Source organism: Lissotriton helveticus, assembly GCF_964261635.1.
Source record: "Lissotriton helveticus chromosome 1_1 unlocalized genomic scaffold, aLisHel1.1 SUPER_1_unloc_18, whole genome shotgun sequence".
NCBI lineage: Eukaryota > Metazoa > Chordata > Amphibia > Caudata > Salamandridae > Lissotriton > Lissotriton helveticus.
This window is the reverse complement of record NW_027611657.1, coordinates 2,148,226-2,220,037: the sequence shown is the minus strand read 5'-3', so window position 1 is coordinate 2,220,037 and position 71,812 is coordinate 2,148,226. Positions and strand designations below refer to the sequence as shown.

The 71,812-nt window shown below is 48.8% G+C and overlaps 1 long non-coding RNA gene across 1 annotated transcript; it reads left to right on the top strand.

Annotated features, from left to right (window-relative positions):
* The first annotated feature begins 17,340 nt into the window (after window positions 1–17,340).
* Window positions 17,341–52,983, top strand: LOC144805662 (uncharacterized). Its single transcript, XR_013605572.1, has 2 exons — window positions 17,341–17,407; window positions 49,884–52,983. It is a non-coding gene; the product is annotated as an uncharacterized LOC144805662 (long non-coding RNA).
* The last annotated feature ends 18,829 nt before the right edge of the window (window positions 52,984–71,812 follow it).

Sequence of the window (71,812 nt, the reverse complement as noted above, 5' to 3'; positions counted from 1 at the left end):
TATTCTTTGTGCAAACAACCTTATATGGCAAATTACTAATTATATATACAAATATGTACACAATATACAATACATTTACAATTGAACAAACTGCACTTACACCACATACATACCTCTTTCAAACTTGACATACACAATATACAATGGTCCCTAGGTACACTATAATGAAATCAAAAATTACACTTCAGGAATGAAACCGATTGTAATAAAACATTTCAAGTAATTTTTGGATTTGTGACTGTGAATTAAACTAAAGAAACAGTGATGACTCCTCAGTTCGTGTGACCTGGGACAAGATCGACGCGTTTCAAACCCTCAAACTGGTGGGGTTCTCATCAGGACCAAAAAGACTCTAAAAGACAAAACCAAAAACCAATTTGTGGATAGCTGCTACAAAAACTTCATCGTTGGTGCCTGACCAATTGCCGGCTCCCCTACCTTAAGTCTTCTCAGCACGCCCTTTTCGTATGTGATGAAGTTGTCTTTGAATCTAAAATTTACATAGACCCAAGTTCAAACCTTCTATACTCTGGCTGATAGACAAATGATAACACTTAAACACCAATTAGTAATGCTCAGACACAAAACATTCAAATGTGTGGCCAAAGGAACTTACCCCTATTGTAATTAATCTGGAGATTTTTGTAGGAGCCTCCTAGCTACCTGTTGGAATAGAGGAAGTGAACTGAAATCAGCCATGACGACGTGCCATGGGTAGTACGGTTGATACTTCATCTCATTCGTAGATCTAGGGCTGGTGCAGCCTTGTACTCATTTGTTCTTGCCTTACTACATCGGGTAGTACCGCCCATGACGGCGTGCCATGGGTAGTACGGTTGATACTTCATCTCATTCCTAGATCTCAGGAGGGTGCAGCCTTGTACTCATTTGTTCTTGCCTTAGTAAATCGGGTGTACCACCAATGAAGGCGTGCCATGGGTAGTACGATTGATACCTCATCTCATTCCTAGATCTAAGGAGGGTACAGCCTTGTACTCATTTGTTCTTGCCTTAGTACATCGGGTAGTACCGCCCATGACGGCGTGCCATGGGTAATACGGTTGATACCTCATCTCATTCCTAGATCTAGGGAGGGTGCAGCCTTATACTCATTTGTACTTTCCTTAGTAGATCGGGTAGTACCGCCCATGACGACGTGCCATGGGTAGTACGGTTGATAATTCATCTCATTCCTAGATCTAGGGAGGGTGCAGCCTTGTACTCATTTGCACTTTCCTTAGTACATCGGGTGTGCCACCAATGACGGCGTGCCATGGGTAGTACGGTTGATACCTCATCTCATTCCTAGATCTAGGGAGGGTGCAGCCTTATACTCATTTGTACTTTCCTTAGTACATCAGGTAGTACCACCAATGACGGCGTGCCATGGGTAGTACGATTGATACCTCATCTCATTCCTAGATCTACGGAGGGTGCAGCCTTGTATTCATTTGTTCTTGCCTCAGTACATCAGGTAGTACCACCAATGAGGGTGTGCCTTGCGTAGCAGTGTAGATACTTTCCCAGGTGTTGTATGCCTCTGAAGATGGAACCATTCCCAGGGGACGTCTCATCGCCACAATGCTGCTCCTCTGGTTGGTGTTGCAAGCGATCCAGAAGGCAGTTTTGTTGCTTTTTACGGGCACTTTGCCCGTAGTGGCGCTTATAGTCCGTGGACAGATTGCTTGTATGGAACCCTGTGTCTGTGGTACAGGTCCCACTCGACCCGCTCTGCCTGCTTTGTTCTGCAATACATACTGTCTGAGCCACCTATACAGGACACTGTTTGTACCGAGCCAGTACGGTATCAGGTGACTCCACTTTAGGGAACCCTGTCTGACATTCTGAGGTATGTGGGGGCTAAGTAACCAACAAACCAATCTTGTGAACTGGACGGGTGAAAGGGTCCACCGGGTCGTGATATGCTTGGGGCTGAGTAGCAACGGCTGCATCTTTGTAGGAGTGGAAAGCGTAGTACCGGCATCTATAGGACCAAAGTTCACCCATGAATAAAACATTTCAAAGGCATACACTGCATGTGCATGTACAACAAATGTTAGTGCCCCCCTGTGCTCAATGTTGCCTCTGTCTTCACAATGTTGTGTAACTTCTGCCCTGTAACTGACTCCGATCAAACCAGGAGCTTCATGTTTAAAGAACCCTTTCAACTAACGAAAGATCCAATGTGCAAATACCACAGATTTGTTTGGATTAGTAGTTTTGTGCTGAACAATTCCCCTAATTTTTCGCTCTGGAAAAAAAATCTACCTGAAATGTTTGTTAACTGCTCACATTGACCCCTTAAATGCTGGCCCTTCTCTCTCCCCTCCCCCACGTGCTGAGCACTTTCTTCTAACGTATTTTGGGTAGTTTGTGCTTAGGGTACTTAACTTTTTTTCACAAAAGGTACCCATGGCAAATTTGGCACCCTCTTATGTCTAACATCCAGGGGATTGTAAAAGTACCCAGGGGTTTTTGATTCCCCTGGAGGGGACCCAGAAAATAGGCAAAATATAGCAAAATGTTTACATTTTTTGAAATAAATAGGGAAAAAGTGCTCCAGAGTAAACTGTTTTGTTCCTATAAATGACATTGTTGTACATTTGCTGTGCTAAGGTCACCATCTTCCCAGCTTGTAGGGACAAAAACAGTTTTTTTACAACAGTTGTAGCCCATTTTGCCTATTTTTTGTGCTCGCAACTTTCTTCCAGTTTTTGGTGGAATCCACTTTGAAACCCAGGGGGGATCCAGGAAAGCTGCAGATTTATGAAAGTAGACAGAACTCAGAATTCACAAAGGGGTCATATGTGTACATCCCTCAAGATTTTCCCAAAGATGCTGACTGTTGAAATAACGAAATATTGAAAATGAGTAGGACAAAAATGCCGTTTGTGACAACATTTTCATCTGTGAATTTCTGTCACACTGGCCAATTTACAAAACTGTTATTTGTACATTTCTAAATTTAAGGATGCCCATACGAGAATATGATTCAGAGGACGAGTCTGGCTGGGGTGTTCTGGTTGGTCTGGAGTTTGTGTAGCAGGGTTTTGTTGATTCCGGCGTAGAGGGCGTTGCCGTAGTCCGGTCTGCTCATTATGAGTGCATGGGTGACGGTCTTTCTGCATTCTGTGAGGATCCACTTTAAGGTCTTGCAGAGGATGTGGAGGGAGTTGAAGCAGGTGGAGGCGACAGCGTTGATCTGGCGGGTCAAGGTATGCTGTCTATGACGATCCTGAGATTCTTGGCATGGGTGATGAGGGTAGATGTTCGTCCTATCTTTAGTAGCCACCAGATGGAGTCCCACGCTGACGTGCTTTTCCTGAAGATCACGGTTTAAGTCCGTCAGTGTTTTAGACAGTTGATCTTCATCCAGTGGGCAATTCCAGTCACACAGGAATAAAACTTCATCCGGGTAGTGGGCGTCTTGGTCATGAGAGACAGTTGTGTGTCAGTGTACGAGAGGACGTTAATGTTATGAGAGTGGATGATTCTAGCTAAAGGGATCATGTATGCATTGAAGAGGGTCGGGCTCCAGGAAGATCTGCGTGGAACTCAGCAGACAAGGTCACCGGCATGCAACGTGTACGGTGACAGGATTACTGACTTGGTTCTTCCAGTCAGGAAGAAGCAGATCCATTGGAGTGCGTCTCGTTGGATTCTGATCTCCTGGAGGCGTTGGATAAGGATGGGGTGGGAGACTGTCTCAAACTCTACAGAGAGGACCAGGAGAATGAGATTACCATGTCTCTTCTGTCCAGAGTCATGCGGATGTCGTCCATGGCTGGGATGTGGACAGTTTCCAAGCTATGGTTGGGGCTCAAAGCAGACTGAGTGGTTTTGAGGGAGGAGTTTTGAGTGGTCCTTGAGGTATTCAACAAAGTGTCTGTTGACCATTTTCTCCAGGACGAAAACCGAGAATGGTAGCAAGGAGATCGGCCTGTGCTTGGTGAGCGTTTAAGGGTTTGAGGGGGGTTCTTCAGCAGTGGGAGGACAGTGGTGTCTTTCAATCAGTTCTTCCTCGGGGTCTGTAGTAAGATCGAGAGATCCACCCCTAGGCACCACCAACTCTGAATGCTGTATTAGCGCAGAGTATTGGAGTGGCCAGGCAAGGGAAAGGGGCTTAGGGGATAGGAACTGCGAGGAGCGAGATTTCAAAAAGAGAACACACATAATATTCAGATGGAACTTGAGTTTTGAGTTCCCCATAAAACTTTCCCCGCTTTTGAAGGATTAGGTTTTTTACCCTGTTTGGTGAACTTAGAAGAACTCTCTCTCTCTCTATTCTGCTTTTTTGAGGGTTTCTGCTTCTATACTGGCTCTCTTAAAATTAGGCTGTAAGATAAAGGTGATCAGGTGAAGTCAATTGTTCAACGCTAACCTTTTAACACCTTAGCTACACCAGATTCTAGACACTACTACAAGGATAATTCCGTAAAGAGTTTCATTAAACATTTCTCTCCCTCTCTTCAATAGTTCAATGCCCCAGGTTAAGTCATTTGGCTGCGAAAGAAAGTTATATGAACTGAACAATAATATTCATGAATCATGTTCTTGACTAACGGGTTTATCTCTATGGAGCTGCCTTCCCTGGAATTGTTTCGACTAATAATGGTCTTTAGTGGTAGCACAAGAAATAAGGTTACATTTAGTCTCTTACTTCGAGTTAGGACCAAAACTATGACGAGGCTTGAAACGCCAAGGAATCAGCTCTCTCTGCCTCTCTCAGCCCTCACTAGGGGGGCATCCACTCTGTCCCAAGTGAAGGCTGGATCACTCACAGCGTGAGCGTACTCACCACCAAAGAGCTCAGCTGAAGAAACGTTGGCCAACAAACTCCGTCAACAAAACTAAGTAATCCAGTTTATTGCGGGAGCTCAGGAAAGAAGGGATTACTCCGATCATTTCCTGGAGTAGTAATTGTAAGTGAGACCACTGTTCCAGTCCTTGTCAGTGAGGCTGTTCTTGGTTTTGCGGGCTGGTCTGGTGGGGGTGTGTGTGTTGGACCAGGATACTGAACTTGATGAGGGATTGGTCTGTCCAGGAGACTAGTGAGGGCTCCTCGAATCTGATGTTGTTAAAGGTGGTGAAAATAGGATTCAGGAGGTGTCCAGCGACTTCCAGTCAGTCAAATACACTTTATTCGATAGTTAGAATCATAAAAGGTATAAGAATTTTATATACATACATTTAAAATACAGGATAACACATAATAAAATAGGTTTAGCAGCAAAGATTACAAAAATTGCTAGATACATTTGATTGTAAAGATTTCATTTCAAAGAGTAAAAACAGACCAGCTCAATGTTAAAAATAATCATGTTCGTGTTATGCAAGATTTCGATCTAGTTGCGGCTACCAAAAAGTTAGCAACGCTAAATATAACGTAAGTGCTACCTAGAAGCTGGAGATAAATTACAGCAGGCCTTACCTGGGTAAAGCCTTCCTTTCTTAAAATAGGTAACAAAAATGTAGCCCTTTCCACAGTGAAAAACCTGCAAAACATAATAAAGTGCATTGTGTTTTGTACGGATCTATCATCACATTTACAAAATGGGTCTGCCTCAGGTTTTGCCCATTTAGGATAGCTGCCCAGCTGGTAGTGGATTAGGTTAAAACGGAACTTGGTCAACAGGAACCTATGGAACGGTTTGGTGACAATGGCAAGATATGGTTCCATTGAGGGAGAATGCAGAAGCAAGTAATGCGATCTGACAGTTGGCTTATTCAATTCCCTTTCCTCCGTGCCAGTCTGGCCTGCTCCATGTATTGCTTTTTGATCATACCAATATCCTCGCTCCTAATGCAGGAAGGTGAGTAAAAAAGTTCCGAGCGACCCAGCTCTGCTAAGGATCTTTTTATATATTCCAGCCAGGGCACCCTAGTGGAATGATCTAAGGACATGACATCAGCCATGATAGAGTGGTTCAAAGATAGTTCGCTGTTCAGCCAAGTCCTAAGCCAAAAAATTATTGGGGCCAGCCTCAACCTATCGGTAACAAAGTCCAAACCCACCTCCACGTGTGTCGAGAAGGTTGGGGTGGACTGAGGAACCGACAGCAGTGATCGTAATAACCTATTTTCCACCTTCTGAATGGTGTCGTCTTTTATGTAACCCCATAATGGTGAGCCATATGCTGCGATTGCTACACATTTTGAGTTATAGATCTTTAACATTGCCTGCATCGGCCTAGCCCCCAACCTTTTAGAAAACCCCATGAGTGAGGCAGTTGACCTTGCCACGGGTAGTCCTCTGGCTCTGACCTGTGGCCTCCATGAGCCTCTCTCGTCAAAGAGTACTCCTAGGTAGGGAAAAACAGCCACTCTTGAGACCACCTCCTCCTTGCATTTAAAAATCATCTTTTTTACCTTTCTGCAATGGAGGCCTACTACCATAGTATGGGATTTGTTGGCATTTATTTTTAGATTGAGTTGGTCCATGAAAACCCCGAAAGCATCCAACAACCGTTGCAGTCCGACACCTGTACGGGCTATGAGTACTGCGTCGTTTGCGTAAAGGAGGGCAGGTATTTTAGCCTCTCCAATACGCGGAAAATCGCCCTGTACTGCCTCAAGATGACTACTTAGGCCGTTAATGTACATTGTGAAGAGGAGGGGGGCCAGGATACAACCCTGGCGCACCCCTCGCATGGACCTGAAGGAGGTCGTGCATCTACCCTCCTTGGTGACTCTGACCTTGGCAAACAATTCCTGATGTAGTGATGCCATAAAGTTTACCAAGGCCCCATCTATACCCATCTTCAGGAGGATGTCCCACAATTTAGTTCTATTTACCAGGTCGAAGGCCGAGGAGAGGTCCATAAAGGCCAGAAATAACGACCCCTCCTTGGCTACAGTGTATTTTGCAAGCAAAAGATGTAAGTTTGAACACTGCTCGACCGTACCTCTCTTCTCCCTAAACCCATACTGGGCATTAACTATGCCCCCACAACTTTCCACACTATCCCTTAATTTCGTCAGAAGGACTCTTCCCAATATTTTAATGGCAGAATCTAAAAGGGATATGGGTCTATAACACCCTGGGTCCTCCCTCTGGCCTTTTTAAAAAATTGGTACTATAACTGAGGTGGCCCAGGAAATAGGAATTACATTACCATTGGCGGCTGTAAAGACTTTAGATCAATCAATCAATCAATCAAACCATTTGTATAGCGCACTACTCACCCGGGAGGGTCTCAAGGGGCTTGGGGGAGGGGGTATGCTACTGCTCGAATAGCCAGGTCTTGAGTTGTTTCCTGAAGGCGAGATGGTCCTGGGTCAGCCGAAGGTGGATGGGGAGGGAGTTCCACGTCTTGGCAGCCAGGTAAGAGAAGGATCTTCCTCCGGCGCTTGCTCTTCGGATGCGTGGTACGGCTGCGAGGGCGAGGCTGGTGGACCGTAGCTGGCGGGTGGGCGTGTAGAAGGTCAGGCGGTCGTTGAGGTACTTGGGGCCCAGGTCGAGGAGAGACTTGTGTGCGTGGGTGAGGAGCCGGAACGTGATCCTCTTGTCGACGGGGAGCCAGTGCAGGTTCCTCAGGTGGCTGGAGATGTGGCTGCGTCGGGGGACATCCAGGATGAGTCGGGCGGAGGCGTTCTGGATGCGCTGGAGTCTTTTCTGTAGCTTGGCTGTGGTTCCGGCGTAGAGGGCGTTTCCGTAGTCCAGTCTGCTGGTGATGAGTGCATGGGTGACAGTCTTCCTGGTCTCGGTCGGGATCCAGCGGAAGATTTTGCGAAGCATACGCAGGGTGTTGAAACACGATGAGGAGACGGCGTTGACTTGTCTGGTCATCGAGAGGGAGGAGTCCAGGATGAAGCCCAGGTTGGGTGCAAGGCCGGTTGGCTTGGGTGCGGTGCCCAGGGCTGGGGGCCACCAGGAGTCGTCCCAGGCGGAGGGCGAAGATCCCAGGATGAGGACTTCCGTCTTGTCCGAGTTCAGTTTCAGGCGGCTGTCCTTCATCCACTCGGCGACGTCTTTCATCCCTTCGTGTAGGCAGGTTCTGGCGGTGTCGGGGTCTCTGGTGAGGGAGAGGATCAGCTGAGTGTTGTCGGCGTAAGAGATGATGTTGAGGTTGTGCTGGCGTGCGATGGCTGCAAGCGGTCTCATGTAGACGTTGAAGAGAGTGGGGCTGAGTGAAGATTCTTGCGGGACGCCGCAGATGACTTCGGTGGCCTCGGAGCAAAACGGGGGGAGGCGGACTCTTTGTGTTCTTCCGGCGAGGAACGAGATGATGCACTCCAGTGCCTTCTCTTGGATACCGATGCTGCTGAGGCGCTGGACTAGGGTGCGGTGGCAGACAGTGTCGAACGCCGCGGAGAGGTCCAGGAGGATGAGGGCCACTGTTTCCCCTTTGTCGAGCAGGGTCCGGATGTCGTCGGTGGCTGCGATGAGGGCGGTCTCGGTGCTGTGGTTGGCTCTGAATCCGGACTGTGAGGGGTCGAGAGATCCGTTCGTCTCGAGGAAGGAGGTCATCTGTCTGTTGACGATCTTCTCGATGACTTTAGCAGGAAAAGGGAGGAGCGAGATGGGGCGGAAGTTCTTGAGGTCGGTGGCGTCCGCTGTAGGTTTCTTCAGGAGGGCGCTGAGCTTGGCATGCTTCCAGCTCTCCGGGAAGGTGGCGGTGTTGAATGAGGTGTTGATGATGTTCCGGAGTTGGGGTGCGATGGTGGAGTCGGCCTTGTTGAAGACGTGGTGTGGGCAGGGGTCGGTCGGTAATCTGGAGTGGATGGTGTTCATCGTGCGGGCTGTGTCTTCGGTGGTCACCGTGGTCTAGGTGTGGGAGGTGGCGGTGGGGGGCGTTGGTTCGACGGTTGGGTGCGTGGGTGGTGCGCCAAAGCTGTTGTGGATGTCGGCGATCTTGAGGTGGAAGAACGAGGCGAGGGAGTTGCAGAGGTCTTGTGACGGAGTGATGTCGTTGGTGCCGGTGCTGGGGTTGGAGAACTCCTTGATGATGGTGAAGAGCTCTTTGCTGTCTCGTGGGCGTTGTTGTCCAGTCGTTCCTTCAGTGATTTCTTCTTGGTGGTGCGGATGAGCTAGTGGTGCTTGCGGGTAGAGTGTTTGAGGGCGGTCATGTTGTCGGTGGTCCGGTCGAGGAGCCAGGCTTTCTCGAGGGTGCGGCAGGTCTTCTTGGAGTCCTTGAGTTCGTCGGTGAACCAGGAAGCCTTCTTGCTTCTGGGTCTGCTGGGAGGGTTCTTCAGTGGCGCGAGGTCGTCGGCGCAGGCGGTCAGCCACTGTGTGAAGTTGCGGGCTGCTTCGTTGGGGTCCGTTGTGTTGGCGGGTGGGCTCTGGCTGAGGGAGGCGGTGAGCTGGTCCGCGGTGATCTTGCTCAAATTCCTGTGATGTACCTGTTGCGGGTGGTGGTGGGTCGTGGATCTTTTGAAGCTGAAGTGGACGCGGCTGTGGTCGGTCCAGTGGAGTCCGGCGGCGTGGCTGAAGGTGATGTACTTGCTGGAAGAGAAGACGGGATCAAGCGTGTGGCCGGCGTAGTGGGTGGGGGCGTTGACCAGTTGCTTGAGTCCGAGGTTGGCGAGGTTTTCCAGCAGGGTGGTGGTGTTGCGGTCCTTGTTGTTCTCCAGGTGGAAGTTGAGGTCCCCTAGTAGGATGTAGTCAGCGGAGGGGAGGGTGTGTGGGCTGATGAAGTCCGCGATGTCTTCGCTGAATTGTGTGCATGGTCCCGGGGGTCTGTAGACGAGGGTGCCTCTGAGGGTCGTCTTAGGGTCGGTGTGAATCTGGAAGTGGAGATGTTCGGCTGCGGCGAAGGAGTCGCTGGCGTCGGTCGTGATGCGGATGGTGTTCCGGTGGATGATGGCGATGCCTCCTCCGGTCTGGTTGATGCGGTCCTTCCTGATGATCTTGTACCTGTCCGGGATGGCGATGGCGATGTCGGGTGCAGAGGAGGCGTTCATCCAGGTCTCCGTGAGGAAGGCGACGTCCGGTGAAGTAGCGTCGAGGAGGTTCCAGAGTTCCACGGCGTGTCTGTGGACGGAGCGGGTGTTGAGCAGGATGCACTTGAGGTGGTTTCTGCTGGTGTTGGTCTTGGCGGGTGCGGGGCAGGTTCGGAGGCAGGTGAACTTGCAGGTGCAGCAGGTGAAGGGTCCGTGGGTGCGTCTCGGGGTGGCTCGGCAGCAGGCGTGGGTTCGGCCGGCATTGAGTGCGTTGAGAGTGGCGGCGTCGTAGGTCAGTCGGGTCGTCTTGCATCGGCGGGGGGGGGGCCAGAGGTCCTAGCGCTGGGCGCGGTCCAGGCGCGGACGGGCGCAGACGGGCTTACCTTTGGCGCACCTTCGGCGCTCATTCGGTGCTCCCGCTGCACGCGTCCGCTGCGCGGTCGCTCTGGGGGAGTCATAAGAAGGGAGCCGGGAGGAAGGGTCCGCTGGGAGGCGGAGCGTGGGATCCTATCGGCTGGCGGGGGGCGGGGCCGCAGGCAGCGGTGGGAAAAACGAGTGCGGGCTGGCGGGCGGCCCTGCGGTGGCTGGGGCGCTTGAAAGAAGAAGCAGTCGGCGTAGGCGAGCAGGAAGGCACAGGCAGCAGGAGGCAGGTAAGGCACAGGGAGCAGGAAGCACGAGGACCGTGGGGGCGACCAGGCCGGTGTAGGCGCAGTGGTCGCACTCCTGCCCATAACTTTGGAGAGTGCCGCTCAAAGTCTGCGGGCACTCCGTCTGGGCCTGGTGCTTTGTTTTTCGAGGTTTCTAAAATGGCTCTCTCAACCTCATCAGTAGTGAAAACTAGCGGGGCATACTTTAAGGTTGTCGCTTGGGGGCCATGTGACCCAGGCGATGAATCTCCATACACAATTTTAAAATGGGCGAGCCACCTGTCGTCAGGAATAACACAATCCATTAACATGTTTTCCTGACCAGAGAACAGGGGCTGCTTTATCACTTGCCAAAATTGGCTGCTATCCCGCATAACGTCAACTGAGAGCAGCTTCTCCCATGCGGCTTGCTTAATACCCTCCTTACGCTCTTTGATGGCCTGCTTATACTCCCTCCTTAGGATAGATACAGCCACCCTATTTCTAGGCTTATGGTTTAAGGCTGCTAAGAGGGCGCTATGTGTTTTGGAGCATTTAGAGTCGAACCAGCGGTGTTGTTTGTTGCCACTCTTCCCCAATCTTACTGTCAGCTGGTTCGAAATTTGTAAACAAATTTCTTCATAGGACCCCAAAATTTCACGTTTTTCTGCACTAAGATTTTGACAAATTGCCACAGCACATTCAATTTTGGGGAACAATACCTCATAGAAGTCATCTGGCACCACGTTAGCCCTCTTAAGCCGTCTACCCTGGTCCACCACTTTTAGGGTTCCCACCCTAGAATTAACAGAGGGCGGCATAGGGCCCATGAAATCACCCCAATAAACTTCTAATAGAACGGGATTGTGATCACTGAAAGGGGAAATCAGGGTTCTATATGAAGCAACGCTGTGTAAAATCGCAGGTGACACAAATTTATAATCGATAATGGATCCTGGGTCCGACCCTTTAAAAGTGTTGAGCCTCGGTCCGCCTGGGCCACTGGCAGGTTCCAACAAATTGGAATTAGCCAATAACTCCTCTAATGCCTCTCCTCCTTTGGAATGCTCAAAGTGCATAATGTCTGGGCCACTCTGTCCCAAATAATCAATTGTGCCGCATAACAAAGTACATGGATGGATATTAAAATCGCCCATAAGGACGAATTCGATATTAGTGTGTGTATCTAGACTGACCTCTGACAAAAATTGGTCCAGGATAACAAGATTATCATTACTATTATCCTGGGTTCCTGCATTATAAAAGTTGATAAAAATGGTTTTCTGGGTTGGGGATATCACCCTTTCCACTAACAAAAGATGTAGTGAAGCTTGGTTAATTACTTTTAAAGCCCCCTTGAGTTTTAGTGAAAAAAGCAGAATAAGGCCACCTTTGGCTCTGCCCACAGCACTGGGGGCAGCTGGCACCACAAAGCTCGGGAAACCATCTAAGCAAAAACTAGGTGATATGTCCCAGGATTCCTGAAGGGCTACAATATCATGCAAAGAAATAAAAGCGAGCCATGCCTCATCGACCCTTTTTGTTCTAACACCCGCCACATTCCAACTCAATAGCCTGCATACTTCCACTGTCCAGCCACTTGGTTTGGTCCCTGTACTCTTTGGGTTAGACCCATGTTTGCAAAGTCTTATTTTTAGTTGGAGTTATCATAGCCTTCCAGATAGAACTTCTCGTCCGAGTTGGATGATATTGCTAGTGTCCAGGGTTTGTAGTGTGACGATGTCCGTTATGGAGCCAGTGAAGTTTGTGTGCGGTTCTGGTGGTCTGCAGATGAAAATGCCGCTTAGGGTGAAGTTGGCTGTGATGTTGTGTCTGGAATGGAGTTCTTGTGGATGATGGTGATTCCGCCTCTGAGCTTGTGAAGTCTGCCTTGCCTGGTGATCTTACACCTGGAGGGGGGAGGTGGCTGCGGAGATGCCAGGTGCTGATGTAGGGTTCAGCCAGGTTTCCGTGAGGAAAAGTAGGTCAGTGTTTTGTTGTGCAGTAGGTCCCAGATCTCTGAGGCTTGGTTGGTGAGTGAGCGGATGTTGAACTTGCATTCGAGTGCGGAGTGTTGTGTGACTAGTTGCAAGACTGTGTATGCGAGAGAGTGGGGTGTTGGTTGCTGCTGGTGTGGATGCGGTGAGTGTTGGGTGTGGGTACGTGCAGGAAAACTTGCAGGAAGCGCAAGAGAAGGCTCCCTCGATGTTGTGTGGGGCAGTGAGGCACCAGCATGTGGAAGGGTGGCTGGGATTGAAGGCGCGGAGGGTCGCAGTAGGTAGTAGTGGGAAAGGACTAGACCAGGGTTCCTGTCACTGGGTATCGTCCATGCATGGATGGGCGCAGACTGGCTTGCCTTTGGCATGCCTTCAGGGCATATGGCCATTTCTGAACTGGGGTGGCGGAGTGAGCTAAAGAATGATGTTGGATTAAACCCAGATCAGTTGACTGGGGGTGAGTGCTTGCAATGTTCAACACTCCGTCCATCAACCCTTTGGTATCACTTTGTTGGCCCTAAGTTGGCAGGGTATACCCAGACGTGGCTCCCTTGCTCACTTTGCCACTGAATTCAAGCTAGCCTGGCTGATGACGACTGATTAACGAGAAACCGGTCCTAGGATGCTTGTTTCCGGTCCAGGGAAGACATGGCTTGGCAGTTCTGGCTGGACTGTTCCCATGAGGCACAGGGTCAGACTGATTTGAATATGGCCATGTCTGCACTGGGGTGACGGAGGGAGCTAAAGAATGATGATGGACAATGGGCAGATGGATAAGATCCCCTCCCCCTTTAAACTTATATTAAGGAAAGAAACCAGTGGCTGTCTGTGGCATCAGTTGCATGACAGCTACTGCCAGACAGTCCGGCTCAAAACCATCTTTAGTGTTTTCAAAGCATGGAGTCCTTCACGGAGAGCATGTGGCATTGGTAGATTATCATTCCACACAGCCTTAAATAATAATTTTACACTCCAAGAAGTATTGTATGGGAAATGGAAGAGAGCGGGAGTAAAAAGAATTGGCTGTTTCTTTTCCCCCACTGGTCTTCGATCCTTCGAAGAACTGAAAGAAGATTTTACTTTGTATTGGTAGGAATTAAAAAAATTTCTTCAAATTAGAGCTCTTCTTGAACGGAAAGGAGGGGGACAGGCTAAATTTGGGAAAGTTTAAATTATTGAAAGGATAATCCAAAATAAAGTAAGCAGCCCTCCCAGATGATATGGACAAACCTCCAAAAAATGAAAGGTGAAGGTAGCAGTGTCCGACGAGACAATTTTTATGCTCATGAGTTATTGCAGTCAGTTTTGATATCTGCTAGGTTACAGGCACAGTTTTATAAAACGTGTTTCTTTTTGTATGATACACCTGACAAAATCTCGAAATGGGGTTGAGGGAAGGGAACATGTTGTCCTCGCTGTGCAGTCTGTAATGCAGTGAGTGTTCATATTTTTGCATCATGTCAGGTTTTGCAGAAATTTTATAAAGATATCACAAAGTTTTTATCAGAAGTGTTAAAAACTGAAATAGCACATAGGGGCTGATTCTGATGCGGGTTGGAAAGCATTCCCACCCAGGGCCTGATTCTGATGCGGTTAGGAAGGCCTCCTAATGGCATTTGCTCCTTCCAAAAAGTATTGGGAGCGACCCAGTGCCCAATTATAATGCGGTTAGGAACATGTGCTCCCATTGAAGTCAATGGGAGTCCAACCAAATCGTATCTGGAGGCATCCGGATGCATCGTACTTGGTCGGTCGGACTCTCCCGATCCGAGTGGGTCGGGAAGCATTTCCAACCTGCATCAGAATCAGCCCCTGAGTGTGTAATCCTGCTCGGGACTTTTGAGACTAATCGGCGTAGGGCAGGGCATGAACTGATTTTTATTTCTATGGCGCTTTTACGAATGTGTATTGCGGCTGCCTGGGTGGATGCTAATGCACCGACTTTTCAACAATGGCTTGGTAAGTAGTTAGCAATGTCTAGAAACAGGCATATATAGGCGAAAAGGGAGGAATCCGCGTAAAAAAGGTATGAAAATCTGGGACCCTCCACATGTCTGGATTCAAACTCAAAGTGGAGATTGGAGATGGAGTAAGAATTTGCACTTTATTGAATCTGCACAAATCACATTAGGATACATTTATTTTCCGGGATTATTTTAGTCTTTTGTAGTAAATTCTATTGTAATTCGAAATTTGAGATGGAAGCAGTTTATTGCCTTACATGAAATAATGTAAAGAACTTTGGGAAGTAGGTGAGGTATTAACTCTTACTCCTGTCTGCGTGGGGGAGGGGTGGGGTGAAAAATGCAAAATGATTATAGATTATAGATTCACCTGGTCAAGTGACGCTATTCCATACATTAAAGGGGCTGAAAGATGCGAAATGGATCAGGACATTTCCCTCATTCTGAGGTTGAATGAACACGTGCCTCTTGTGTAGCACCTCGATGCTGGGGAGTGGGATTAAAGCGCCTCGGTCCGAGCCACAGTCCTGCCCCCCGGGGGCGCCTCTGGGCAGGTCCAGGGGAGCAGTGTCTCTCTTCGGGGCCTGGATGGGGTGGAATGAACTCTGGGCTCCTCTGTCCTTAATGAGAATCCTTCACCGAGAGGCCTGTCCAGAGGAGGGGCAGAGGAGGTGAGGCCTGTCCAGGGGAGCCGTGTCTCTCTTCGGGGCCTGTGCATAGCGCCCCAAGGCTCAGGGCGGAGTCAGAGGCGCTGGATGGGGTGGAATGAACTCTGGGCTCCTCTGTCCTTAATGAGAATCCTTCACCGAGAGGCCTGTCCAGGGGAAGGGGCAGAGGAGGAGAGGCCTGTCCAGGGGTGCAGAGGAGGAGAGGCCTGTCCAGAGGAGGAGATGAGGAGAGGCCTGTCCAGGGGTGCAGAGGAGGAGAGGCCTGTCCAGGGATGCAGAGGAGGTGAGGCCTGTCCAGACGAGGAGAGGAGGAGAGGCCTGTCCAGGGATGTAGAGGAGGTGAGGCCTGCCCAGAGGAGGGGCAGAGGAGGAGAGGCCTGTCCAGAGGAGGAGAGGAGGAAAGGCCTGTCCAGGGGTGCAGAGGAGGAGAGGCCTGTCCAGAGGAGGAGAGGAGGAGAGGCCTATCCAGGGGTGCAGAGGAGGTGAGGCCTGTCCAGAGGAGGAGAGGCCTGTCCAGGGGTGCAGAGGAGGTGAGGCCTGCCCAGAAGAGGTGCAGAGGAGGTGAGACCTGTCCAGGGGTGCAGAGGAGGAGAGGACTGTCCAGGGGTGCAAAGGAGGTGAGGCCTGTCCAGAGGAGGAAAGGAGGAGAGGCCTGCCCAGGGGTGCAGAAGAGGAAAGGCCTGTCCAGAGGAGGAGAGGCCTGTCCAGGGGTGCAGCGGAGGTGAGGCCTGACCAGGGGTGCAGAAGAGGGGAGGTTTGTCCAGGGGTGCAAAGGAGGTGAGGCCTGTCCAGGGGTGCAGAGGAGGTGAGGCCTGTCCAGGGGTCAGAGGAGGCGAGGCTTGTCCAGGGGTGCAGAGGAGGTTAGGCCTGTCCAGGGGTGCAGAGGAGGTGAGCCCTGTCCGGGGGTCAGAGGAGGAGAGGCCTTCTGCAGGGGTCAGAGGAGGTGAGGCCTGTCCAGGGGTGCAGAGGAGGTGAGGCCTGTCCAAGGGTGCAGAGGAGGCGAGGCCTGTCCAGGGGTGCAGAGGAGATGAGGCCTGTCCACTGGGCAGAGAAGGTGAGGCCTGTCCAGGGGTGCAGAGGAGGAAAGGCCTGTCCAGTGGAGGAGAGGAGAAGAGGCCTGTCCAGGGGGCAGAGGAGGAGAGGCCTGTTCAGGGGGCAGAGGAGGAGAGGCCTGTCCAGGGGTGCAGAGGAAGCGAGGCCTGTCCAGGGGTCAGAGGAGATGAGGCCTGTACAGGGGTCAGAGGAGGTGAGGACTGTCCTGAGGAGGTGAGGCCTGTCCAGGGGTGCAGAGGAGGTGAGGCCTGTCCAGGTATGCAGAGGAGGTGAGGCCTGTCCAGAGGAGCAGTGTTTCTCTTCGGGGCCTGTGCATAGCGCCCCTAGGCTCGGGGTAGAGTCAGAGGCGCTGTATGGGGTGGAATGAACTCTAGACTTCTCTGTCCTTAAAGAGAATCCTTCACCGAGAGGCCTGTCAAGAGGAGGGGCAGAGGAGGTAAGGCCTGTCCATGGGTGCAGAGGAGGAGAGGCCTGTCCAGGGATGCAGCGGAAGCGAGGCCTGTCCAGAAGTGCAGAGCAGGTGAGGCCTGTCTATGGGTGCAGAGGAGGTGAGTCCTGTCCAAGGGGGTGCAGAGGAGGTGAGGCCTGTCCAAGGGGTGCAGAGGAGGTGAGGCCTGTGGTCAAGGGTTGTGTTTACTGACAGTGCCGACACTCCCAGGAGCAGAATGATGAGATTTTTCAAATTCCACCACTGGTTTTCCCCCAGCCACCAACTGAAGAGTTAACTAGTGGCCGTGATAACCCAGCCGGGGGAAAGGGTACTGGGACAGAGAAGAGACTGCCTGACCTTCTGGCTCGTCCACTCTACTCTTCCTTTCTGCCTTTTTCCGTTTTATTCCTTTCTTACTCCCTCTCTATCTTCAAGTATGAGTGGAAATCACTGTAAAAGAAAAGCACACCATTACTAATTTCCTTCAATTCCTTCTCCACTTTCTTACTCTCTTTCTCTCTATTTCCTTACCCAGAGTGCCTATGGCTTTTGCTCCTCTTCTATTGTTCAATATAAGTATTTTATTTTTTGGTAACCTGCATTATAAACAACATTTTAGCATCCTTTCGCCCTGTGAGTTCATTTATTCTTTTTCACTCATTCGTTCATTCACTCTCTGCCTTACTTTCTTATCTTCTGAATTCTTCTTACTTCTCCCTTAGAAACCTTCTGGAGCCTCCGGCGTCAAACAAGCAACGAAGAAATCAGGAACTGAAGTATTCAATGGGTAAGTATTAATTCTTCTCTTTATATTTCTTTTTTCCTATTTACTTTAAATTGGTATTTCTCTCTAGTTCTAAATTACCGAACTAACTAACCGACGCACCGAAGAGCTCTAACCTGCGCCTAAGCCTGGCACAAAATTGCACTATTTCTATCTAACTAGACTACAGAAAGAACGTGACTAATCTCTGAAAATCCGTTGGTGAATTGCCTTGGTTCTAAAATCAACCGGCGCACTTCACAGCAGGTCTAGACCTCACGCCCATGTCCAGGAACTCAGGACTAGACCGGCAACTTCCACCGTGGTCCTCCCTGTTGGTAGTACAGGGGAGCATGCCCAGTTCGGCGCTATAATCACCCGCGACCTTTTTGCGAGCGGGTGATCTTTGCAATGCTGGTTCAATGGCAGATACTGCGAGACAAAGAAGAGCTTTGATTCCTTTTTCCTGCACCCTGACACCTGTCCAGGGGGTGTAGAAGAGGTGAGGCCTGTACTGTGCTGAGGAGGTGAGACCTGTTCAGGGGGTGCAGAGGAGTTGAGGCCTGTCCTGGGCCGGGGGTGCAGTGGAGGTGCGGCCTATCCAGGAGGTCTATGCCAAGGGATTGAAGGGCGGTGTGTCGCTGGCGTCTATAAGTGATGCAGTCATATCAGTGCCCCCTAAGCCTGGAAGAAACCCTGTAAGTGTATATCTTATCGCCCTCTGCCACTGCGTAACAGTGATAATAAATTACTGCCTGAGGTGATGCGGCTCGGCTATCCTTCCTAATAGAGAAAATAGTCTCCCCTGTACAGTTGGGATTTGTCCCTCATAAATCCACAGCAGTTGATCTACGGACGGTATTCGCAGTATTCGCAGTGCTGCATCAGGTAAACCCAAACATGAAGTCAACTGATGCCGATAAGGCATTTGACTCCCTGGAGTAGCCTTTTATGATCGAGATGTGTAGGCGGCTTGGTATGTCAGGGAGTTTGAGATCATGTATGAAGCTGCTGTACACCCAGCTCAACTCAGACGCCATACAGATCGCCTGGGGCACTGGGTTTAGTGTTATAATTTCTGATGTCTGCGTCTCAAACTGGAGGGTCGCTAATTTGAATCCTGGTTGGTGCACTAGGGAATAGTGACTTGTATATTTTTACAGTGCTGTGACGTCTGCCCCTGAGAGACAGCACTTTATATAGGAAAGGCAATAGTTTAAAGAAAGAATTAAACAAAATATAAAAGAGGCTACACAAATTATAGGATGGACTGCACAGAGTATAAGATCAGTCAAGCATAATTTGTAAAAAGAGAAAACGTGTAAATTCTTACTGTGCTATCCGATGTTAAATTTTTAGTAACTGCAATCATACTTTAGCTAGTGTTAACCTTTTTTTAAGGTTTCCATGAAAATACTGCATTAAATAAGTACTGGTAAAACCCTCACAGTAATCTTAAAAAGAATTATATCAGCATACTATGATTCTTTGCCGCCACCAAACAAGCAAACTGACCCAGGAGTTACTAGTTAGCCGTGGCGGCTCCAGGCCATTGCTTAGATTGATGGCCCCATCCAGGTCGCTGGCCCTCTGGACAGCTATATAAACAGAGGACATGCCCTTTTGAGAAGCTGGTAACCCCAGTGCTTCTTCGAACAGTTCATTTATTGTGGCGCTCCATTTTACGTGACCAACTCTCACCCCAATGGCCTCCTCAACATGGTGCGATGTTTGGGTGACATTCGTTCCGCAAATTCCTGAAGCGTGCATAAAGCATAAGCCCGAAATCCATCAGCCTACATCTTCCAGGATCAAGACCTAACGAGAAGAACAAACGCAGAATTCAAATGTTTTGATAGGCCAATGTCATAGTCACAGTTTGATGCACTGTAGTCGTTTACCATATTAGCAGGTCTTTTGTAATTAGGTGCTCCTACCTGGAGACGGTGGTTATGTGGTCACTATTAATAAGGGGTTATTGTCCATCATTGCGCATACACTGTCTACCTTGATATTTCTGCTTTTCCTTAACCTTTGTGTTGTTCTAAAAGTACCAGTAACCTTTAAAAGGCAAGTCTGTAAGCTTTATAATGTTGTCTATCAGTTGTCGCTTTATCCCCTTCTTGTAAAATATGCAAGCCAAACTTGAAATAAGAACACTTTGTTGTGAGAATAGCTATTGTTGCTGCTGATTTCCTTTATTGCAGCACAGCAATGCCTTTATTATAAATCGAACATTGATTATTCGAATAGTATTGATTTAATTCCAGAGTGACTTTTGCACCATTAAGGCGATAAATAATACATTGAGCTCATATTTGAGTTGGATCGGTTTATCCTGTTAGAGTCCTGTTCTTCGTCGTCGTTTTCTAGTGAGCGGCCTAGGCTCTAGAGGATCATAGGGCTCTGCCCTCCTTTTGCTTCGACAGTGTTTGCCTTTAGAGATGCTGATATGCAGTGCGGAGACCTGCAGTTAAGCAGCTCTGAACGAGTGAATGAAATCCATGCTGGTGGTTTGTACTGGGATCGTGCCTTTCATGTTTATTTCTTCCATCCAGCCTCCTTCGAGGTGCATACATTGTCAGATAAGGGGATGGAGGCAAAGAAAGAGTAGGATTTGCCTAGTACTAAACAGTTTAAGTCTGATAAACACAGGACTACTTTTTCCAAAGGTTATTACTTGGCCATGTTACATTCTGGTGAATAGTCCATGAGAGTGGGCGCTGTGTACCCCTCCCCCCCACCAAAGGCAATGTCTATGTGGTAATCAAACTCTTGTGTCATCGGTATGCTAAGGGTAAGATTTATTCACCACGCATCCAACTGCACCAGCAACGTAACTGCCGGGAACACTCCCGGCGACACATCAACAGCAACATTCCAGGAGCCGCTGGAAGGAATCTTAAGTTAAAGACGCATCACTACAGTCTGGGCCCATTTTTAAAAGCACAGTTTTACTCACAACTTTAGGGTGGTTGTAAATAGCCCCGATCTTGGACATAAATGGGGGGAGAGGCATACATTTACTTAGTGATTCCTGAAGCGCACTATTTCACAAATTATAGGTCAGGGTTAAACACAGAGTCTCCTGGTTGCACAGTTTCCTAGGGCAATAAACCACACGTGGGGTGGTGGAGATTGTGAGGGAGAGGCCGAGGGACTACAATCCCAGAATAATGACCTGTATAGTGGCCCTGTCGAGAAGTAACATTTGGTGTTTATTTCCAGCATATTTAGGTAAAGTGGTAAAGTCAGAATTAGATGTTATGTCTCCCCCGGCCCCTCCTAGGATGTTTGGTCTGTGTGTAAAGGCGCTTTCGTGTTCTGGATTCATGTGAGGTGCAGAGCCCATTTCAGGTGTCTCCCTGTATCTAAGTAGCCTCTAAAGTTGTGTGCTGTTCCATAACGTTAGTGATACTCTGCATTCTCTCCTCTCACTGCATGTCCCGTCGCTGCTTTTTAGAGTCACTCCTCGTATTGAAATTCTTTGTAAAGCAGATGACCCTTGAAGGGAAGATTGTAATCTCTCTGACACCCCTTGGTACGTAATATCCTGTACCTGGCCCAAAAAAAGAACCAACTTACTCTGCATGATTTACTATATTGTAATACTTCATTAAAAATTTGCTAATTTTGCCCATGGTTCAGTCCATATGAAGCTAGTCTTTGCCCTCCCACCCTCTTGTCCACACAGTACACTAGATCCTGCCAGGTATTACATGCTCACCTGCATCAGATTCTCCTCGTGCCTGGCCCGTGTTATTGCATTGTTTGCATCAATCCTAGTGCCTGGCCTGTGTTATTGCATTGTTTACATTAGATTCTCATAGTGCCTGGCCGGTGTTATTGTATTGTTTGCATCAACCCTAGTGCCTGGCCTCTGTTATTGCATTGTTTGCATCAGATTCTCATAGTGCCTGGCCTGTGTTATTGCATTGTTTGCATCAGATTCTGCTAGTGCCTGGCCTGTGTTATTGCATTGTTTGCATCAGATTCACATAGTGCCTGGCCTGTGTTATTGCATTGTTTGCATCAGATTCTACTAGTGCCTGGGCTGTGTTATTGCATTGTTTGTGCCAGATTCTCCTAGTGCCTGGCCTGTGTTATTGCATTGTTTTTTTTTTAAGTCTTTATTGATCAGTTTCCAAAAAAAAGACATAATCATTGCGCCAAGCTATGGAGCCAGGAGCTGTGTAACGGGGGGCGGCTGTCACAGCACCGCAGTGCCACTTCCCGTTTAGCCAATAAGAAGCTGAGCTCAGCCAATTTGCGTACATTTTTCGGGAATTCGGCCATATATCCCAGAAGGGCAATCTCAGGGATCGGAACCAAGTTTAAGTGCAGCATGGCGCTGAGTGTGGCGTGGACCTGGGACCAATACCTATGGAGCGCGGGACAAGACCATGAAAGGTGCGCAAAATCAGCAAATGGACCGCCGCACTTGGGGCAAGCATGGGGGCGTGAGGAGTCTATTCTGTGCAACCTCGCTGGGGTGAAGTACAATCTGCGTAGCAATTTGAAGTGCAGAAGTTTGTGTTTACTGTTAAGAGAAATGTCTTTGGTCGCTCTGCAGCACCAATGCCATTGGTCATCCGTAATGGTGTTACCCAAATCTGCCTCCCAGGCGGCACGCACCAGACAATCCCTGGAGGTGAGGAGTTCGCAGCACATTTGTGTTAAGGTACTAGTTGTAACAATTTTATATAGCTTAGACACCACATGAGTAGGGCTAGCAGTGTGCGGTCCATTGCGGTGGTTTCTAGACACCACATGAGTGCCCGAAGTGTGTTGAATAATGAATGTGAGGGGAGTCATCTCCTCCGGAGGGAGCGGGAAGGAAGAGAAAGATGCTCGCAGGAGGGAGCGCAGCCTGGTCAGCACGAAGGAGTCCATGAAGGTCCGCTCCAGGAAGCGGAGGTCTTCCGTAAGCGTGAACGCATGGCCATCAGGGAACAGATCCCCAATGGTAGTAATATGAAATTTGGAGAGCGTGTGTTGCACCACTGTTTCCCCAGTAATTGGTAGCCAGGTGGAGTTGGGCAACGGGAGGCACAGGGAATACAGTTGAGGAAGGCCAACAAGGCGGCCCAGTCTACCCCACGCCCAGCAGGTCGACGAAACCGTTTGAATGTCTCGAGGGTCTCTAGGCAAGCCCGACGACAGGGTGGTGGACAGCGATCCCGGCAAGACCAAATCGGCCTCCGGCCGCAAATAAGGAATCCGGGCGTCTGGATGGAACCACAGGTGCGCGTAGGAGCACTGTGCCACCAGAAAATAAAGATAAAAATCAGGGACGCCAAGGTCCCCTCGATCATAGGGGAGCGTCAGTACTTGCCAGGACACTCGCGGCGACTTATTCCCCACACTAGCTTCAACAACAGTGAGCATAGTTGTGTGAAAAACGTTTTCGTGAGGGGTACCGGTATATTGTTGAATAAGTATAAGAACCGCGGCAGCACTATCATTTTTATGATGGCGATACGCCCAACCATGGATAATGGCAGTCGTATCCATCTGTCAATCTGTCCCTCTAGGGCTGTGAGTGCCGTACCGTAGTTTAGCCTAATAATGGATTCCGTGTCTAAATGCACATGGATGCCCAGGTATTTTACAGAGTCCCAGCACCATGTGAGGGGGAAGGGACACGAGCACTCAATCGTGTTGGGCGTGAGCGGAAATACTACGGATTTATGCCAGTTAATTCGGAGGCCAGAGTACTTGCCAAATCTGGTGATTTCTAATAGCAATGGTTCAAGATTGGTCTGGGGCTGTCGGACATAGAGGATGGTGTCATCTGCATAGAGCGAAATCAAGAGCGGGCCCGTCCTAAATTGGAGGCCACGGTGTAAATGCTTCTCTTGGAAGTGCCGGACCAACGGGTCCATCGCCAATATGTATAAGAGCGGCGACAGGGGACAGCCCTGTCGCGTACCTCGGGCCAGGCGGAACTGCGCAGTGACCGTCCCCTTTAGGCGTAGGCGAGCCACAGGGAGAGTGTATAATAACTCCACCGTGTTAACCAAACATTCAGGTATCCCCATGCGGCGCATCACCGACATAAGGAAAGGCCATTCTAAAGAGTCAAATGCCTTCTCGGCGTCTAGCAGTATCGCCGCCGCCGGGACGTTGGGATCGACACGATGCAAGATGGAGAAAAGTGTGCGAAGGTTAAGAGAAGTGGAGCGATGCGGGACAAAGCCTGATTGGGCAGGGGAGATTATGGATTCCATTAAAAGCGAAAGTCGAATGGCGAGCACTTTCGCCAGAATTTTGTAGTCTAGGTTCAGTAAAGATAGTGGGCGATAGGAAGCGCAGAGAGTGGCATCTTTACCCGGTTTGGGGAGGAGCACAATGACTGCCTCTCTGAGTGTAGGGGGAAGACAACCCGTTTCTAATGCTTCAGCATACATTTCCACAAGGCGGGGAACCAATAAATCCTTATAGGCTTTATAAAAGTCGGCCAAGAATCCGTCTAGTCCCGGGGCCGAGGACCCCGTCATGGAGTCTATGGCCTCCACCACGTTGTCTGATGTAATGGGATCCGCCAAAAAGTCAATCATCCACTTGTCCAAATATACCCATGCGATCTCGTGGAGGTAAGCACCACGGTCAGCCGCATCGTCAGTTAATGTAGATGTATACAGTGTAGTGTAGTAGGATAAATGTGTCACATATCTTGGGGGTAGTGTGTAGTGTGTCCCCCGCCGGGCTCACGAGTGTCGTGATGTAGGAAGAGGCACGTGGTGGGCGAAGTAGTTGTGCTAGTACCTTGCCGGGTCGGTCCCCCTCCCCATATTGCCTAGCAGCGTGCGCTCTAGTTAGGAATCTGAGCTCCCTATCCGCTTCCTCCCTAAACTCCATCAGCAATTGTAGGCGCCTACGGTCCCCCACTGGTGTGCGTAGACGGAGTTGTTCTGCCTCCAGTGTCTTTATGTCACACTCAAGCCGTGAAAGGGTCGCGCATATAGTACGCAGCACCGCAGTGTGCGTAGCAATGCAAACTCCCTGATGGTTGCCTTAAAGCCCTCCCATAGGACAGCCCAGGTGTCGACGGTGCCTGTGTTGATTTCAAAGTATTCCTCAATGGCATCCCTGATAGTCTCAGTGAAAATTGGGTCCAACAAAGCCTTCCCGGGAAAGCGCCATTGCATCTCGTAACCCCCCGCCCGAGGGACCCGCAATCTAAGCACTATAGGTGAGTGGTCTGATAGTGTACGGGGAAGTGTAAGGAGTTTGTCCACCCACCCAACCACTTCCGGGGAGATAAGCCAATAGTCAAGTCTCGTCCACGTGTCATGGAACCCAGAGTAGTGAGTATAAGCAGGGGTGGAGGCGTGCAATTGTGCTTCAATGTCTACGAGAGAAAAGTGTGTACATATGTCTCGCAAAACAGGGCGTGAGTGAGGCCTGGTGTCAGAGGGGGGCTGCAGTACTATCTCTCAAAAAATTAAATAGAAGGTTAAAATCCCCACCAAGCAACAGCAAATCCGGGTCCTATTGCAATAGGCGTAGCTGAAAGTCATTGAAAAAGGCAGGGGTGTCAGTGTTAGGACCATAAATACCGGCAAGCGTGATCTTGTGGCCCAGTAGGGTCCCTGAGATTATAACATATCTGCCTTCCCCGTCAAGGACGGAGTGAGTGAGCACAAAAGGTACCCGCTTGTGTATACAGATAGCCACTCCCCTGGAATACCTAGTGTAGTGTGAAAAAAAACGATGAGTACCCCAACTCCTGGCCACTTGTGAAGCAGACTCAGAGGTCAAATGAGTCTCTTGCAGGAAGACTATATCGATCCTATGCCTGGCAATATAATTAAACACTTGTTTGCATTTCCTGGCGTCATTCAATCCCCTCACATTCCAGGACATCAATGATAGTTCCGAGGGGCCCACTTGCAGTCCTAACCTAGCCATGAGTGACAAGTGAGTGTAGGTGACCTATGACATAAGCAGCTCAATACAACAGTCGGAATTATGAAGACTTCGTGACACTTCCAAAAAATACATAACCAAACAATCCCCATGGCCCACCCCCCACCCAACCTCTTAGTAACCCCAAAGAGGAACACCCAACCCAACGTGGCGACAGGATAGCATCTCACAAACAGAACAAATGGAATGGAACCCCATCCCACCACGTCGAAATCAACAAATTCCCCAAGTAGAAGGGCAGTCGCCATAGGGGGTGGTAACGCCCCGTCCTACGGGCAAGACCATGGTCGTAGATTCCAGTGATCAATCCAATGAGGCCTGAATCAGAGTGACAAATATCCAAGCTGCGGAGGCAGATGCGTGTGCTAGCGTGCAAGTGTCAGCCGTGGCCTGAGGTGGAGAATAGATCGACGCTGTTCTGAGAGTCACCCTGCAACGGCGACTGAGCCCTGGATTCGCCCGCATTCTGGCCACCTTTGGTTTTGTACGAATGACAGAACTCCTGCACCTCCGTCGGATTATCAAATATGCAGGCCTTGCCAACCACCTCCACCCTGAGGCGCGCAGGGTAAAGCATGCCATACTTAAGTCCTAGATTACGCAGAGTAGCTTTAACCCCAGTGTACGTTCGCCGTGCTTCTTGCACCAGGGTGGTGAAGTCCGGGTAGAATGAAAGTGAGTTGCCCTGCCATCTTATCTCTCCCTTCTCTCGAGCTGCACGGAGGGCTGCGTCACGGTCCCTGAAGTTCATGATCCTTGCGATGTCGGAGAGGAGACGCGAGATTCAGCCACATTCAGTCTGCGGTCATGTACCTGAACCTTAGAGCCCAAATTGGGCAGCTTTTGCTCCAAAGCGTCAAATCTACCATCGAGAGACTTGAACCCAGCCCTCATCTCAGCCATCATGGTAGCGACCAATGCAGCGGCGTTGTCCTGAGGAGGAGGAGGCATGGCGTCAGACGAGGAGCCGTTTGCGGCGTCTGCAGTGAGTGTGGAGGTCTTGTCAAAACTAAGTTTCCGCTGATTGGGGTCTCTTTTCCCCATTGTGGTCAAAGTCTTGTCTGGTGTGGGCAGCCAAAACAATGGTTCCAGGAGCAGGACGACTGTCAGTGTCGCGGGCGAGCAGGCCAACAGGAATGCGCAAAATGGCGCAATCAGGTCACCTCCTAGGATATGGCAATTAGGTACAGCTGAGTCTGGTGGCACCGAGTGCAACTCACATGCAAGGAGTGAGTTGTCTGTTGCTGCGTGACTGCCAGCTATCAATGTGCCTCTTCTGGGTGCCAGGATAAGTCTAGTGGCGGCAGCGTGATCCACAGTCAAAATGGCCGGCCAGGGCTGCAGGTACTGGGCCTCGCTATCAGCCGTCCCCTCGCTCCGGTGGGAATCAGGGGGGACACCAAGGGAAGGCGGAGCCGCCCGGCCGTACAGCAGCGCCAGCCCTCGGGGCGCCCACCGAAACCCACCCGCCCCTCCGCGGCACCCGGGACGGAACGCACCCCGTGCCCAGCCCGGGGCAGCCGTCACCCAAGGCCCTGGCTCTGCCTCGCTGCTCAGGCCCGAAGGCCGCCGCGAGTCACGGAGTCCCAGAGACGGCGCAACAACCCCCCGGACCGGGCCCCAGAGGACAGCCCCAAGCCCCCAGCGCCACAAGAAGCCGCGAGCAGACCAGCGGCGTGCCCCAAGCGTAGCACTTACCAGCAGGCCAGGCACAGTGAGAGCGGACACCGATGGGGTGGCAGCCTCGCTCCTCCGCCTGAAACACCCTTCCGGTGCCCCCACAGACCCAAAACCGGTGTCGGATGGCGGCGGGTCGCCGCAGTTGCAGGATGGAGCTGAGCTACGGGGCTAAATCCGCCTCAGAGCCTCAGGATGGTGAAGGTTGGTCGCCCGGACGGCGGAGCTTCACTCGAAGGCAGCCATCTTGGTCGCCTCCGTGACCACGCCCCGTGTTATTGCATTGTTGGCATCAGATTCTCCTAGTGCCTGGCCTGTGTTATTGCATTGTTTGTGTGAGATTCTTCTAGTGCCTGGCCTGTGTTATTGCATTGTTTGCGTCAGATTCTCCTCATGCCTGGCCTGTGTTATTGCATTGTTTGCATCAGATTCTCCTAGTGCCTGGCCTGTGTTATTGCATTGTTTGTGTGAGATTCTTCTTGTGCCTGGCCTGTGTTATTGCATTGTTTGCATCAGATTCTCCTCGTGCCTGGCCTGCGTTATTGCATTGTTTACATCAGATTCTCCTAGTGTCTGGCCCGTGTTATTGCATTGTTTGCATCAGATTCTCCCATTGCCTGGCCTGTGTGATTGCATTGCTTACATCAGATGTAGGAGAGTAGGGTCTGCTATCCTATGGTCACCCCAAATTTTTGCTTTTTGCTTCACTGGTTTTCGACTACTGAGGCTGTGGGCCTGCTGATCAGACCCCCAGCCTGCTGTTCTCTCACTAAATTACTGACACATGTGCTATAGGCACATACCAATTGGAAATGGACTCCTTGTCAGCCCCTGTATAAAGCACTATAGGTGCCCAGGGCATAGGGGCCACCAAGGCCTACCAGGGGCTGCAGCATATCTTTTGCCACCCCTGGCTGGTTCTTAAATTGACACAACTGGCTGATCACTCAGCTGGGGTAAGGTGGTGTAATCACCCCTTGCTTAGATATAGTATACCTATATCTAAACCTATATCTGGACACATGTAAACCTGTGAGCCACTCCTATGGAAGGCCTCATCAATCCTGGAGGCAGAGTGCGTGGTTTTATGTGAGATGGAGCTCTAGCATGAGCTGAGCCTGTCTGCAGCTGTCGGGAACAACTCCCTAAGCTGTTTCAGGATAATGCCATACCATATACTCTTAAGTGCCTTATAATCCTCGCGGTTAAATAGCAACTTTGGTTTGGCTTTATCAAAACATGTCGTGTAAGGTGTCATACGATTTGGAATACTATCCCCTCGCCAGTTCTGGCGACGGGGATAGCATTCCACCCCTCTAGAGGGGTAAGACATGTTGCTTCACTTAAATGCTGTTAATTTCTCCAAAGACCTTAGATCCACAAAATGGATGCCTCTGCCACAGACAAATGTCTGGACCCCTGCAGCTGACCGAAACTCGGCCAAATGGGTCCTGGACAAAGGGTTTCCTGTCACAGGAGGGTGTCACCGCCCTCCAGACAGGAGATAGTGGATTGTAGCAGGGAGGTTTGAAAGAAACAAGACACTGCTTGGGGCGCACAAGGCTGCCCCTTGCATAATCCGGCCAAACCGGTTCTGGGGCACTCCAGCCCTCGTGCCAGGGCGGCCTGGATCAAAGGAAGGGGGTGTATCCACCCACTGCTTGGGTCCCTCCCATAGGGGGGGACCTAGCAGGTAATCACGCCCCCCCAGATTCGAATAAGAGTGGGAGCAGTGCCAATGCACATCAGATTTCCTGGAAGAAACATTTGAAACAAAACTCTGGACCCTTCGCCCTCCATCTCAACGTGGAAGCCCGAAGAATCTCCCTTGTGGTCAAGGAGTGACCACCCTGCAGCAGCAGGCACCATCCAGCCCTCGACGTCTACTTAGTTGCAGTTCCCGCCGGAACTCGAGCGACTGAGATCAACGAGATCAAGCCTGCCTGCCTTCCAACAGCCCGATCCACAGTCCCTGCAAAGCTGAGACCCGTGGAGGCGACCGGAAGCGTGGGGCACGCCATCTTGAATTGACCACGAGACGCTGACCGTGCAGCCCACGAGTGACCCTCGAAGCTGTACACCGGGGTTTGAGAAGCCCCCACCCTGAGCTACTCCTGAGCCGAAGTTCAGCCCTCCACACTCGACGAGTGCTGCGTGGGGCCCTTCTGCTCCATTTGGCTCAACGCGTTGGCCCGGTCACTTGCCAGCCGGCTAGTGGTCCCTGTGCCGACGAAACCACGAAGAAGACTTGTGAATCTGGTTGCTCCAAATCCACACCAGCTCCCCTGAAAAGGAGCCCCGACTCTGACCTTCCTGGTCCGAGTGAGAAGCAATATACCGATCCCACGTAGATTGCTCTTGCCAACTGTTGTTTGCTCCAAACTTGAAGCCGACAGCGCCGACGGTGAGAGCCTGCGTGGGACAGATCGTGACCTGCTCCTGGACGTCGCAGATGCCCCAGAGCCCACGTGACAGCGGAGAGAAGCTCCTCGACGACCACCTGATTGCGCCCGACATTGCCTGGTTCCGTCCTGGTTCCACCCTGGTCACTGCTGAGTGACCCAGACTCTGTCCCCTCTGCTTTCAGGTACCCTTCGACTTGAGTCCACCCTTGGACTCCACCGGACACTTCATCTTTAACCCGCCTGCAGCCCTTTCAGCTTCAAGCACCAAGAGCCTGCGTGTCAGAACCCGACGCCACTTCGACCCTGTGCACCCACTTCCTGTGGGTGAGGTAACTTTGCTCCACCGGTGTTCCCACACTGGTGCACACCTCTAGGGTCTGTGTGTTAAGTTTTGTTCCTCTAGGTTCAGCGGAAGTGTCCTTAAACTTTAACTTTACAACTTTTACGCACCGTTGGTTAACATTGGTGCATGCGTGCGCTTTCCGCACATCTCCCGAATCCCGAGGGCCATTCCCGACTTCAGCATTGCTTGTCCTGACTGCTCCCAGCGATTCCCTAGGCCCTAGGCCTAACCACTGCTCGAGTGGCATCTCTTATACCACTTGTTTAGTATATGGTTTGAGTGGCCCCCTGCCCTCATCCATAATTGTGCAACTTTGTATGTTTAAACAGTGCTTTTGATTTAACGCTTGTGCCCCTTTATTCATAAAGAATACTGGGGATTGTTTTTAGTAATAAATACATATATTTTTATAATATATACTTGTGTGGTGTCCTTTCATTTGATATTACAGGATTGTATGTGGTAAAACAGCTCGCTTAACACAACCTCTTAAGTTAAGCCTTTAGGCTGCTTAGTCCATGCTACCCCTAGGATAGCTTGTCTAATAAGGTTGACTTACAACCAGACACCATAAGGGATTGTTTGGTCTGATAATAGGTGCTTCCAGAATTGGAAACATCACCTATCAGGCCAACTTCTCACATTGGTGAGCAGCGGTGCGGATTTGAGCTTGCTGTTGTTTTACCATTGCAATCTTTGTATCAAATTGAAAGATCACATCAAGTACCTCTAGGTACATATAAATCAAAAGCTTAGCATATTAAGTTCTACTGAACTTAGTAGTTGTAGATTAAAGGGATTAGCACACCCTGACTACAACTCACTAGCAAGGTACAGTAGGAAAACACTTAGTGTAGGTAAGTGCACCACTTACACCTCACTAGTAGTCATGTCTGACACAGGAAAAGCCTCAGGGTCTACTCCTGTGACAGTTGACCTTACCCAGGCAACTTTCAGCTATGACAAACTAACCCGAAAGGACTTGGTTGCCTTGTGCAAATCAAGAGGGTTAAAAAGGGGCAGAAGCCCCACCTGCCAAATCCTGGTAGCCATCCTAGAGCAGGATGACTTAGAAAGGGCAAAGGAAGCTTCCCTAGAAACAGGAAATGGAGGGAACCCCCCTGTAACTGACCCCCCTCAGGAGGAAGATGAGGAAGAAGAAGAGGAGGAGGAGGACTCAGAAGTTGAGGACTTAGAAGATCAGGATCAGAGGGGTAGCCAGGTCCCAGTTGCCAGGCTTAGCCAGGCCAACTTGGACCTACTGGGGAATGGAGAGGGCCAGCACCTCCCCAGAACCCACCATGGTATTCTCCCAGGCAACAGAAGAGTGAGATCTCCCTCAGGGGACTCTCATATTTCTAGTGCCTCCAGAGAATCAGAGAGAGGCATGACTGCTTCTCAGAAAGCTGAGCATAGGGCTAGAATGAGGGCTGTCAAACTCCAAATAGAGAGAGAGGAGGTAGCCCTGAGTCAAGCTAGACTTACCTTAGCTCAAGCTAAACTTGCCTTGGCAAGAGAGCAGAAATTAAGTGGCTTAGATGCCACTGGTGGCAGCAATTTTCCAAGAGAAAAAGACAGGGGCTATGACAATAGAAACCTGACAAAAATTGTGGCCCCCTTCAAAGAAGGGGATGACATCCACAAATGGATGACTGCTCTTGAGAGAGCCTGCATGGTACAGCAGGTTCCTGAGGATCAGTGGGCTGCAATTTTATGGTACTCCTTTTCTGAGAAAGGGAGGGACAGGCTCCTCACAGTTAGACCTGAGGATGCCAAAAACTACTCTGTTTTGAAGAGTGCTCTTATTGAAGGGTTTGGCCTAACCACTGAGCAATACAGGTTGTTGTTCAGAGACACCCAAAAAGCACAGACTCAAGACTGGACTGATTTCGTTGAGTGTGCCACTAAGGCTTTGGAGGGTTGGTTGCAGGGAAGTAAAGTTTCAGACTATACAGGATTGTACAATCTTATGATGAGAGAACAGATCCTTAATAACTGTACAAACCAGCTGTTGCATCAATACCTTATTGACTCTGATCTGACCTCTCCCCAAGAATTGGGAAAGAAGGCAGACAAATGGGTCAGAACAAGGATTAAGCAGAAACCCCAGAACCAAGGTGGTGACCAGAAGAAAACAGACCAGAAGGGTGGTAATCAGAAAGATAAAGAAAAAGACCAGAAGTCTTCAGGCCCCCAAACTAATAGTAAGGAGGGTGGTTCCCAAAATGGAAACAAGAAGAAGAAGAACAAAGGTCCAAAGACACCGTGGTGTAATACCTGCAAATCAGTTTCACACTGGGGCAGTGAGTGCACCAAGGCAAATCCAGTCCCCACCACTCCAGCTCCTAAAGCAACTGCAACCCCAAGTACAGTAAGCAGTGGTGGAACACAGTCCAAGGGTGTAGCTGGGTTGACCCTGGGTATTGAAGTAGGATCTGGCCTAGTCAGAATCCCTACACAGGCAGTTCTCCTGTATCATGTGGACATTGAGTTGCCCACTGCAGTAAGCCCCAGTAACCTGGGCAAATACAGGCAGACTCCCTTAATTAATGAGAAACTGGCTCAAGCCTACAGGGACACATGTGCCAGTGTTACAATGGTGACACCTGACTTTGTGGACCCTGGACAGATTGTACTAGGTGAGAGCTACCTAGTAACCAATGCAAGCAACTCCACTACTTCCCATAGTGTGGCAGTTGTGAACTTCTCCTGGGGAGGGGTTGATGGCCTAAAGAAAGTTGTGGTGAGTGCAGACCTACCAGTAGACTGTCTGTTAGGCAATGATCTTGAAAGCTCAGCATGGTCAGAAGTGGAGTACAGGACTCATGCAGAAATGCTAGGGATTTCAGAGCATGTCCTTGCCATGACAAGGGCTCAGGCTAAGAAGTGCCTTCCTGAACCAGTGGTGGATCTTGGAACAATAGACCAACCACAACCCAAGAGAAGGAGCAAGAGAGGAAAGGCTGAGCCTTCCACCTTGCCCCAGGTTGAGGATCAAGTTTCAGAGGAAACTGATTCTGCAGTCCAAGAGGAGACTGTCTCTGAGGAGCTTGAACCTGACCAGGTTGAGTTTCTGGGGACAGGGGGACCCTCAAGGGCAGACCTGAGGCAGGCTCAATTAGATTGCCCTTCCCTTGAACCCCTCAGACAGCAGGCTGCTGCTGAGGCTGCTGGGGATGCCCAAGGTACCCATACTGTGTATTGGGATGATGGACTCCTTTACTCAGAGGCTAGAGACCCCAAGCCTGGCATGACCAGGAGGTTGGTTATACCTCTGCAGTTTAGGGGGTTCCTCCTTACCTTGGCCCATGATATTCCCCTTGCAGGACACTTAGGCCAGAACAAGACGTGGGACAGGCTTGTTTCACACTTTCACTGGCCTCACATGTCAGAAAATGTCAAGGAGTTTTGTCGCTCCTGTGTCACTTGCCAAGCCAGTGGTAAGTCAGGTGGCACAACAAAGGCCCCCCTAATACCACTACCTGTGGTGGGGGTTCCCTTTGAAAGAGTTGGAATTGATATTGTGGGTCCAATGGACCCCCAAACAGCATCTGGGAACAGATTTATACTGGTGGTAGTGGATTATGCCACCAGGTATCCAGAGGCTATTCCCCTAAGGACCACCACAGCACCTGTGGTGGCAAAAGCCCTCATTGCAGTTTTCTCAAGAGTGGGCTTTCCAAAGGAGGTACTATCAGATAGAGGCACAAATTTTATGTCTAGCTATCTGAAAGCAATGTGGAAGGAATGTGGAGTAAACTATAAGTTTACCACCCCATATCATCCACAATGCAATGGGCTTGTGGAGAGATTTAACAAGACCCTTAAAGGCATGATAAAAGGATTACCAGAGAAGCTCAGGCGGAAATGGGACATTCTTTTACCCTGCCTGCTCTTTGCTTACAGAGAGGTCCCACAGAAGGGGGTTGGCTACAGCCCTTTTGAACTTTTGTTTGGCCACCCTGTGAGAGGTCCATTGTGTTTGGTGAAAGAAGGATGGGAGTTACCTCTCAAACAACCCAAACTAGACATAGTGGACTATGTACTTGGTCTCCGCTCCAGGATGGCTGAGTACATGGAAAGAGCATCCAAAAACCTGGAGGCCAGCCAAGAATTACAGAAAGCTTGGCATGACCAAAAGGCTGTGCTGGTAGAGTTCCAACCAGGACAGAAGGTGTGGGTACTGGGGCCAGTGGCTCCAGCAGCACTCCAAGACAAATGGAGTGGACCCTATCCTATTATTGAGAAGAAGGGAGAAGTCACCTACTTGGTGGACTTTGGAACACCCAGGAGCCCTCACAGGGTAATCCATGTGAATCGCTTGAAAGCATTTGTGGACAGGGAGGACATGAGCTTGCTCATGGCCACAGATGGGGATCAGGAGGAAGAGAGTGACCCTCTCCCACACCTGCTTTCTCAGAACCCTGATGATGGTTCAGTTGATGGAGTAGCCTTGGCAGGCAGCCTCACTGACCAGCAACAGATGGACTGCAGACAAGTTTTGCAGGCCCACAGGCATTTGTTTTCACTCACACCCAGCCAGACTGACTGGTGTACCCATGTAGTGGACACTGGTGACAGTCTGCCTGTGAAGAATAAGATCTACAGGCAACCTGACCATGTCAGGGATTGCATCAAGGCTGAGGTGCAAAAGATGTTGGAGCTTGGAGTGATTGAGCCATCAGAGAGCCCATGGGCCAGCCCAGTAGTCCTGGTGCCAAAACCTCATACCCAAGATGGAAAGAGAGAAATGAGGTTTTGCGTGGATTACAGGGGTCTCAATGCTGTCACTAGGACAGATGCTCACCCTATTCCAAGAGCAGATGAGCTCATTGACAGATTGGCTTCTGCCAAGTTTCTGAGCACATTCGATCTGACAGCTGGCTACTGGCAAATCAGACTAGCTGAGGAGTCAAAAGCCAAAACAGCATTCTCTACCCCTAGTGGTCATTATCAGTTTGTGGTAATGCCCTTTGGTTTGAAGAATGCACCTGCCACTTTCCAAAGGTTGGTGAACCAAGTCCTTACTGGGTTGGATGACTTTTGCGCAGCATATCTAGATGATATTGCTGTCTTTAGCTCCACCTGGGAGGATCACCTGATCCACCTGAAGAGAGTTTTGGAGGCCCTGCAGAAAGCAGGCCTAACTATCAAGGCCACTAAGTGCCAGATAGGGCAGAGTAAGGTTGTATACCTGGGCCACCTAGTAGGTGGAGGCCAGGTTCAGCCACTGGAGAGCAAAATACAGGCCATACAGGACTGGGATCCTCCAGTTACCCAGACACAAGTCAGAGCCTTCTTGGGCCTGACTGGGTATTACAGGAAGTTTGTGAAGAACTATGGGTCTGTAGTGACACCATTAAATGACTTGACATCCAAGAAGATGCCAAAAAAGGTTCAGTGGACAGTTAGCTGTCAGAAGGCATTTGATGACCTGAAGAAGGCCATGTGCTCTGCACCTATCCTGAAGAGTCCTGACAACTCCAAACAGTTCATTGTACAGACAGATGCTTCTGAGTTGGGGGTGGGAGCTGTGCTCTCACAACTTAATCAAGATGGTCAAGACCAGCCTATTGCTTTCATTAGCAGAAGGCTAACCCCAAGAGAGAAACGTTGGTCAGCCATTGAGAGGGAGGCCTTTGCTGTGGTTTGGGCATTAAAGAAGTTGAGGTCCTACTTGTTTGGAACTCACTTCCTGGTGCAGACAGACCATAAGCCCCTCTTATGGCTTAATCAGATGAAGGGTGAAAATCCCAAACTGCTCAGGTGGTCCATTTCCCTACAGGGGATGGACTTTACAGTGGAGCACCGCCCAGGGACTGACCATGGTAATGCAGATGGTCTCTCCCGGTACTTCCACTTAGAACATGAAGACTTATCTGGTCAAGGTTAGTTTAATGTCCCTGCGTTTGGGGGGGGGTTGTGTAGGAGAGTAGGGTCTGCTATCCTATAGTCACCCCAAATTTTTGCTTTTTGCTTCACTGGTTTTCGACTACTGAGGCTGTGGGCCTGCTGATCAGACCCCCAGCCTGCTGTTCTCTCACTAAATTACTGACACATGTGCTATAGGCACATACCAATTGGAAATGGACTCCTTGTCAGCCCCTGTATAAAGCACTATAGGTGCCCAGGGCATAGGGGCCACCAAGGCCTACCAGGGGCTGCAGCATATCTTTTGCCACCCCTGGCTGGTTCTTAAATTGACACAACTGGCTGATCACTCAGCTGGGGTAAGGTGGTGTAATCACCCCTTGCTTAGATATAGTATACCTATATCTAAACCTATATCTGGACACATGTAAACCTGTGAGCCACTCCTATGGAAGGCCTCATCAATCCTGGAGGCAGAGTGCGTGGTTTTATGTGAGATGGAGCTCTAGCATGAGCTGAGCCTGTCTGCAGCTGTCGGGAACAACTCCCTAAGATGTTTCAGGATAATGCCATACCATATACTCTTAAGTGCCTTATAATCCTCGCGGTTAAATAGCAACTTTGGTTTGGCTTTATCAAAACATGTTGTGTAAGGTGTCATACGATTTGGAATACTATCCCCTCGCCAGTTCTGGCGACGGGGATAGCATTCCACCCCTCTAGAGGGGTAAGACATGTTGCTTCACTTAAATGCGGTTAATTTCTCCAAAGACCTTAGATCCACAAAATGGATGCCTCTGCCACAGACAAATGTCTGGACCCCTGCAGCTGACCGAAACTCGGCCAAATGGGTCCTGGACAAAGGGTTTCCTGTCACAGGAGGGTGTCACCGCCCTCCAGACAGGAGATAGTGGATTGTAGCAGGGAGGTTTGAAAGAAACCAGACACTGCTTGGGGCGCACAAGGCTGCCCCTTGCATAATCCGGCCAAACCGGTTCTGGGGCACTCCAGCCCTCGTGCCAGGGCGGCCTGGATCAAAGGAAGGGGGTGTATCCACCCACTTCCTGGGTCCCACCCATAGGCGGGGACCTAGCAGGTAATCACGCCCCCCAGATTCGAATAAGAGTGGGAGCAGTGCCAATGCACATCAGATTTCCTGGAAGAAACATTTGAAACGAAACTCTGGACCCTTCGCCCTCCATCTCAACGTGGAAGCCCGAAGAATCTCCCTTGTGGTCAAGGAGTGACCACCCTGCAGCAGCAGGCACCATCCAGCCCTCGACGTCTACTTAGTTGCAGTTCCCGCCAGAACTCGAGCGACTGAGATCGACGAGATCAAGCCTGCCTGCCTTCCAACAGCCCGATCCACAGTCCCTGCAAAGCTGAGACCCGTGGAGGCGACCGGAAGCGTGGGGCACGCCATCTTGAATTGACCACGAGATGCTGACCGTGCAGCCCACGAGTGACCCTCGAAGCTGTACACCGGGGTTTGAGAAGCCCCCACCCTGAGCTACTCCTGAGCCGAAGTTCAGCCCTCCACACTCGACGAGTGCTGCGTGGGGCCCTTCTGCTCCATTTGGCTCAACGCGTTGGCCCGGTCACTTGCCAGCCGGCTAGTGGTCCCTGTGCCGACGAAACCACAAAGAAGACTCGTGAATCTGGTTGCTCCAGATCCACACCAGCTCCCCTGAAAAGGAGCCCTGACTCTGACCTTCCTGGTCCGAGTGAGAAGCAATCTTCCGATCCCGCGTAGATTGCTCTTGCCAAGTGTTGTTTGCTCCAAACTTGAAGCCGACAGCGCCGACGGTGAGAGCCTGCGTGGGACAGATCGTGACCTGCTCCTGGACGTCGCAGATGCCCCAGAGCCCACGTGACAGCGGAGAGAAGCTCCTCGACGACCACCTGATTGCGCCCGACATTGCCTGGTTCCGTCCTGGTTCCACCCTGGTCACTGCTGAGTGACCCAGACTCTGTCCCCTCTGCTTTCAGGTACCCTTCGACTTGAGTCCACCCTTGGACTCCACCGGACACTTCATCTTTAACCCGCCTGCAGCCCTTTCAGCTTCAAGCACCAAGAGCCTGCGTGTCAGAACCCGACGCCACTTCGACCCTGTGCACCCACTTCCTGTGGGTGAGGTAACTTTGCTCCGCCGGTGTTCCCACACTGGTGCACACCTCTAGGGTCTGTGTGTTAAGTTTTGTTCCTCTAGGTTCAGCAGAAGTGTCCTTAAACTTTAACTTTACAACTTTTACGCACCATTGGTTAACATTGGTGCATGCGTGCGCTTTCTGCACATCTCCCGAATCCCGAGGGCCATTCCCGACTTCAGCATTGCTTGTCCTGACTGCTCCCAGCGATTCCCTAGGCCCTAGGCCTAACCACTGCTCGAGTGGCATCTCTTATACCACTTGTTTAGTATATGGTTTGAGTGGCCCCCTGCCCTCATCCATAATTGTGCAACTTTGTATGTTTAAACAGTGCTTTTGATTTAACGCTTGTGCCCCTTTATTCATAAAGAATACTGGGGATTGTTTTTAGTAATAAATACATATATTTTTATAATATATACTTGTGTGGTGTCCTTTCATTTGATATTACAGGATTGTATGTGGTAAAACAGCTCGCTTAACACGACCTCTTAAGTTAAGCCTTTAGGCTGCTTAGTCCATGCTACCCCTAGGATAGCTTGTCTAATAAGGTTGACTTACAACCAGACACCATAAGGGATTGTTTGGTCTGATAATAGGTGGTTCCAGAATTGGAAACATCACCTATGAGGCCAACTTCTCACATCAGATTTTCCTTGTTCCTGGCCTGTGTTATTGCATTGTTTGCATCACGTTTTTCTAGTACCTGGTCTGTTATTGGATTATGTGCGCTGCTTTTGGGATGTTATTATTCTAATAGTTGCAGCTTTTCTAACAAACATGGTACCTTTTATCCCAATCAAGTGCATCTGACTGCAAGGACACTGCACTCTCCCTGCAGTAGCAATCTACTTCCTATTTATGTAGCAACAGTCAGCCCAGCATGTCTGCCAGAGATGTCGTAGGGTCAGAAACAGTACATAGGTCAGCAGTGAGTAAGATTTTAAATGAAGAAGCTGCTGTGATAGACGGCAAAACATCCATGTCGAAACATCAGCAGTAGGACAATGGTACATGGAACGATAATAGTTATTTGCATTGTTTGCGTCAGATTCTCCAAACGCCTGGCCTGTGTTTTTGCATTGTTTACATCAGATTCTCCTCGTGCCTGGCCTGTGTTAATGCATTGTTTACATCAGATTCTCCTAGTGTCTGGCCCATGTTATTGCATTGTTTGCGTCAGATTCTCCCAACGCCTGGCCTGTGTTATTGCATTGTTTACATCACATTTTCCTTGTGCCTGGCCTGTGTTATTGCATTGTTTACATCAGATTTTCCTTGTGCCTGGCCAGTGTTATTGCATTGTTTACATCAGATTCTCCTAGTGTCTGGCCCGTGTTATTGCATTGTTTGCGTCAGATTCTCCCAACCCCTGGTCTGTGTTATTGCATTGTTTCCCTCAGATTCACCTCGTGCCTGGCCTGTGTTATAGCATTGTTTGCGTCAGATTCTCCTCGTGCCTGGCCTGAGTTATTAGCATTGTTTGTGTCAGATTCTCCCAACGCCTGGCCTGTGTTTTTGCATTGTTTACATCAGATTCTCCTCGTGCCTGGCCTGTGTTATTGCATTGTTTACATCAGATTCTCCTAGTTTCTGGCCCGTGTTATTGCATTGTTTGCGTCAGATTCTCCCAACGCCTGGCCAGTGTTATTGCATTGTTTACATCAGATTTTCCTTGTGCCTGGCCAGTGTTATTGCATTGTTTACATCAGATTCTCCTTGTGTCTGGCCCGTGTTATTGGATTGTTTGCGTCAGATTCTCCCAACGCCTGGCCTGTGTTACCGCAATTGTTTACATCAGATTTTCCTTGTACCTGGCTGGCCTGTGTTAATTGCATTGTTTACATCAGATTTTCCTTGTGCCTGGACTGTGTTATTGCATTGTTTACATCAGATTCTCCTCGAGCCTGGCCTGTGTTATTGCATTGTTTACATCAGATTTTCCCAGCGCCTGGCCTGTGTTATTGCATTGTTTGCATCAGATTTTACTTGTGCATGGCCTGTGTTAATTGCATTGTTTACATCAGATTTTCCTTGTGCCTGGATTGTGTTATTGCATTGTTTACATCAGATTCTCCTCGAGCCTGGCCTGTGTTATTGCATTGTTTACATCAGATTTTCCCAGCGCCTGGCCTGTGTTATTGCATTGTTTACATCAGATTTTGCCTACACCTGGCCTGCTATTGCATTGTTTACATCAGATTTTCCTTGTGGCTGGACTGTGTTATTGCAATGTTTGTGTCAGATTCACTGAGTGCCTGGCCAGTGTTATTGCATTTTTTACATCAGATTCTCCTTGTGTCTGGCCCGTGTTATTGGATTGTTTGCGTCAGATTCTCCCAACGCCTGGCCTGTGTTATTGCATTGTTTACATCAGATTTTCCTTGTACCTGGCCTGTGTTAATTGCATTGTTTACATCAGATTTTCCTTGTGCCTGGACTGTGTTATTGCATTGTTTACATCAGATACTTTTCGAGCCTGGCCTGTGTTATTGCATTGTTTGCATCAGATTTTACTTGTGCCTGGACTGTGTTATTGCATTGTTTACCTCAGATTTTCCCAGCGCCTGGCCTGTGTTATTGCATTGTTTGCATCAGATTTTCCTTGTGCATGGCCGGTGTTATTGCATTGTTTACATCAGATTTTGCCTACACCTGGCCTGTTATTGCATTGTTTGCATCAGATTTTCCTTGTGCATGGCCTGTGTTATTGCATTGTTTACATCAGATTTTGCCTACACCTGGCCTGTTATTGCATTGTTTACATCAGATTTTCCTTGTGCATGGCGTGTGTTATTGCATTGTTTACATCAGATTTTGCCTACACCTGGCCTGTTATTGCATTGTTTACATCAGATTTTCCTTGTGCCTGGACTGTGTTATTGCATTGTTTACATCAGATTCTTCTCGAGCCTGGCCTGTGTTATTGCATTGTTTACATCAGATTTTCCCAGCGCCTGGCCTGTGTTATTGCATTGTTTGCATCAGATTTTCCTTGTGCATGGCCTGTGTTATTGCATTGTTTACACCAGATTTTGCCTACCCCTGGCCTGTTATTGCATTGTTTACATCAGATTTATTTTCCTTTTGCCTGGCCTGTGTTATTAGCATTGTTTGTGTCAGATTCACCTAGTGCCTGGCCTGTGTTATTGCATTGTTTACATCAGATTTTACTTTTGCATGGCCTGTGTTATTGCAGTGTTTGCGTCAGATTCACCTAGTGCCTGGCCAGTGTTATTGCATTGTTTACATCAGATTTTACTTTTGCATGGCCTGTGTTATTGCAGTGTTTGCGTCAGATTCACCTAGTGCCTGGCCAGTGTTATTGCATTGTTTGCATCAGATTCTCCTCGTGCCTGGCCTGTGTTATTGCACTGTTTGCACCAATGGACTTGTATTTCAAAACGCTTTTGCTTGGTATGAATTGTAGATGTGAGACCATGTTTATGATGTTCTTTTGTAGCTCCATACCATACTTTTGAAGTTATTCTCCGAGTGCCTTTTAAGGTGTGGACATACTTGTTCTCACATGTCTCATGTTGGTATGTTTTCAAGCAGCGATGTTGCTGTCCGAAATTCATTTTTTTTTCAAGTGACTACTTATGAGAGATTTAATTTAGTCTGGGAGTGTAAAGGGAGCCCCCTGGCTGTGCTTGCTCCTTGCCCCCTGGCTGTACTTGCTCCCCTGCCCCCTGGTTCCCCTGCCCCCTGGCTGTACTTGCTCCCCTGCCCCCTGATTCCCCTGCCCCCTGGCTGTGCTTGCTTCTCTGCCCCCTGGCTCCCCTACCCCCTGGCTGTGCTTGCTTCCCTGCCCCCAGGCTGTGCTTGCTTCCCTGCCCCCTGGCTGTGCTTGCTCCCCTGCCCCCTCGCTGTGCTTGGTTCCCGGCCCCCTCGCTGTGCTTTCTTCCCTGCCCCCTCGCTGTGCTTGCTTCCCTGCCCCCTCGCTGTGCTTGCTTCCCTGCCCCCTCGCTGTGCTTGCTCTCCTGGGTGTGTGTGTGGCTCTGGGTGTGTGTGTGGCTCTGGGTGTGTTTGTGGCTCTGGGTGTTTGTGTGGCTCTGGGTGTGTGTGTGGCTCTGGGTGTGTGTCTGTTGGCTCTGGGTGTGTGTGTGTTGGCTCTGGGTGTGTGTGTGTTGGCTCTGGGTGTGTATGTGTGGGCTCTGGGTGTGTGTGTGTGGGCTCTTCTGGGTGTGTGTGTGTTGGCTCTGGGTGTGTATGTGTGGGCTCTGGGTGTGTGTGTGTGGGCTCTGTGTGTGTGTGTGTTGGCTCTGGGTGTGTGTGTGTGGCCTGTGTGTGTGTGTGTGGGCTCTGTGTGTGTGTGTGTGGGCTCTCTGTGTGTGTGGGCTCTGTGTGTGTATGGGCTCTCTGTGTGTGTGTGTGGGGGGGGCTCTGTGTGTGTGTGTGTATGGGCTCTGGGTGTGTGTGTGTGGGCTCTGTGTGTGTGTGTTGGCTCTGGGTGTGTGTGTGTGGGCTGTGTGTGTGTGTGGGCTCTGTGTGTGTGTGTGTGTGGGGGGGCTCTCTGTGTGTGTGGGCTCTGTGTGTGTGTGGGCTCTCTGTGTGTGTGTGTGGGCTCTGGGTGTGTGTGTGGGCTCTGGGTGTGTGTGTGGGCTCTGGGTGTGTGTGGGGGCTCTGTGTGTGGGGGCTGTGTGTGGGTGTGTGTGGGCTCTGGGTGTGTGTGTGGGCTCTGGGTGTGTGTGCAGGGGGGCTCTGTGTGTGTAGGGGGGGCTCTGTGTGTGTGGGGGGGCTCTGTGTGTGTGGGGGGCTCTGTGTGTGGGGGGGCTCTGTGTGTGTGTGGGGGGGGCTCTGTGTGTGTGTGGGGGGGGCTGTGTGTGTGGGGGGGCTCTGTGTGTGTGAGGGGCTCTGTGTGTGTAGGGGGAGGGCTCTGTGTGTGGGGCTGCAGCTCTGTATGTGTGTGTGGGTGGCTCTGTATGTGTGTGTGTGTGGCTCTGTGTGGGTGTAATGCAATAGGTCATGCATTTGCGAGCAATTAAGCTATTGGCATTGTAAATGACAATGCCATTTATTTAACAATTAAGCTATTGGCAATGTAAATGACAATGCCATTTATTTATGATTACAAAAAAAATTAAAAATAAATGTCATGAGCAATGCCAATAGCTCTACCTTTAATAATGCCGAGACCATTGCATTGTAAATGCTTGTTTAATCAGTGATGTGAGCGCTACTATAACTACTGCACAAACGAGCAATACAAATTATGGTAGGAAACTGTCTCACCAGTATTTGGAAGAGTTTGTGGATGAATGTGAAGAAGCACTGGACAGTTGGAAAAAGCTTAACCCAAGACAGGATTTGGGTGGACTGCTCAGTATGGTTATCAAAGAGCAGATGCTCAGTATTTGTTGTCCAGGGTTACGCCAGCACCTGTTGGGGTGTGACTCCTTTTGTCCTTGGGACCTTGCAGAGGAAGCAGAGTGCTGGGAAAGTGCTAGAGGTTCTGAGGAGTCATTAGTGAGTGATACCAACAGTAGTGGTTCAGGTATCTTCCAGCCCAGCGTGGTGGAAGAGGCTCTGTGTAGCCCAGCTAGGTCCCAGTATAGTGAGAGGAGTGTAGAGGCTTACTACCTTTCTCAGTGGAGCGGGAGTCAATGGGTGGCTGAGAGTCCCCAGATGCCCGAAGCCCTATCTCAGAACCTGGGTGGTTTCTTGAGGGAACACCAGGTTGGGGACCTAGGCTGTCCTGTTAGTACACTTGAGGAAGATCTCCTAGTGTCTAGGGAACCTGGAGCGTGTAACTAGAGCTCCAAGGGTTCCAGTGTCCGGCAGTGCCACTCTAGTTGGGAGGGCACAGGAGTCCGAAATGAGGTGTGAATGGGGGATGTGTTCCCCAGTGGAAGAACCAAAGGACCAGGGACTAGCCAGTTGGGCTAGATCTTCTTGGGGGGAACCGGGTGGCGCCACTTCTGTTCTGGGGGATCTGCACGCACTGTCAGAGGGACAGGGGACGGGAGATCTGCGCCAGACAGACAGTCACACGACACATGAGTCATGTATCAGCCTCAGGGGGATGGTGTGTGAATCCCCAGAAGTCCTGGAGTGCCAGGCAATTATTCCACCAAAGGTTCTAGACCAGAGGTAGAAGGCCAGGTTCAGGATCCGCCTGACCTGAAGGGTAGGACGTCTGTAACCATCGTCCTGACCAGTTCATCTTCCAGCGGTACCACTCCAGTTTGGAGGGTGTGGAACTCTGGAAGGGGGTGCCGAGGGTGGGAGAGCCCGCCTCGGACCCCGGTGTGACCTGAGGGGTTAAACCCTAGGTTGGGAGAATGGCGTTCTAGGGGTACCCCTCGCAGGAGGAGGAGGAACCCTAGACGGAGAGGTAGGGGAAGGAGAGCCTCCCCTGAGACTCCTGGTCCGCCTGAGGGTGTAGACCCTAGGCTGGAGAACCAGTGGCAGTCAAGCCCTGTCTTACAGACAGGAAGAGTGGAGCATAGCTACAATGTGCCAGGGGGTACTACCCCCCACTCTGGGAATAGGCAAGGACCAGTGGCACCTGGGAGGCCCAGGGCTTGGTCTTGGCCGCGGACAGCTTGGGAGTACCAGTGGGGTAGCCAAGTTGTTCCAGGCAGTGTTTCTAGAAGGAACCCCATGGGTTCACCGTGGCGTAGAACAGGAGGGTGTCCCTGCAGTTGCGGGCCCGCGTCCGTGTTCTATCGCCCCAAGCAGGGAAGCCCATCACGGTGGTGATTGGTCTATCCTGCATTTTGGCTGGAAGGGGGTTGTGTTGGACTTGGCCCTTCTGGCAGGTTCACCCCTGAACTTTTTGCTTTTGGTATGTGACCTGGTGATAGTGATTTTTAGCTTCTGCGCACTTTTACTGTGTCCCAGTGGAAAGTGCGTGCACACTCTGCGTGCGTGTGGTGAGATTGGCCTGCCCTCCCATAGGAATGCATGGGGAATATCTGTGTCCCTGGTAGTGCCTGATGCGTGGGGTGTGCAGGCTCGAGTTTGGTATGTGCGGACTCGTGTGATTAAATGCTGCGCAATGATGTATGCGGCGTGATTGTGTCTAGTGTGGAAGTGCCACTTCTAGAAGTTGGCATGTTTGTTTCATTTGTCTGGCTTGTGATTGGCTGGAGCTGGGTGGTGAGCCAGGCTCCATGAGTCATGATGGGTCTGCCCCGGTGGTGAGTGTTGAGATTAGCATGAGTGATGGGAGGGAGGGGTAAACCTGGGAACTGAATAAGGCTGGGATTTCCCCACACAATGCTGGCTCCGCCCCCTGTGGTGCGTCTAATGTCCCTTGCCTGGCCAGTGAAAGGAAAGGATGGCTGAGGAAAACAAAGTGCTCCAAACCAGCTGCGACTGGTTTTTCCCCACCCTGCACCCTGAGACAAAGGGATTTACTGTATAAAAAGAGGCTGTGACCTCTTACAAGGGGTTCTCTTACTGGATCCTTTCTTGAGGGGGGCTGCTGCTGCTGGGCGCCAGGAGGACCGCCACTGGGGATTGCCTCCCTGACTAGGAGGCCCCTGTGAGCTGGCTCTGGGCCCAGCCTTGTCCCCCCACCTCCTAAAGGACTTTTTGGCTGTGACTTGCCCTGGACTTCTGGGCATCAAGCGCTTGGGAGCGCTTTATTTTGCCACTAGCACTTGGGAGCGCTGTAATTATCCCCCTAGCGCCTTGGGAGCGCTCTCTGTTCGTAGCCGGTGCCCATCCAGCATTTTCCTCGCTTAATTGCCAAGTTAAGCCCCTGGCAGGTGTCCACCCCGACAGGGACCTGGTGCCGTTTTGTGCCCCCCAAGCGAGTGCCCACCTCGCTTTATTATTGATTTTGAGGGGCCTACCCCTCGTTTTGACCCCCGAGATCACCACCGCCGGCCCGGGGATCCTCTGTGAGGCGCTGTCCCGCCTCCACACCCCAGGGCCGCGCTGCTATTGGCCACAGCCGCGACCCGGAAGTACTTGGTGCTGAAGCCGGAAGTCGACGGGAGCCCACCCCGTGCTCCGGTGCAAGGTGGTGAGGAGAAGCGTCCTGAGGGCCCAGGAGGAAGGGAGCTCAGCCTGCCTCCACCCGACGCAAGAAGAAGCCAGAAGCCGGTGTTTGGAGTCTACCACGGAGCTCTCATGAATGAGGGAGAGCCCCGTGGTGACCAGCGTAGGAGTCCCGGCAGCTGAGAGACACAGCGCAACATCGGAGCCTCCCCGCAGCAGAGCCCGGTGAGTGTTGACGGCCGGGAGAGCTCCGGGCATGTCCACAGAGCCTGAGAGGCTCCACTAGCTCCTCAGTAACTGAGAGTGGCCCCGGTTGGCAGAGGGCCGCTCCCTCAAAGTTGCCGCACCTTTGTTTGAGTCCACGAGAGGCTCCTGAGCATTTTGCCATCTCAAGTACCCCAGGGAGGGACTCCCAACGACGGAGCGCATTTCTTTCAGAGCCCCGAGAGGCTCAGGGGGCATTTCTCTATTTCGAGTCTCCAGAAGGGGGACTCCAACGAAGGCCCAGTATTGTTGAGAGCCCGGAGAGGCTCCAGGGGCATTTAACCCCTTGCGTGCTTGTGACGGAACCGTTCTGTCACAAGCCTCGGGTGTGCTGTGCTGGTGACGGAACGGTTTCGTCACGGCCCGCTCTCCGCGCCTGCGCAGCGCGAATTCCGCGCCTGCGCTGAAGGTTCTATTGGGCGGGCGGGGCCGTGACGGAACCTTTCTGTCACAAGCACAGCGCGCCCAAGGCTCGTGACGGAGCGGTTCCGTCATGAGCACGGGAGGGCTGCGCGCCCCCCTCCCCCTTAGCACTGCGGCGGAATAGCCACCGCTGTGAAAGAGTTAATTGATCAGAGCCCATGAGGCTCAAATGGGGCACAGTGTATTCCGAGCCCCCGAGGCTCCTAAGGGCCCAGTTGTTTGGTCGCAGAGCCCACGAGGCTCTCACGTGCTCTTGGGCCCCATTGCTTGTTCAGCGCCCCGAGGAGAGCCAGGAGGCACGCTGGTGCCAGGCTCAAGTTCTACAGCTGCACAGCACTTAGTGGGCAGCTCTCCGTTTAGGAACTCTTGCGCATTTCTTCTTTTGGCTGCCTGCGCAGTCTGCCCTGACATTGGGGACACAGAGCGTCCTAGCCCAGAGAGGCCAGTTGGCCTGGGGACAGCCACTGGTTGTGGCCTATGTGATTTCTGCGCATGTGTTTTTCCTGCACCTCTGAATGGATTTTAATGCGTCATGTGTAATGCTTTTATTTCTATAGCCCTAAATGTATGGTGATACTTAGGTGGTTGTTCTTCCTAGTACAGGTGTTGCTAGTGAGGTCCTGGTTCCCTGCGTGATTCTCCTAAGGTGGTTAGGGTTGCGTAGGTGGTACTTACCTGTTACCAGTGATTACTGGTTGTGTGCTCTATGTTCTATTTTGTGCTACAGTGATTTTATATTCTATGCCTAAGTGCTAATTCTAACAAGTATTCTAGTTCTAAAAGTGCCTATTCCTGACAGTGGTCCATGTGGCCCTGTCCTGTACATATATCCCCTGTAAATTCTGCTCGTGCCTGTTGGCACATTGTAAAGTGTATGTTTTTATGTAATGTGTTTGCTACAATATGAAGGCTATTTTTATACATAACCTTGTGTGGAGTTTCCTTTGTGGTGGGCCTTGGGTGTTGTTGCTGGGTGCGCGCGCAAACCCTTAACTTCCATAGCCTCCGAGTTTAGCCTTACTGCTCGTGTCACTTTACCAAGGGGGTGAGCAGGGGTTATCTTGGCGTGTAGCTCCCTTGCCCTGACTTAGAGTGGTGGTCTCTGACTGACTTTGGCGCAAGCCTTTGGCCAGCCAGAGATCCCATTTCTAACAATTATAATAAGGCAGACAGGATATCTGTCACGTTTTGATAATGCCTTGGTGTAGTCTGCAGAGTTTACCCCGCGGAACTTCATGAAGTGTCAGGGAAACTCCGCCGTACTCTGCAGACTTCCGCTAGTGTTAGAGTGTAAGTTGCACTTCTCATACTGATTTTTAGTGCCAGGAGTTTAACCCCCACTGTAAAATCAGCACGAACAGAACTACGCATCGTGCCAGAGGGCACTGCTGCTTTCTGCCACTCTAATTGATATGCTAATCGAATGGTAGCTTCATCAACAAGAATTGCAGATTTTAACACTCGAGTGGTCGCGACCTGCCGTGACCTCCCGCAATGAGAAATCTCACCAGGAGGAGGTCTAGCGTGTTATATTTTCTCACAAGCGCTCGTCACCTTACCGTTGTCGAACTGCTTCAGAAAAGAACTCCGTTCTGCATCGAGTTTTTTGGACCAACTCCGCACAGAGTGCGGAGTGGGCAAAACTTTGCGAGCTCCGCCGGCAGAGCGGAATTCTTCACCCACCCCTAGTTTTGAGGCAATAATCTGTTGGACAAACTCCTAACTAGGCCCTTTGTCTGCAATAAGTGTTGTAGAAGAAGTGAGATCCAGGGCAGTAGAGGGACCGAAGGACAGGAAATGAGATAAACTAGAAGATGAGAAATATGGAAAGGTAGAAATGCCGCATCACCTGTGGATAACTGACACCTGCTCCCGCTCTGCCAAATGCCCATCCAGTCACAAAGTGGCATCCTGGGCCCCAAACTGACAACATCATGCCAGATGCCATGTATTGGTGGAAAAGGGGGGAAAAAAGAGTAATATGCACAATCTGCTGCGGGGATATGTCAGGTAAATTATTGGTTGTGTTGGATTCTCCATAAGTACTAAATGACTGATATCGTTGAATATTAAATTATATATGAATCAATGTTTGTTTGCCTTATCTGCGCTTATAATGTAAAGCATGGGTCTTACAGTGAACCCCTCGCTCTGTTTTACACAAAAGCCCTGGAAGGAGCTGCATCTTACAGAACTTTATCTACTTTAGGAAGAACTAAAGACTTGCTTTTTAAAGTTGTCTTTCAGGGCCAGAACCAGGCTTGGTAAGCTGCACTAGTTTCAGGGAGATGGACAGATGTTATGGTGATAGGAAACCCCCCTCAACCCACAATAATGTTCCAATCTTCCAGGTTAGAAGAAACCAGAAAGGCTTGAACCAAGGGAGCTGTTGAAAGTGTCAAAGGTGACTTATGAACAGCGAGTAAAGACAGGAGTTGGCATTTGAGATGATCTTAAGTGAATCGGAAAGAATGAGAAGAAGTGTGTAAATGGAGTTACTTTTGTTGTATACTTCGTAAAGAGTTACTGGAAATTTTGCAGCCCAGCCTGATCCATCTCTTTTTCTAAACTCTATTGTTGTTTAAATGAAATCTTGACCATATGCGTCTATCTTAAACTAAACCTCAAGCACTTGGGTGCTCCGTGAGCACCTTTACTTTGCTCAGTTACTCTGTGAACATTGGTAAATCACCTCCTTTTCAGACATTAATAAGATATTACCTGATCAACAGAACCTTTAGTTAAATATCTGTGTATGTTGAAATATTTCTTGCTAATTTTTAAAGGCGGTAAAGAAGAAGAGGGAGATTTACTAATATTTTGCGCCGTATTTGCATCACAAAAGTGGCACAAAACAGCGCAAAATCTTTTTTTCCTAATTTATTTTCCAGCGCTAAACTTTTTTAGCACTGGAAATAATGTAAAAGTAATGTGAAACTGCGCATAGCACTGCTTCGCATTACTTCACACATTGGGACCTGCCAAGGGGGGTGCATGGGCGTTCCCGTGCAACCACCCAAGATTTCTCGTGAGAAAACGGCACCCTTTTAAACTAGACACAAGGAAGGAGAAATGAATTAATTTCTCCTTCCTTTTCTGACTTTGCATGCGTGCTGCACTGCGCAACATGCATACAAAGTGGGAAAAGCCTTCCCTCGTGTCTGACATAGTATTTTGTACAGGAAGGGTGTCCTGCCTGTACAAAACCGATGCTGGACTCACACACACACAGCCTAGCGCTCTGGTGCTAAGGTGTATGCTTGGCGCAGGGCCGCTGTAATCAGTGCCAACGCAAGGGAAGGAGAGAGCCATATCTTTGAAAATATGGTGCTCTCCTGTTCCCTTCCTGTCGCGCAGCGTAGCCTCGCGGGGAGAAGGGCTGCGCTGCATTGTGTGGAGTGTCTTTTACAACCAGTTAAACATTGTGAATTCACATTCCATTATGTTTCAATTTAGTAATTTTAAATATCTTTACATCAAACAGAAAACAAGCCTTGAATGTGTAAAATGACCATCAATAATGAAGCGAATGCGGTAAATCTTCAATAATAGCAGAAATAATGAGCTACAGTATTCAGGAAAACATCAGCGCAGTCGGCGACAGAGGAACCTGCACACAAACTGACAGATCCCGGATGAAGGATCAAGGGCAGTTCAGTGATTGTAAGAGTCTGAGCTGTGCACCTCCACGCCACAAGACAAAGAAATGACCTTAGGAAAATTAAGGCAACACCAATAACAAACCGCGTCCTGTATAAACAAGTGTCCAACACCAGCTTTGATCATCGGATCGGTATGATGTGATTACCACAGTGCTCTGTTTTCTAAAATGATGACAAGCCATCATTCCGTGCTCTAGGTGAATTGTAAACTCTTTCAAGGCAAACCAGAGTAACCAGACAAGAGCACAACAGAGCGGAGCCAGACAACTGACGGGTAAAGGAAAGAGGAGTTCTTCTATCTACAATACAACAGACTGTCCCAATTTGCACCAGCCAGAAGGAAGATACATCTTTACCCGCAAGCGTGCATTGCCATAATCCAATCTAAAGGCACAATCGCCTACAAAGACACCTTCTACGTATTAGGAGTGTGGCAAATATTTGGTGGCTATCGCATTTTTTTGTTAAAACCGAAATAAAACGTGCAAGATACAGCACACATATAGAGTGTGTGAGAAAAACACAAGTGCTTTATCAGCCATGTCGGCCCATCAGGAAATGCAGTCATGGGATGTAGACAAATATATACCCGACCCACAGACACTAACCAAGAAAGAAGAATCATACACATGCAGCAAGAGCTTTAGTTTGTCATCACCACTCAAGCTTCATCAGCAAACGTACACAGGAGAAAAACCATTGAAGTGCAGTGAATGTGTCAAGAGCTTTAGTCGATTATCAGAACTACAAAGACATCAGCGAACACACACAGGGGAAAAGCCATTCAAGTGTAGTGTATGTGCAAAGTGCTTTAGTGAGTTATCAAGCCTTTGAAAACATCAGCGAACACACACAGGGGAAAAGCCATTCAAGTGCAGTGAATGTGCAAAGTGCTTTAGTGAGTTATCAAGCCTTCGAAGACATCAGCGAACACACACAGGGGAAAAGCCATTTAAATGCAGTGAATGTGTGAAGAGCTTTAGTCAGTTTTCACGCCTTCAAAGACATCAGCGAACACACACAGGGGAAAAACCCTATCATTGTAGTGAATGTGACAGTAGTTTTCGCTTCTCTTCAGCATTAAGGTATCATCAGCGAACTCACACAGGAGAAAAACCATTCAAGTGCTGTGAATGTACAAAGTGCTTTAGTAAGTTATCAAACCTTCAAATACATCAGCGAACACACACAGGAGAAAAGCCATTCAAGTGCAGTGAATGTGTGAAGAGCTTTAGTCGATTATCACACCTACAAAGACATCAGCGAACACACACGGGGGAAAAACTCTATCATTGTAGTGAATGTGACAGTAGTTTTTGCAACTCTTCATCATTAAGGGTTCATCAGCAAACTCACACAGGAGAAAAACCATTCAAGTGCAGTGAATGTGCAAAGTGCTTTAGTCGGTTATCACACCTTCAAAGACACCAGCGAACACACACAGGGGGAAAACCATTCAACTGCAGTGAATGTGCAAAGTGCTTTAGTCAGTTATCATGCCTTCAAAGACATCAGCGAACACACACAGGGGAAAAACCATTCAACTGCAGTGAATGTGCAAAGTGCTTTAGCCAGTTATCAGACCTAAAAAGTCATAATCGAACACACACGGGGGAGAAACCATTCAAGTGCACTGAATGTGCAAAGTGCTTTAGTGAGTTATCAAGCCTTCGAAGACATCAGCGAACACACACAGGGGAAAAGCCATTCAAGTGCAGTGACTGTGCAAAGTGCTTTAGTCAGTTATCATACCTTCAAAGACATCAGCGAACACACACAGGGGAAAACATAGAAGGGCAATGAAAGTGTGAAGGGCTTTTGCCAATTTTCGATCCCACACAGCCCTCAGTGAATACACTTCTTCATTTAACTCACATGGAAATAATCCGAGAGATGCAGAGACTCTGGAATGAACTTAAGAACATCAAAAATAATATTGACCCATCTGAGGACATAGACAAGAGCAGAACAGTGCAGTTATTGTGAGAGGAATGAATCGCGGAAAAAGATAAAATTCAAATTATGTGGGACTTTGAAATACCAGATGATAGAAGACCCGACTAGCAGTAAAGAAGAAAAACAGATAACAGTGTTTGCAGAATTATAAAAGTGTTTGTTTCCAGTGATTGTTCACTTCCGTACACATAGCAAAGTGACATTATGTACCAGGATACACAGTGGGAGACAAGCACAATGTGGACTCAAAGAAAAGAAACATTCTTGATTTTTAGTTGGTGAAGAAGAGATACAAAGAAAAACATTCAATCGCACCTGACCACACTACCAGTAAAAGCAACACTGAACAATACTGGGACGAACAGCGGTATTTTCAGCTAACTTGTCGGATTAGTGATAAAACCTATAAACCCAACACACCCAGAATGGACATGTTGTCACGGCTCTGGTGATGGAAGCTTCATTGGTAAAATGCCTGTATTACTATTAACAAAAGCCACTGCAGTATCTGTAATGAAATAAAGTGAAGCACAGGTGTTCAAGAAATAATCTATTTTCAGATATAAAAGAGCACATACCCTGTTTTTAAGTAACGTTTGCTGCATCTTTTATACACTGTTATCGGTTGATGGATAAGCTTGTGACTCAGGCCTTATTACTAAGTGCGACCCGTGGCTCCTCTCCGACTTGGCTCTCCCTATTCATTCTGTGTCTTGCCAAACTCTACTTTTTACCAGAATTGAGCCACTGTAAGCAGCAGACTCAGTTTCAAAACAAGAAATATAAAATAATGTAAAAATAATTTTTCGGTTATAGTTTTTTTACATCATATGTTTTTCCCACTATCAGTTTGCAACTACACTCGGAATTGACTGAAAGTGTAAATATTTTTAAACAGAGATGTGGAACTTGGAAATTACATTTTTAAACAGTTTTCAGCGAATAAATAAAATGTGCTTTTAATTTGCGTTTGTTTCCTGACGTTATTCTTTATCCAACCCCTAAGCCCCAAACTGTTTCACATTTACAATGTATTAAGCAATAGAAGGGCTAATTTTGTCACGGTCTCTGTTCCTCTCTTGCGCCACTCACACAAACAAACACTCAGAGGCCTGTGTCTGCAGTGCTGGGGCACAAAGTAACATTTACCAGTTGCAGACTAAGGATCTAGGTGGAACTGAGTCCCGTTTCTAGATAATAGTGGGGGGACCCCTTCAAACTGTGGCTACCCCCGACTTGTGCCGTGCTGATAAAGCAATAGTGAAATTGAGTAATTTATGATGAAATGAGAGAAAGAGAAGAAGAGAGCGAGGTGCAGGATATATTAAAGAAAATGAAAAAAGAGACACAAGACTTTACCCTTTTCTGTGTACACGCTGTGCTGTGCGTTGTGAACAGGTTGTCACCCCCTTTGTATGTAAATGAGCATCTGTGACCAGACACCCCAGGCTCCCATCTTTTCCAGCGCGGATGATAATGTGAGCACTGTAATGTAATCATAAACTAGGGCTATATATAGAAATAATCGGCTTCCAGGTCTCACAGCTGTGGATATGTAGTTCTTTTATTAGTTTTTTTAAATTTACTTTAGTTTGCAGCAATTCTCCAGGTTACTTTTTCTCAGTATATCGCTTTATATCCCTCTTTGCGCTTCATCAGTTAAACGTGAGGTTTGATGTAGGATTTATTGTCAGTTTCTCTAGACCATGTCCCAATCCCTTTGTCCTCGATTTGTCAGCATGTGTTTTGTCCACACACTGGTCTAGGATGGGCCTTCTCAAGGTTGAAAGCGCGGTAAGGAATAATAAATCAGACATATTTGAAATTGTATGTAAACAAATGCGTGCCTTTCAGTTATCAGGCACCACCAGACACATCTACACATGTAATTGAGCACCAGACTAAAGTGACTATATGTAAGGGGGGAGAAGGTGTGACGTCCTGTGTCATGATATTATGGAATGTGGGGACGGTTGCTAGGCCGTGAGCTGGAATAGAGACATTTGTCCGTTGGTCTTAGCTTGTTGATGGATGGGGTCTCTGCATCTGTGATACTTATATTAACCTTTCTTGACCCCCACCGTATGATCTACTCTGATTTCTGGAGGGACACACTTCCACAGATGACCATGTTAAATCTAGCTTCGCACAACCCACTGAGCATTCCCGCAGGTGTGGTACTTGATAGCAAGGGTTTATTGTCAGCGTTATTTACAGCAGATAATAAAACAATCACAATTCTTGTTGATTTAAAACGACTTAAAATACTACACTTTGCGCATAATCCATGATCTGACGTAAAGTGCAAGTGCAAACGGATGACGTACATCACTTTTAAAACCAATCAATTAGATAGAGCGGTCATTAGATCTTACAAAGCGTACCAGCTAACAAGCACGTACATAGGTGCAGATACCGGCGTCTCCGTCTGCTTGTTGCCTACTCAGAGCAAGTAAACCCCTAGCAAGCCTGACAGCTGTCTTATAAACATCAGAAATAAAAGAAGAGCACAAGCCTGCTGCGCAGACGTTACCTATTGTGTTAAAAAAAACAAGGATTGTCCAAATAGTTTGTTTTGTTGACAGCCGGGTGGAAATTAAACCCTCAGATATGGGCCAATAGACGGCCAACACCTAAGCGAGCATTTTATAAAGTGCAGGTACAAGTAGAAATGTGCAACAATACCTCTGGATGCTCTCTCCAGTCCATAAGGTTCTACAGTGCCTTTCCTGTTGGAGTCGAGCTTCGCCCCAGTTTATGAGGGCAAATATGTCAAAGGACGAGCACAGCCCCCAGAGATAAACGGAAAATTATAAAACCATCACTACAGTTGGTTTATGGTTTGCACCCACTTCCTTCGCTGCTGTCTATAGCAGGTCTGCATATACGAAGCAACTGCCTGGCAAATCTCCATACGATCAGTTCTATAACATAAGAAAAGTGCTGCACTGCAGCATCTCAGATTACGTGTTAGAAAAAGTGAACATAGGTAGTACCTTTGGATTTTAAGCGACATATCACACAGCAGCATAAAATGCATGAATGACTCAGGGCCCCCTTATGTACGGGGACATGTGTCAGCTCCGCCTCCAGGGGCTTTACCCATGATTTAGTAAAGGCCCCCACCGGAAGAGTTCCTAATCTGAACATGAGATATAAAGCCATTTTCTCAGGAGGGAACAGCAAGTCCATGAACTGCTCCAGGCGCGGTTCACATTTTACTTTCTGGTAATTAGTCGGAAGGATGCCTTTCCTTGCTTCTTGCGTGCTCCACATGAATGCACAATATTTCTTTTTAACCAATTCTAGTGTTGCCTTATTCATCAGTTCCAGATGATTCTATTTCTCTACTCAACTAGTGTATGTTAGAATGTTCTCAGCGAGCTTGAACCGGCGTAAATTATTGTAATCCTGCATCGTCGCAGTTCCTGCAGGACCATACTATATGATGCAAAGGATAGATTTGACCACACTCGCATCCATTATCTTACGGGGTGAGATCCTCCGGTGAACCCCAGCTCAGCTGTTAATACTGTCATTGGGGTTCCAGGACCCAGGATTAGTACATGTCACAAGAAGATGTTTCACAGTTTATGGAGAGCCTGAACTTTCGTAAAATCCCACAGTTCGCACCATAAGAGTAGGCCACCCGTGCATTTGTCTTGAATGTGTCAGTGCTAGTGTTGGACCTGGCTCCTTGGCGTGAGTCTCCCTTCCACTTTTTGCTGATGTGCCTCAGATGTTTTGCTGCTGTTAGCTGCTCAGGGCACTGCGCCACAGCCAATCCATGCCGCAGTGCAAGTGCTCCCAATGTAAAGTGTACTTATGATTGATTTCCATGATTGGCTCATTTGATTTACTAAATGTGAAAACAAGGGCCCCCTGACAATTAGAGTCTTCTAGGACAGGGAAAAACAATATGTGGGTATCTTCCTAGACAATTTACAATGCGATAGACAATAAACATGTACGGGAAAATATTTTTATTATAGTTATTGAGATAAATACTTTACAAAAAAAACATTTAACATGTTTTTGTTAGTTTGAAATGTTCTACTATCTGTACTACACATTCTTTTATTGTCTATCGCATTGTAAATTGCCTAGGAAGATACCCACATATCAATTGATTCACTGTCAGTCCCCAGTAAAGTGCACCAGGAGTGCCAGGGCTTGTAAATACAAATACTGCTAGTGGGCCTGCAGCGCTGGTTGCGCCACCCACAGAAGCAGCCTTTTAAAATGTGTCTACGGTCTGCCGTTGCAGAACCTGCGTGCAGTTGGGTACTGTCATGCTGGCTGGGCAAGTGCACACACTTGCCAGCATCTAACCCTTCCCTTTACTTCATGTCAGTCACCCCTATGGTAGGCCCTCGGGCAGGGTGCATTGTAAGCATAAGGTAGGACAAGCCCTGATGCGTGCGGCATGTCCTAATAGTGAATTACAGCCATTTTCGTTCTTCACTATTGTAAGGCTACCTTCTCTCCATAGGCCAGGATGGGTTGCTGGAATTATTACACTATATAATCCCAACAGACTCAGAGAGCATGGTAGAAAGTCAAGTTTAGTATGCCTGAACTCAGAATAATAAAATACTTCTTTTAGTAAAGTTTATTTTAATATCCTGCGTTTGCAAATGCTACTTTTAGAAAATTAGCATTTGCTTGTCTAACCATTTCAGCCCGCCTCTGCTCCTATGTGTATCTGCTGTCTGGTTTGTGTGAGTGACAGGGCTGGAGAAGACAGGTGGTAAATAGAAAGATTATACCAGGATGGGCGGGGGGAGTACCCCTTGATGCTGAATAGGCCTGTGTTCTGCCACCTCAATGCCGGCTCCGCCCCCTGGAGGGCGACTGACGACTCTACCCTACACCTTGTAAGGAGAGAGGGGAAGACCGTCAACAGAGTACTCCTGGACTGTACTTGTCATCACAATGCTGGCTCCACCTCCTGCGGAGCGTCTGCGGGACCCGCCCTGCTCACTGAAAGGAAAAGCCGGACTTCGCAAAACAAGAGGTGAAATGAGCTATGCAAAGGCCCCCCTGCACTGCCAAGACAAAAGAAACTCAGTATAAAAGTAGGAGCCCTGCTCCTAAGAAATCAGATCCTGTTTTACCACAACGAACCTCTGCCCAACTAGAAGGACCAAGAAGAAACTGAAGGACTGGCCTGCAGTGGTGCCTTGCTAAGGAAGGAGAGGAAAAGACCAAAGAGGACATTGCTTTATTGTGCTTGAAACTATCTCCAAGGGCTTGATCTGAGCTTGCCCCCTGAACTGAAACCCAGGACCAGTGGGTTCAATTCTGCCTGTGCTCATCTGCTGCTGGGCCCTTGTGTTCTACTCCCTCGCCAGAATCGTGACTCGGGTGCCTTCGCCCCTCCTAAGGTCGTGACAGCTGGAGCCTGGCCGCCCCTGCCCACTGAGAGCCCCGCTCGAGTTCAAGTCGCTCTCTCCCCGTTGGGCCGGGCCGCCCGCTCTCCTGTCACCTCGCCTGCTACGGAGCGCGTTATGCGCCTCTCAGCATCTCCCGCCGGAATCTGCACGGAGCGCATTTGATAGCCTCGGACGGTCTGTACGCCGATGCGTACCTGACTGTCTCGCTTTGCACTCCTGCATACCAGGGCCGTGCCACACCTCAAGAAGAGCCTCTAGTACATCCGGTATCGGAGGCCCGGTGCTGCGCCTGCCTGCCTAAGAATGCAACGCCCCACCCAGATCCACAGGTACGACCAGGCGTACTAAGAAGAAGTACGTCCCGCAGACCTGAATGGTGCCTCGCCCCGTGAGCTGCTTCAGACCCCGGATCGCCGCAACCCTCCACCGTCCCGCTCAACCGCCTCGCACCTCGAGGGGGCTTCGAGCCGGATAAATTCTCGGAGAACCGCCAGCCTCGTCCCGGATCCGCCTCACCCGTGGCCGCGCCTGAAACGCCTCGGACACCCGGACACCCGCAAAAAGGTACACTCAAACTCAATCCCGAGTTCACATCGGATCCAGGGTCCGCAACGTTTGTTTTCCCTGTCGTCCATCATTTGCCAACGGGTCGCTTCACCAGCGCGAAGCGCGCATCGACCCACAGTGTACCTTACTGACAAGAACTCTAAAGAACTTTTGCCTATTTAAATCTGGTGGCCTCATTCGCTAAAAGTTATATTTTCTTGTGATAATTCTGCAACAAAGTATTTTTATATAAAGCTATGTATTTTTGATACAACTTCTACGACTGGTGTCCGTTTGTGGTGGGTCATTGTGTTTACTGTATGTGGTCATAAATGCTTAAATGACTTAGCGCCCTGAAGATTAACCTTGGCTGCTCGTGCCACACAACCCATAGGGTGAGCAGGGGTTATTCTGAAGGGGCAATTCCCTTGCCCTGAGTAGAGGAGAGGGTCCCTGCTTGTCCCAAGTGCCTACTTGTGCCAACCAGAGACCCTCAATGCTAACATTGGACGCAGCGAATGGGATTTTTGAATTTGCATTTATGATTGATGTACAGTGAATCCTTGATCACCACGTAGTGAGAGCAGACCTATAACGCAGCCACAGATTTATTGTTTATTTTTAATATTGCTAAGAGATCTCCAATCGTTGAAATCATGCCTGGCTTACTCCCTGCTGAAGAAACACCCTCTGTCATCTCTGGAATCGATGAAGTCGATGGGGAAGACCAAGGACTGGAAGGTTACTCAGTGGCCCAGCTGAGAGTCTACTGCAAGAATTTCAGAGTTGCCCACTCTGGGTGCACCAGGAAAATCCACAAGCGCTGAGAGCCTGGAAGGAGTCAAGGGATCCACAGAATGAGGTGGGAGTGGAACCACCGGAAGGCATTGTGGACTTCAGCAGAGTCCTGTCGCCAGAGGAGCTAGCGGACAGGGCAGCAACCAGAGCACATGAAGTGGAGATGGCAAAGTTAAATGGACAAATGGAAATGGAGAAGCAAAGAATGGCAATGAAGGAGAAAAAGCTCCAAATGGATCACGATATGAGAATCAAGGAGTTCGAGCTGAAAGCGAAAAGTTTGGACACAACTCCTGGTGGCAGCACAACGCCGCGCCGGTGCAGGTAGAGTCAAGGGCGTACATGTAGTAGTGAAGGAGTACTTCAAGGGGCATGACATAGGACAGTGGTTCCGGGCATACGCGGTAGCTATGTCCTCCCACCGGGTCCCTGAAAGAGATTGGGTAGCGGGGTTGTGGTGAAGTTCCTTAGCGAGGATCGGGACACACTGCTAGATTTGCCCTCTGAAGTATACAATTCCTACACCCACATGAAAGAGGCCTTAATGACCAGGTTTGGGCTAACTCCTGAGATGTATCGACAGAGGTTCAGGGGTTGTACTAAGACTCCTGGGGTTACGTTTGTGGAGAATGTGACCTTTTTCTGCAGATCGCTGGATGGTTGGGTAAAGGGTAGCAAAGTGAATGATTTTCAAGGGCTTCTTGATTTAATGGCATGGGAGCACTTGTCGAGTAATTGTTTTCCTGAGCTACGCCAGCACCTGATAGATAGCAAGCTGACCACCCAGAGGAAGCTTGCTGAGGAGGTGGACCGCTGGCTCAGCACCAGGGTCCACAAGGGTCCAGAGGGAGACTCAGCCAAAGGTGGACAGGGTCCCCATCAGAAGAGTGGGGGGCAGGGGTAAACAGAAAGGGTTCCAAAAAGGCCCCCAAAGTAATCCCCAAGGGAACCATCAGAAGGGTTCTCAGCCTCCCTCACCCACGAAGCAGAACAGGGCCCGACAGGTAAACCTGTTCAGAGAGGACCCATCACCTGTTACAGGTGTGGTGACCAGGGTCACATTGCCACTGATCCTAAGTGTCGCCTATTTGGAAAACCCGCACCCACTGGTGCTCCACCCCGGCAAATGGCTAGTGTTAATTTTGGGGAGGAGGTAGTAATCCAAGGGGGTGGGGATTCTGTTCAGATGACCCTAGTCTCACTCGGAGACAGCGAGATGGTCCCTGGGAACTACTTACCCTCTAACACTAAGAAATATGGGCAAGTAGTGACCGTCAATGGAAAGAAAGTAGAGGCTCTTAGAGACACAGGAGCCAGTGTGACTGCAGTCCGGCAGCACCTGGTGTCTCAGGAGCAGGTTGTACCCCATGCCTTTTGTAGGGTTGTCAATAATTACAACTCCGAGAGTCGTTGTCCAATGGCTCAGGTTCCTTTTGAGTGGGGGGATCTCTGGTACTCTGCAGGTTGCTGTGTGAACTGCCATGCCTGTAGACTGTTTGCTAGGGAATGACTTGGAGAACTCCCCTTGGGAAAAGGTGGAGAAGACGACTCATCTGCGGATTGTGGGTCTATCCGACTGGGCATGTGTGACCACCCGATCAATGGCAGCCAGTAGTTGTGTTGAAGAGGTCCTGGAGCCTGAGGGAGAGGCCCAGGAACCGGCCTTAGAGAGAGGGCACAGGGGGCACGGGAGACAGACCCCTGAAGTTCCCACGGCCCAGGAGGAAGCAGACCTTAAGGGGGATGCCCTGGAGTCTACCGGGGAACAGATAGCCAAACTGGGGGACCTGCCTGAGCTGACCCATTGGCAGCAAGACAGAGGCCCCTCCAGGGAGGAATTCTGCAAGGATCCGAGAGAATGCCCCTCGTGGGTGTGCGGCAGGAGGCTGCAGACCAGGCCAATGGTAGTCAGTCCGATACTCACTTCATTTACTGGGAGAACGACCTCCTGTTTACAGAGCCTAAGGTTGCTGAACCTGGGTCAGCCCGTGCGCTGGTGGTACCCCAGAAGTTCAGAGCCTTCCTACTGGGGCTGGCTCAAGACGTTCCATTAGCAGGACATTTGGTGCAGGACAAGACCTTTGAGAGGCTTGTTACCCACTTTTATTGGCCCCAAATGCGCAAGAGCTCAGATGTTCATTGCAGGACCTGTCAAACTTGCCAGGCAAGTGGGAAGAGTGGGAGGAAGCAGAAGGCTCCACTCCAACCCTTCCCTGTGGTCAGTACGCCATTCCAGCGAGTGGGCATTGACATTGTTGGGCCTCTGGACCCCAAGATAGCCATGGGCAACAGCGTCATCCTGGTCTTGGTGAACCATGCCACCCGCTACCCTGAAGCCATCCCTCTGAGGACAGTGACGGCCCCCGTGGTGGGACGGGCACTGATTGGAATTTTCTCCCTAGTGGGATTCCCTCTAGAGGTGGTGTCTGACAGGGGCACCAATTTCATATCCAAGTATATGAAATCCCTTTGGCAAGAGTGTGGTGTAACCTACAAGTTCACCACACCTTACCATCCCCAAGAAACGGGTTGGTTGAGAGATTCAACCGAACTTTGAAGAGCATGATTATGGGTCTGGAAGAACACATGAGGCGTAAGTGGGACGTCCTCTTGCCATGCCTTCTCTTTGCATACCGTGAGGTGCCAAAGAAGTCTGTAGGGTTCAGCCCCTTTGAGCTTCTGTATGGTCACCCAGTGAGAGGACCTTTGAGTTTGGTAAAGGAAGGCTGGGAGCAATCTCTCAGGAAACCTCCCCAGAATGTATACAGTTACACGCTGGCCTTCAGAAACCAGACCAGGCGATTCAGGCAACGTGCTGAGGCAAATCTGGAAGCCAGCCAGGAAGAGATAAAGCGGTGGTACGACCAGAATGCCACTCTGGTAGAGCTTCAACCTGGACAAAAGGTGTGGGTCTTGGCCCCAGTGGAGCCTTGTGCACTTCAAAATAAGTGGACCAGTCCATTTGAGGTTGTGGAGAGCAAGAGTCCTGTCACCTACTTGATGGACTTGCAATCTCCCACGAACCTCTTGAGGGTCCTACATGTTAACCGCCATAAGCCCCACTTGGAGAGGTCCGAAGTGGGCATGCTCTTGGCAACCGATGATGGGACGGAGGCGGAGACCGAGCCTCTTCCTGACCTCTTGGTAGCTTCAGAGCGTGACGGGTCAGTGGATGGAGTTAACCTCTCACCCAACCTGACCCCTGAGCAACAGAGTGACTGCTGCCAACTGCTGGGACAGTTTCCTGATCTGTTCTCCCTGGTTCCGAGTGTCACAGATTGGTGCATCCATGATGTAGACACAGGAGACAGCTTACCTGTGAAGCACAAGGCTTACAGAGTTACTGACAGGGTCAGAGCCTGCATCAAGGAGGAGGTCTCCAAAATGCTTGCTCTAGGGGTGGTTGAGTCCTCCAGCAGTCCTTGGGCCAGCCCAGTGGTCTTGGTCCCAAAGGCTGCAGCGCCGGGAGCCACACCCGAACTCCGGTTCTGTGTGGACTACAGAGGACTCAATTCAGTTACCAAGACTGACGCACACCCCATCCCCAGAGCTTATGAGCTCATAGATCGGTTAGGGGCTGCCCGTACCTCAGTACTTTGATTTGACGTCTGGGTACTGGCATATCGCCTTAACCGACGGGGCCAAGGAGAGGTCAGCATTCTCCACACCAGATGGGCATTTCCAGTTCCGAGTTATGCCCTTTGCGATGAAGAATGCCCCTGCCACCTTCCAGAGATTGGTCAACCAGGTGTTGGCTGGGCTGTCTGAGTTCAGCGCCGCCTACCTGGATGACATTGCAGTGTTCAGCAGCACATGGGAAGAACACTTGTAACACCTCTGGGAAGTGTTGATGGCACTGCGCAAGGCAGGTCTCATGATCAAGGCAAGCAAGTGTCAGTCAGTCAGTCAGTCATAAAACTTTTATTCGGTTACATCTTAGCGAAACCATAAAAAGTACAAAGATAAAACACTACAATACATATAAAAAATCATAATGTCAAACTACGATTAAAAACAGATGTCATTTAGAGAGGCAAGATGACCGCTGTTGAGTTGAGCTAAGCAGTCGCACTTTTTCTTCCTCCCCTACTTAATATGGCTGCCGGCAGAACTAAGCCTAGAAACAGCAGAGGCTTCAGAGGATCAAGCGACGGAGTCAGCGGCGGAGTCAGCAGCTACTGGACTAATGCCGGCGAGCTCGACGACAGGTAGAGACATGGAGAGGTGCCAGGGCACTCCATCTGGGAATGCAGACATGTTGGGGGCGCTGATGCTTGTGGAGGCTGAAATAAATAAAGGGAGAAGTAATGTTCATGGTCGAGCAACAGGCACTTGGGGCAGCATGGAAAGCCTGTCAGGCAAAAACACTCAGGGGAAAAGTAACATGAGTAGACACAAAGACAAGCACTTCACAGAAAAGATAGAAGGGGGCTCAACTGAAGGGGACTGCTTCTATTCAGTGAATGAGGATTCTGACTCAATTATTTCTTCTGAAGGTAGTCTGGAGGAGGAGGTAGACGAGGAGGTTACAGACTCTGGATCTAGCACATCCGGCAAGGAATCCACGCAAAAGAAAAGGCCCTCAAATTTAAGGAGGCGCACCCAAGGGTCTCCTCCTCAGCATGATAGTCGATTGCTCTGGGACTATTCTGCCACTTCTCAGGTCTATCAGGATAATGACAGTAATAGGGTCCCTACTCCTGATGACTTGCCTCAGAAAAATTCTTTTGAAGTGCTATTCGGCACCCTGAAGGAGATGCAGGCAGAGGCAAGAACTGAAAGTCGTAGAGCAAGGCAGGCTTCAAAAAAGATCCAGGGCTCACTGAGGAAGATAAACAAACTATATAAAGAAGTGGAGGGGAGTATTACAGAAGTAGAAGAACGTACAGGCAAATTGGAAGACGACGTGGGGAACTGGAAGGCATTCAGGACAGAGCAAGATAAATTGACAGAAGACATGAGCTGGAAGATGGAGGATTTCGAATATAGGCAGAGACGGAACAATGTTAGACTCTTGGGTGTTGCAGAAGGGACAGAAGGACAGGATGTCAGACAATTCGTTGTTAATTTGTTAAAAGGGGCCTTTCCAGAGTCCCAGTGGCAGTGGGAAAGGGAGGTACAGAGGGCACATAGATTTCCCTTCACGATGAGGAAGACCCGAGGTGCAGGGGGTACAGGAGGCGAGGAACAGGGGAACTTGCCCAGAGCAATCTTGGTAAACATTGGGAACTTCTTACTGAGAGAGGAGATAATTGGTAAGGCAAGGCCGATAGCAAGAGGTCATTCGAAGGTATTACTTTCTTTGCCAGGCCTGATTTCTGTCACGTCACCGTAGAGAGGAGATGGAAGCTTAGACAGATGATTGCCCCCTTTCAGGCTATAGGTTTGGAAGCATTCCTCCTTTTCCCAGCTAGGCTCAAAGTAGTGGTGAAGGGAAAGACCTGGATGTTCTCTTCAGAGATCAATGCCCAGCAATTTTTGGAAGAAATGAGGCAGCAGAAAGGTGGCTAAAGGAAAAGGGCCTTGATGTATACGCATAAAGGTTAGGTAGAGGAAGGTCAAGATGGGGTAGCACAGCAAGTTAAGTAGGTGTAGTAGGGGAGGGAGGCGACTGGCGCAACTTGAAGCGGGCACACATAGGTCACTTGACCTATTTGCCTGTAAGGGAGGGGGGGAGGGGGTAGGGGGGAAGTAGGGGGAGGGAGGGTGGAGGGAAGCACGGGGGGGGGGAAGAGGGGCGAAAAAGGGACACCAAGTTTGGGTTTTTTAATGGTTCATCACACTTATCACATTTATGGAGGAAAAATTGTATTACAATGTGTACAGTATGAAAACTGTAATATGTTAGAATGTATACAGGACCTGAAAAAGAGTGTACTGAATCCACAGATAAAGGTTTTGCTTAATGATTTAGTAGGTTCACTGGTAGGAAAAGGGATGGGTTGGTATGCCGTGTAGAATTGCCTCAATAAATGTCTGCGGGCTTAACGAAGTAAGAAAGAGACTCAGAGTAGCTGCATTTCTTAAACGTTACACCTTGATCTGGTATGCCTGCAGGAGACACATATAGAGGGTGTTAAAGGTTATCTTCTGGAACAACTGGGTTTCTCATTATTAGCAAACTCCAAGCAAGGGAACAAGACTAGAGGAGTGGGAGTAATAGGGAGGAGCGGGGATACAACAGTGAAAAGGAAGAAGGAAGATCAGTGGGGGAGGGGGGTAATGTTGGAAGTGGCCTTTAAGGGGGATACTTTCACACTGGTAACGATATATGGGTCGACAGAGGATGACCCAGATGTTTTTCAGTACTTGGATGTTGAGCTGGCGCAGTGGCCTGAACCAATAGTCTGCTGTGGGGATTTTAACCTACATGATCTTAGTAGCTCATTTGGTCAACCGGGTGGACACTATAATGGGAGGAAAAAGAAGGTGTACAGAGCACTTTCAGATATGGTGATACATAACTCCCTGGAAGACCCTTGGGTGAAGTGGCATCCGCACTTAGACGGCAGCACGTTTTACTCTGCTCCCCTCAAGGTACTGGTCCGACTGGACTACTTTTTAATTTCGAGTACTTTGATCACCAGTACAAAAATTGAGAGGCACCCTCTGGTGATCTCGGACCACAGCCCACTGGTAGCTACACTTAATCTGGGCCAGGCTACAAGGAGGGAGGTTTCTTGGACTTTTGAACGCGCATTACTACAAGTTCAGTCATATCGGGATCATATGGCTATTTGGATAAAGGAGTACTGGGATATAAATAGTGGGACAGCATCACCAGGGGTTGTATGGGACTCATTTAAAGCGGGGGTCAGGAGGGAGACACTGAGCTATGTGTTAACTAGCCAAAAGAAGGAGAGATTAAGGTCAGAAGAACTAAGACAAAATCTTTTCAACTTAGAAGCAGAATTAGCAGCAGCTATTGCACAGAACTCCCAGGTAGATCAGATACTGCTTAGGATTACCGCAACCAGAGCCGATGCGCTTGAAGCAATGGCCAAAAAAGCGGCAGGGAAATATCTGTCACAAAGGGAGAAGGCGTACGAATTTAGTGAAAGGGTCGGCCATATCTTAGCGGTTCGAAGTAGGCAGAGGGCAGCAAAATACGATGTTAAAGAGATTGTGGACCCGCAGGGTAATTCTTTTACAGAGGCAGGTCAGGTTAGAGAAGTATTCAGACAGTTTTATGAAGATTTATACTCCGCTGATATGGTGGGGGGTGTGGAGAATATAGAGGGTTATTTGAGTGTTGTCCTCCCTCCTATACTTCAGGTAGAGGACAAGGAGAGTCTAGAAGCCACATTTGAGATGGCTGAGTTAAATATTGCTCTGGAAAGCCTACCATCGGGAAAGGCAGTGGGTCCAGACCAGATCCCGGTGGAATTTTTCAAGGTATTCCAAACGGTATTAGCAGCAGATATGCTTGATATTATGCTACTGGCTCAGAAGGGGGACTCAATACCAGATTCCTGTGGAGCCGCAGACATTATAGTTATAGCAAAAAAAGGTAAACCACCAACTGCTCCGGGTTCGTATTGACCTATTACACTAATGAACGCAGACGTAAAAGTCTATTCGAAAATGTTGGCCAAAAGATTACCTAGGGTAATTGAGAGTATGGTTAGCCCCTCCCAGCATGGGTTTATCCCAGGAAAAGGCACAACACACCACGTCAGGCAATTAATCACAATGTTTGACGCTGCAGGTACCCTGGGAGACCCTATGGCAGCATTGTTTTTACAAGCAGAAAAAGCATTTGATAGGGTCTTCTGGGGGTACTTATGGGCTGTCATGAGGTGGAGTGGAATAGGGGAGGGATTTATAAGGGCTACTCAAACCTTATATAAAGACCCAAAAGCTAAGATTAGGATTAATAGAGGGCACTCTAAATGGGTCAAGATTAGTAGGGGGACTAGGCAGGGCTGTCCCTCTTCTCCCTTGCTATTTGCGCTTTATCTAGACACTTTTCTCCACCGACTAGAACAAAACCCAGAGATAACAGCAATGCGGATGAACGGCTGCTCGTTAAAAACTTTGGCATATGCTGACGATGTGGCCGTGTTTAAACCCAACCCATCCCGGGCTATTAGGGAGGTGGAACTGGAAGCTCAAAATTTCGGGTTGGTATCAGGATACAGTTTAAATAGCTCAAAAACGCAGATTGTAAAAAATAGGTATGCAGATTGTTATGACGGCAGGGTGACTGCATCTGCAGTTTTCCTTGGAATTACAATTTCAGCAAAACTAGAAGACATAGTAGAAATGAATATGGCTCCTTTAATGACACGAGTAAAAGTAGATCTAGACAGGCTCAACAACCTACATTTGTCATTAGTGGGCTGTACTAACATAATTAAGATGCTGATACTGCCTAAATTTCTTTTTCTCTTTAGATCTATTCCATTATTATTTGAAATAAGATGGTTCAATACATTAGAGGCGATCATGAACAGATTTATTTGGGCGCAGGGAAAGACCCAGAGGGCCTATAGGTTCATCTCCCTCCCGAGAGAGAGAGGGGGATGGGGAGCACCTGATTTTAGATTGTATTACATGGCCACCTCTTTACAATATATGCAGGGGTTAATCGGGGGGTTGAATCTTGACCAAAGAGTCGCCAGCTTTTCCACAGAGATGTATTCTATAGTACTTGGGGCTGAAGCGGAAAACTGCATGCTAAACAATATTGATTTTGGATATTTCAAAAGAACAAGGTTTAAAACAATAGCTGCTGTGGTAAACATTTGGAATGGCTTCTTAAAAAAGACAAGATTAGGGAGATATAATAGATACACAAGGATGTATAAAAATAGGTCATTTCCTCCCACTATATTTGCAGATGCAATAATGGCAGAATGGGCAGATAAGGGGGTTACACAAATTGGTGATATCATTAACACGGATGGAATAATGCAGTTTAGTGAGATAAGGAACAAATATGGCTTGGATAATAGAGGATTTTTTAAATATCTTCAGATCAGAAGCTTTTTAGGTAATAAGCAGGGTGGGGCCGCTGGTTTTAGTAAGATAGAGATAATGGAAAAAATAAAACTATCCGGGGCCTGTACGATACGCTCTTTCTACGCAAGTCTGGTAAAGGAGAAAAGGGACGACATGGAGAAGCACAGTAATAAGTGGGTGGAGAAGTTGGGAGGGGAGCAGGCTTGGTTTCAGGAATCATTAGTACTAGGGCAAGCAGCACTGTGTTCAGCCCCGCTACAATCCCAGCACTACAAAACCATATTCTCCTTGTATTTTACGCCAGCCAGGATTGCAAAATGGGGTGGTACTACGGGTATATTGTGTCCCAGGTGTAATTCCTCAGAAGCAGACAGTGTTCACATATTTGCCACATGCCCTCAGCTGCATACACTAGTGGGGGACATAGAGGTCTTTATGAACAGGTCATTGGGAATTCAAATAGTGCTCACCCCTCCTCTGATCTTGCTAGAGGTCGGCGCAAATGAGGTAGATGCACCACTGGAGTTCATATTTGTAGCAATGGCTGTTTACAGATTAACCATAGCAAGAGCATGGCTTGATAAAAACCCTCCGGGAATGCGATCATGGTTGGCCAACCTACTTGGTATATTCAATCTGGAAAAGAATATCTATGCACGAAAGGGTAGGAGGAAAAGAAATTTAGGCCTAAAAATTTGGGATCCAGTAATTAAATGGAGGGAAAGACTAGGCAACTGTTGAACTTACTAGGCGAAATGAAATTTTATGATAGAACATCGATTGTGCACTATATATGGGGAAGCTATGATTGGATCGGAAGAAAGTATATATATGCATGAAATATATATGTAATGTAATATATAGCTGAAATATTCACGTAAAAATGTATAAAGTGAAAGTGTGTAAAATTTGGAAAATAAAAATATAAAAAAAAAAAAAAAAACAGATGTCATTTAAATCCATTGCTAGCAATAATTCATTGGCTAACTAAACAAGAAAATGGAATAAACTGGATCACTCAGCAGTTACAGCGAATTTTTAAACATGATTTTAGAAAACAAGCTAGGCACTTAGCAGTGTATTGTGAATCCAAAAACTGCAGGGCCAGATAAGCGGGCCGACATGTTCTCAGGCCCATTTTTCGCAGTAAGGGAATAATCCAGAGCTTGCAAGAGCGCTCATAGTATCTACAGAACAATATTACGTGCATCGTAGACTGAGATGATATGCCGTCACAAGGGCATTTAGCTGGATTAAGTGACCAGTCCTACTCTTTTGGAAATGTAACTAGGCGAAAGAAAGAGTTAAATCGAAACCTAGTCATTACATATTTTTCGTAACTAGTTAGATGGAATGTTAGGTATGGTTGAATGCCCAAAGCGGTCTGGACTGATAGGCTCTGTACGTTTGAGGGTTTACTTATTTCTTGAGAAAGACGTAGTTCCCTAAGATGAGTTAAGCATAGTTTTTTCAAGTCTTTCCTGGTGATGTCTATCATCATGGAAGGTTCTAAAAAGTAAGAGGTACAGTCCAAGTCCTTAAGGAAGTTGGACACGTACAGAAGCCATGGGATTTTACTCCAGTTTGCCAGGGCCAAACAATCGGTTATCAGTGAGCGGGTTAGATGGCATTGTGTTTTGGTCCAAATACGGTGCCACAGCAAGATCGGCTGGCATCTAATATTATCTATCAAATAATCAATGCCCAGCTCGATGTGGCAACCGTATGTTGGAGCACTTTGAGGAACTGCCAATAAGTATTTAAGGAACCCATTCTCAACCGTTTAAAGGGTATCAATGGGAGCGTACCCCCAAACCCGTGCACCGTAGGTTGCTACGCTATGACACTTTGCTTGATAGATTTTTAGCAACTCCACTGGAACAGGCTTACCCAGTTTCCTTGAAAAGGAAACTAGAGCTGAGGTCGCTCTCTGAAAGAGTAGCTTTTTACTAACCAGAGCTTGTTTCCAACATAATCTATCGTCCACTAATATTCCTAGGTAGGGATATTTCCTGGTGCGTTCCAACCTAACTTTATCGATAAAAACTGGTTTAGGTTTCTTCGCCATGGGACCGATATGCATAACATAGGTTTTATTTGTATTCACTTTTAGGCCTAGAGTGAGCATAAATTGACAGTATTTATTTAGCTGTCTTTGTAGCTGATTTAATATTCTGGCTAGAATTACGGAATCATCAGCGTATAGTAACGCGGGAATAGGGCGATGATTAATGGATGGAAGATCCTGGCTCCCTTCGAGCATGGCCGCTTCCAGCCCGTTAGTGTATAGATTAAATAAGAAGGGAGCCAGGACACAGCCCTGTCTAATGCCTTTATTAACGGCGAATGATGGAGATAGTTCACCGCCAATCCCGTATCTAACGCATGCAGTAGCGTCTGAGTAAAGTTCACGAAGGAATTGGATAAGAGGTGGATCAACCCCTAGTTCACCGAAAATAGACCACAGCCTTGAGTGAATGACACAGTCAAACGCTGCGCTGAGGTCTACATAGACTAAATACAGGTTACCACTTTTAGCCCCCACATATTTACCGATCAAGAGGGCTAGATTCAATGCCTGCTCCACAGTACCAAGTCCCTCCTGGAAACCATATTGCAGATCAGTCAAGATGTTGTTCGTAGACGCCCAATCCTGGAGACGTTCCAAGATCAGCCGACCAGCAACTTTCCCCAGGGAGTCCAGGAGGGAGATGGGCCTGTAACATACTGGGTTGTTACATTCACCCTTCTTGAAAATTGGGAGCAAGATGGAAGTGGACCAGGAGTCTATTAGACCAATTTTTGTGACTGCTGCCATAACCTGAGTGACAAGAGGTGACCAAAGTTCCGGGCTGTGTGCAAAGATATCTAGTGGAACGCCATCCGGGCCGGGGGCCTTACCAGTTTTGGAGGATGACAACGCGTTAATGACCTCCTTATGATCGAAGAGAAGGTCGATAGGAAATATCTGGTCCCCGGGACGGTCACCTGCCACGTGAACCTCGTTGTCAGTATCCTCGGGGGGACCACCAAATATCTTTGAAAAGTGGGCTACCCACTCGTCAGCCGTCACTGCAACATCGAGATGCTGTGAGGATGAAGCATCTACCAAAAAGGGTGATTTTACTGTATGCCAGAACAGGGAACTGTTTTTAGATAGGCAGCTCTCATGTAATTGGGCCCACAAATTCTTCTTGATTTCATTCCTACGGTTAAGCTGAGCTAGTTTATAAACCTTTCTTAGTCAGTCAGTCAAGTCAAAATATCTTTATTCGATTTAGTTAAAAATCATACAAAGAAATAAAAACATTTCATACAATTTAAAATATATACAGTACACACTATTTACAAAATATTTAAAATGACAAACCAATTAGAGCGTACGTAGGCATAGTAAAAGAAGGAAGACAATTTGTAATTCATTCAATGTGACACTAGGATCTCGCATCTTAATTAGCACAGTTTTTAAGAGGGGCTATTGGTCTGATGTATATGTTTTTTAGTTCTGGCTGCCGCCACCAGAAAGTTAGCCATACAAAAGGTAATACGTATGTCAGTCAGTAGTTGTAGATAGAGCAAGGCTGGTCTCACTTGTGTGAAACCGGCCTCCTTTAAAACTGGTAACAAATATTTTTTTCTTGGCTCTAAATAAAACCCACAAAACATAACAAAGTGCATAGTATCTTGGGTGGAGAATTGATCACAACTACAAGGGGGGGCTAGTTCAGGTTTTTCCCAGGATTTAAAATTGCCCAAATAAAAATGTAACAAATTAAACCTGAACTTAATTAAAAGGAACCTGTGAAATGGAGTCGTGACAAAACCAAGATAAGGTGCTAGTGCAAATGAGTTTGTAAGTAAATAGTGTCTCCTCACTGCTGGTTTTGTTAATTCTTTTTCCTCCCGACGAGCTCTTGCCCTCCCTAAGAATTGCTTTTTAACAGTATCAATGTCCTGGATCTTGATATCCTGAGGGGAAGTAAAGAGCTCTGGGAGTCCCAAATCTGAAAACGCCTTCATCAGGTAGGCCAACCAAGGGATCCTTTTAAAGTGATTTAAAGACAATACATCGGCCATGATCTTATGGTTGA